The following is a 71675-nucleotide window of genomic DNA, read 5'->3' as shown; positions in this document are numbered from 1 at the left end:
TGAGGAAGGAAAGATATCCACCATCCTTCTCCTTCCTTCTTTATTAAGTTCATCAGCAAATCCTACTGCCTTTTCCTCCAACATGTTTCTTGTTGCCTTCCATTAGCCTTCCTCCTCACTCATCCCCCTATACCAAGTTACTGGTCTTGAGACCAGGAGCAGGGTTGTGTTCCAATAAAACGTTATTTATAAATGCCTGTGGTGAAGCCAGGTATGGCCCTTGGGCTATATTTATCCTGGGCTAGATTCTCTCTCAGGATACTTCTTTATAAAGTGTTCTATACTTTTCGTGCAACTGAAAGCATCTTACAGCTAATATGGAGAAAGGGATTGTCCATCTCAGACTTACTTGCTCAAGTAGAAGGCAAAAACAGGCTCAGAAATGGCACCTTGATTCTTCAGGTTGTTAAAGATGGGGATGGCTCCAGAGAAGGATAGTCTGGGGTAGTTCAAGCCCAAGATGCCATCAAAAGGTATACCCTCAAACCTGTATTCCGCCACGCTTAGAGCGAACGGCTGGTCAGTACTTACAAGGTCCCCAATCTGTGGGAAATAGGGGTGTTCTCACTACAGATATGTGAAAAGGGGCTAAGACTGGGCTGGGGTGCATTGCCATAAAATCCTCAGAAAAGAATTGAGGCTGGGCTGTGTCTTTGATGGACTTCAGAAGGTTAGACCAAGCTGGGAGATAATTTGGTTTCCATTTGAGAGAGGCTATGAATTTTAAAACATCTGCCCCTCTGAAAAACACCACCTGAGTGAGTCATATTGGCCTTGTGGCTTCTGTACAGGTGGGGCAACCAAGAGTCAGGCCAGGACCCATTGGTGCCCCCTTGTGGAGAAAATGAGTCGAGAGCAAGGTAGCCTTCTCTTTGGCATCACTATGACCTAATGACAGGAATGTACTGCATTCTCTGAAAGGTACTGTGAATTCTGCATCTGTCCAGGAAGACAGAAGCTGAAAACTCAGTCTTGCTTGCAGGGATCTATGAAATTACTGCCTTGGAAATTCCCTTTTGGGGATATGTGTGTATTTGTGTGAGTATGTATGAGAGAGAAAGAGAGAGAGGGAACTACTCAAGTACTTTAGGTAGGCAGGCCATAGGTTTTATTAGACTCTCAAAGACCCTCTAGAGTGAGAACTCATTTATCAGGCCCCCTGACATATCTGGCCTCCAGTTTCCAACTCTGGATACCTGAAGCCCTTGACTGCCCACAGGGTCCCTTGATCAGTTTTGTCCTGTCCCTAAACACCCCACAGCAACTTCAGTCTTGAAAAGCCAGCCCAGTTCCACCATTTACCACATGTGTGACCTCAACAAGGCTCTTGCTGTCTGTACCTCAGTTTCCTCATATGTCTCATGAGCCAACCAGACCACCTGATGTGTGGGGTTGTTGCAGGATTAAACCAATTATTACCTTAAAGTGCTTGGAACAGTGACTCAGAATATGAAAGTGGGTGCTTTTTCCCCCCTCTTTTCGCTTCCAGCAAAATGAACCTTGAACTGCTCATGGTCAGAGGAGCTGCAAGTCCACACCTCAAGTCACTCTCTGGGTTAGCTAATCTGTTTGCTCATGTGTTACCATGGGCACTGCCTCCCCAGGGACAGGATCCTGTGGGTAAGATGGCCAGTATCTATGGGAGTTAGGCTAGGAAGGGTCCTGCAGATGGTCCTGCATCTGTTTTGCAAGCAGGGGTCACTCCATAGCCAGTCCTGACTCAGCTTCTGTTTACACGTTACCTGAACAGTGTCATAAGCAAGAAATCCCTTCATGTTCCCAGATCCATAGGTAATGCTGAAGGTCTTCTGGGTAGGCCAGAAGGTGGAAGATTCAAGATGTCTGAATCTAACGTGTGTAGCTGCAGACACAAGAGATGAGTGTCATCAGGTGCCAAGGGTGGAAAACAGGGCGGCAGGGCAAGTGAAAGATGGTCCAGGTACGGGGTGTCTGTACTCACAACAGGTTGGGCTGGTGCAAAAGACGGAGGTCACCCACAAGTCAGATGAGCCTGTGTCAAAGACAAACTGGAATTCCTGAGGGGGTGTTCCAATGGTGATGTTACCCTTGTAGAGCATCTACAGGGAGAAGGAGGGAGTGGATTAGTGCAGAACTGGCTACCCTCTATTCCCACACTGCTGCCTCCCTCTGGGTGTCAAATATCTCTTGAGATCACTTTCTAACTACTGTGAAGCTCACAGCCTTTGATCACAGAGGTGCTTGCATTTGATATTTTTTTTCCTGTGCTGCATTGTATGCAGGATATTGATTCTATGACCAGGCGTTGAAGTGGTACTTCCTCCATTGGAAGCCCAGAGGCATAACCACTGGACCTCCAGGAAGCTGGACACCCAGGGAAGTCCTGGTCCCTTCATTTGAAAAGCTCTGTAGTTTCTTCAAACCCAGCTTTAGGACCCCCTTCTCCAGGAGATCCTTCTTGATTAACCCCAGCCACTCCCTGCAAACTCAGACCACATCCAATCAACATCACGCAGGTGACTCTTTCATTTGACATGTATTTACTTTTTGCCTATCTCTCAGGCTGGCATGGACATTCTTGAAGGCAAAATAAGCCCCTTTTCTAATCTAAGAACAGTAACCAGTGTTAGATTCTTATGGCCTTACACAGAATACGGGTTCAATAACTTTTTCCTGCTGTGGTTCTTGCATCTGTGGAAACTGAATTCCTCTGCCTGGGGATTCACAATTGCTTTGCAGTTGGTTCTACCTTTTGATCAGAGATGGTTCACTCTTCATCTGTAACTGAGTGACTCCCTTAGTTCAGAAGGAACTGCTGCTGCGGCTAAGTTGCTTCAGTCGTGTCCGAATCTGTGCTACCCCGTAGACAGTAGCCCACCAGGCTCCCCCGCCCTTGGGATTCTCCAGTTAAGAACACTGTAGTAGGTCGTCATTGCCTTCTCCTCAGAAGGAACAATCTCCATCAAACTAATGACACATCTTTGACACAGAAATGGAAGTTTACCTGCCACCTGGTAATTTCTGGGCCCAGTCACCAAGACCAAGAGTTGAGGATGATAGTGCCTTCTCCTCTGGGTTGGGCGTCTTTTGCCCAGGGTTTCTGCCTCCTGCAGGAGCCCCAGACCCAACATCCCATGTGGCATCTCCAGATGAGCCGCAGTGCTAGGCTAGAGCACCAGGGGGCGCTGTGGAGCATCATCCTCCCAAAACACATCCATGATGTTCCTCAGGGGGGTGAATAGTTCTATTTGAGCCACGAGAAGAAATCTGGGACACTCTGTAAGCATGTTCCTTCAGGAAATTGCTCAGCATGTTTTTTTCACTGAGGGTTTTTCTCATGGTCTTCACTTTTGTTAGAGGTATTCTTTCATTGAGCATTTGACAAAGAAAACAAAGAAGCTACAACTAGCTGTCAGTGTTAAGATATAACTGTCACTGCAATGGCACTGTGTATTTTCTAATCATTTTTATGAGTCATCTTATTATCAGAATTTTATGCATATACCATGGCAAAGACATAGGTTTGCATAAAGATTTTGTTCTGTAATGTTGGGTAAGCCATATGACCATATGGGGTCTCAGTCTTCCCTCAGTAAAATGGTGGCATGTAATGATTCAAACCCTCCAAATAGGACATCTTGGGGATAAGTGAAGTGATGGATATAAGGTGTCTGATAAATAGGAAGTCTCAGCAACGACAGCCACTAGCACTGCTGTTGCCATACCACTGTATCCTTCTCATAGAAGCTCAGGGAAGGAAGTAGAAGGGGGATTCCTGTTCTCTTTTACCAGGGAGAAATTGGAAATGCAAGAGGCCTGTGAATTGGCTGTGGTCACACTGCTTGTCAGATATAAAACAGTGTATAAGTAGCTCTCCCAATCTTTCCCAAGTTGAAAAAAAAGATAGCTGAAAAAAGAATCCATGAGATAGGGAACAAGTTAAGGAAATGCAGAGGCTTGAGAAGGAATGATGAGTCAAATGAAAAATTAAAGGAAAACAATACAGAGAGAAATACACTCAGAGACTTCCAAAGAGATGGAGAGATAAATGAGTGATACAGAGATGCAGACATAGACATATACACACTGAAGTAGAGAGGGAACAAAGAACATGCTAAATAAAAGGTAGAAAAGTGCTTTCCACAGGACCACACCTACATCTGCACTGACTGTGCACTGAACACTTGCAAGGAGTTCCAATTTCAATAGGTCATGACTTGACTGGACACCAAAAGTTGTGCAACTATATAAATCTACACCAAGACCCTGGGACCCACAGTTCCTATAGCAAGGTACTTATCTATAAGTAAGGGTTGAACTTTAAGATTGTGAGGGAAATATTCCATTCCCTTCTAGGCCTGATGAATAGAATAATCAGATGAAAAGAAAAATCACAGAAATGAATATGATGTGGCTTACAGTCTCCATACTTACATGACTACACACTCTGAGAAGGCCACCAGGCCGAGGAGCACAAGCCACTTCATGCTTCTTTCCTGGATCCAAGTACTTAGGGAAGTTCAGGTTCTTAGCATGTAGTGGTGACCTGGAGCCCCTAGTTATATATGCTCTGACATGCCCTAGTTTAGCCCTTTAGGCCACTAATAGGTCTGAAAAAAAAACACAAAGGTCTCAATAAAATCTTTACCTCCATCAGTGTCCTTGGCGAGTGGACTTTGAAGCTTCTCAGAATATGGAGAACTGAACTGTAATTTCTTCCTTGAAGCTTAGCTGGAAAATCAAACTGATCTGCATGGACGTGTACAAAGATGGAAAACCTTGCCTACTTGGAGAAAAAAAAAAAAACTGCTAAGAACATCATGAAAATGGATTCCAAGGGCCATGCTTGACATTCTTGTTTTCATGTCATCTTCAACATTCAGAAAAGGAAGATCATGGCATCTGGTCCCACCACTTCATGGGAGATAGATGGGGAAACAGTGGAAATAGTGTCAGACTTTATTTTTCTGGGCTCCAAAATCACTGCAGATGGTGACTGCAGCCATAAAATTAAAAGATGCTTACTCCTTGGAAGGAAAGTTATGACCAACCTAGATAGCATATTCAAAAGCAGAGACATTACTTTGCCAACGAAAGTTCATCTAGTCAAGGCTATGGTTTTTCCTGTGGTCATGTATGGATGTGAGAGTTGGACTGTGAAGAAGGCTGAGTGCTGAAGAATTGATGCTTTTGAACTGTGGTGTTGGAGAAGACTCTTGAGAGTCCCTTGGACTGCAAGGAGATCCAACCAGTCCATTCTGAAGGAGATCAGCCCTGGGATTTCTTTGGAAGGAATGATGCTAAAGCTGAAACTCCAGTACTTTGGCCACCTCATGCGAGGAGTTGACTCATTGGAAAAGACTCTGATGCTGGGAGGGATTGGGGGCAGGAGAAGAGGATGACAGAGGATGAGATGGCTGGATGGCATTGCTGACTCAATGGACGTGAGTCTGAGTGAACTCTGGGAGTTGGTGATGGACAGGGAGGCCTGGTGTGCTGTGATTCTTGGGGTCGAAAAGAGTCGGACACGACTGAGCGACTGATCTGATCTGATCCTAGCCACTTCATGAGATAATGCATTGCTGTCTTCATTGGAGAGGAGATTGCTAGGAGGATAAGTTGTCAAATGGCAAAGTGAAGACATCAGGGACAGCCCAGGAACATACAACTGGTTTTAGTTAGTGGGTCTAATGGCAGACATCAGGGGCACCTATGATGCCAGTTTGCATCAAAGATTTAGGGCAGAGCAGTATTTCAATTGCATGGTTTCAGTATTGGAAGAAATGTCATATGCATCCACAAGATATTTTATATCATCCAACAAGTGTACAAGGAAAAAGTGTGTGCTTGGTTCTGGGTTAAAGGCTTCAAAGTGAAAGTTGATCAAGACAAAAGTAGTCTTTATCTTAAGAGAGCTAGCAGTCTAGTTCTCACAAACTCATGTCCCCAGGAGGCAGGAGATATGATACTAGGACTAGGTTGCCATGTTGGGCCCTGGGCAGCACAGGCCTTACCACTGGGAGCAGCCTTTCCTCCACTTCACTCATGCTGGAAAGCAACCCAGTTGGCCATGTTTTCAAGAGAATCAAAAGTTTGGATATTTATGTACAATCTACTGACTTTAATGTTAGCAACTAATTTTTTTTCCCCAAAGAACTGTGGGAACGAAAACTCCACAGTGATGTGCTGGAATCAGCCTTCAGTCTCTGTAAGTTTTTATTTCTCCCCTAAAGTTGGCAGTGCAGTGGGGACAGAGAGGAATTTGATTCATGTCGGTTGATTTAAAAAGAGACTGGATGCATACTGAACATGTGTGTGTGTTTCCTTTCTATTTATAAAGAAAGATCACCGGGGACAACAAACCAACGAATTTAACTGCTGAAAATAAATGGATATACTTCTGATATAATTTCCCCATAGCGTCTATCCCGTGAAAAATTTTGTCTGCCACACAAAACATACAAAAAAAAAAAATTGTGAAATGTCTTCCCAATCAAAGAAGACAAAACAAATGTGGCAGCCAAGTAAAGACAATGGTGTTTAATGACTCATCCAGGATTCCCAGGGCCTAATCCTGCATGAGATCTATCACTGACTATCCCTTGAATACAACAGGAGCCTCTCCTAGTCACCAGATGTGTGTAGATCGGACACTGTGTCATAACACTTATTTTTGCGCATTGTTTAAATTCAGTTTTCATGGCTAAATCCCAACAGGGGGAATATGACATCCCTGACAAATGACACATATATATGCCCTTTAAACTATGGCATTGGATAAGACTCTTGAGAGTCCCTTGTACTGCAAGGGGATAAAACAAGTCCATCCTAAAAAAAAATCAGTCCTGAATATTCACTGGAAGGACTGATGCTGAAGTTGAAGCTCCAATTATTTGCCCACATGATGGGAAGAACTGACTCATTGGAAAAGACCCTGATATTAGGAAAGATTTAAGGCAGGAAGAGAAGGGGAAGACAGGATGAGATGATTGGAAGGCATCACCAAGTCGATGGACATGAGCTTGGGTAAGCTTCGAGAGTTGGTGATGGATAGGGAAGCCTGGCATGCTGCAGTCCATGGCATTGCAAAGAGACGGACACTACTGAAGGACTGAACTGAACTCAACAAATTGAGAACAAAGACTGATAAATCTAATTGCATCAAGTTGATGACTAGCTGCCCATAACAACACATTACTTAAGTGGCTTTAAAATTCAGAATTATGACTACATTCAGAGTGGAATATCTTCTAAGGAAAAACAAAAATACTGCCCATCAAAAACAAAACCAAAGAAAATCAAAAGAAATAAGGAAAGAAATCTCAAACTATATTCAACAAATTATTGATCCTCATATTACTTGTTATTGTGACAGAATCATATATATGTTAATAGGAAAAGCAAGACAATAATTAAAACTAATGTTCTGAAGTAAGCCTTTCAGTGGCTAGAAAAAGAGGTTCACTAATAACATGAAGAACTTTAATTAAAACCCTGCTGTCTTAAGTCTTGGACTGAAATCATAGGTTTGTACCAACTAATTATTTTCCTTTTTATTTTATTTTTTAAAGGAAAATGTGTCCTTCCTACTCTGACCCATGTAAGCCTACAGGCAATGACAACTTGATAACAGTGACTATTCTGAGGTCTAACATGTAGCTTCTAAACACATTTCCCATCAGATGATGCATGGATGCTTAGAGATGTCTGATTTCAGGACTGGGTAAAGAAATGCGCAAAATAATCTTGGGAATCTTGAAGGACCAGAAAGCTGAGGGATTTCAAAGACCAATGGGGACTGGACAGAATGTATAGGAATCCAAATGAAAAGGCCAAACATCTACCCGTTTGTTGGGCAGAATGATGTTTCTGCTTCTCAACACACTGTTTATGTTTCTCATAGCTTTCCTGCCAAGAAGCAAACGCTTTCTCATTTCATGGCTGCAGTCACCATCAGCAGTGGTTTTAGAGGCTAAGATGAAAAATCTATCACTGCTTCCACATTTTCTCCTTCTATTTTCCATGAAGGATGGGGCTGGATCCCATGATCTTAGTTTTTTAATATTTAATTTTAAGCTGGCCGAATGTGTCCAAATGTTAATAGGCAACATCTAATTTGTCACTGTGATAGGTTGCTAGGGCACCAACTCACCATTCTGAGCACTGAGAAAGGGAAATAATCATCAATATTTATGCTATTTTTGCTTCTATTAAGCATAGGTTATGTAACTATAAATGGTTCCAGGGAAACAAGCTAGACTGTCCCTTCTGGGGGTGATGAGAGGGTGATGGGGAGCAGCTATAATATAGATGAAGCTCACTCACTGGCCTGCAGCTCACCTGCTGCTGTGGAGGTCTGGTTCTAATAGACCAAGGACCACTGGTCCTGACCCACTGTGCTGGTATTGTGGACTCCTGCTCTAAACTCAATAGTGGGACATTCTGTAAGACAAACCACCCTGCTTCCTCCCAGTTTCTGAACAAACAAATGGCATTGAAATTGGGAGAGGAACAGTTATTTCATCTTAAAGGAGAACAACCAAGTGCAACATATGACTACATTCTCTCAATAAACTGTGAAAAGACATCTGTTTTTTGAGAATAAGGGAAATTTGCACATGGACTGGATATTAAATGTTAATTTTATTGGGAACAAAGAGCATTTTTTTAACATCCCATTCAGTTCAGTTCAGATCAGTCACTTGGTCGTGTCTGACTTTGCAACCCCATGAATCACAGCACGCCAGGCCTCCCCATCCATCACCAACTCCTGGAGTTCACTCAAACTCACGTCCATCAAGTCAGTGGTGCCATCCAGCCATTTCATCCTCTGTTGTCCCCTTTTCCTCCTGCCCCCAATCCCTCCCAGCATCAGAGTCTTTTCCAATGAGTCAACTCTTCGCATGAGGTGGCCAAAGTACTGGAGTTTCAGCTTTAGCATCATTCCTTCCAAAGAACACCCAGGGCTGATTTCCTTTAGAATGGACTGGTTGGATCTCCTTGCAGTCCAAGGGACTCTCAAGAGTCTTCTCCAACACCACAGTTCAAAAGCATCAATTCTTCGGTGCTCAGCTTTCTTCACAGACCAACTCTCACATCCATACATGACCACTGGAAAAACCATAGCCTTGACTAGATGGACCTTTGTTGGCAAAGTAATGTCTCTGCTTTTCAATATGCTATCTAGGTTGGTCATAATTTTTCTTCCAAGGAGTAAGCGTCTTTTAATTTCATGGCTGCAATCACCATCTGCAGTGATTTTGCAGCACCACAAATAAAGTCGGACACTGTTTCCACTGTTTCCCCATCTATTTCCCATGAAGTGATGGGACCAGATGCCATCCCATTATTTTACCCAAATACTCATTATGTACATTTTGTGAAATGTTCATCTCATCCCTAAAATACTTAATGAAAAATGAATAAGAAGTAAAAGAGAGAATGAAATGAGTGTCTGTCCTGATTTAAAAATAGATCTGCGTAGTTGCTATGGATTGAATTGTGTCCACCCTTGACTCCCAATGTGATGGTATTAGAAAGTAGGGCGTTTCAGAGGTACCCAGGCTGACTTGTGGTTTTGATGGTGGTCCCTCATGATGGGATTAGCCTCTCCCTATTTGTTCTCTTATTCTGCCTCTTCCTCCTTCCCTTCAATGAACATATGTGAGAAGATAGCAAGAAGAGAAAGACTGATGCAAGTCAAGAATGTCTTCACCGGCAAATCAATTGGTCATCACCTTGATGTTGCATAGTCTCTGGTCCATGACAACCTGTGGGACTAAGAGGTTAGTTTTGTAGTTATTAATGCCAATTGATAAAATATAGGGTTTATGACACTCTTCTTTATTATATTTGTTATGTTTGAAATCGTTTTGTACTAAGAAGTTTATAGAAAGTCAATTTTGAAATTTCTGTCTTAGAGATACTCTGAGAAGCCCAAGATAGCAGATTCAGGCAGGTCCCCAATGAATGAATGGTTGGAGGACAACATGCTCCTTACTCCAACTCATCTCTTGTCATCTGAAAACTGTCCCCACACCTGACAACCTTACCGCCCCCCACCATCCACATCTCCATTACCCTGCTAAGCTGAGTCATCTAGCTGGAGATGTTGATGATTCAGGACAGGGTCTGGAAGCAGAAGGAATGTGGACACTTTTAGAAAGAATGAACTGGGCAGACTCGTCCTTGGTTTTCCCTTCTTTAGTGCCATCTGCAGGTGAGGGATTGGGCCTGGGTAGAGAGGAAGCCACAAGTGGGACTGCATGGATATTTGCAAGAGAAGGGAGGAGGAATTCAGAACCCAGGAACCAGGAGGTGGGCAGCTTGCACAGGACGCAGGAGGGAAGGAAGAAGCACTGGGAAAAGAATAGTGCCTACCTGAGGGTCAGATCTACCTGAGTCTTCCTCTAAACTTGGAGGTCATGTCTTTCCTGCTGGAATTCCTGCTCCATTTGTGAAGGGGAGAGAGCTGTACTCACTCCTATGAGTCACAGGGCAGCCTCCCCCAGAGCCCTTTGATTCCACTCTAACTGTGGGTATCATCCCAAACCAGAGAGCAAATAGCAGGTCATCCAAAAGATGGCCTACTTTAAATAGTATTTAAAATACTGCAAAATTTGTCTAAGAGTCCTGGTATATCTAGTTCCCTGAGTTTTTTAGCAGAGATGATTGATCAGCCTAATTTGGGTTTCTGCTGAGGAATCTACAAACTTCCCCATGGGTAACTTCCGACTTTTAAGTACCCAGTCTCACCCCACAGAACCCAAATGATGGTACGTTCCAGTGGGCAAGACCTCTAAGGTCTTCAGTGTCACAGCAGCTGTGTGCCAAGTGGTCTACCACTCCCAGTCCTGAGCCCAGGACCCATGAACATCACCAGACAGTTACAGCCCCCTGCCCACCAGAGGCAGCCTCAGCATCCTCAGTAACACCCACCTCTGAGCCTCTTGTCCACTGACTGGCACTGAGCTTCAGTCTGGAACAAGTGTTTTGGAGCAAGTCCATTCTCCCTCATCCAAGAGTTGGGAAACTGAACCCTGGGGTTTATGCTGCTGCTGCTGCTGCTAAGTCACTTCAGTCATGTCCAACACTGTGTGACTCCATAGATGGCAGCCCACCATGCTCCCCAGTCCCTGGGATTCTCCAGGCAAGAACACTGGAGTGGGTTTCCCTTTCCTTCTCTAATGCATGAAAGTGAAAAGTGAAAGTGAAGTCACTCAGTCATGTCTGACTCTTAGTGACCGCATGGACTGCAGCCTACCAGGCTCCTCCATCCATGGGATTTTCCAGGCAAGAGAACAGAAGTGTGGTGCCATTGCCTTCTCCCTGGGGTGTATGACTCACTCTAAAGCTTCAGGTAAGTTAGTGAAGACTTGGGACCCAGGAACTCTGGTTCTCAGACCAGGAGACGTCTAGGAAGGGAAAGATGAGACAAAGCGCAGTTGCATCCACTGCTGGGCAGCTCTCAGATTTATGCAGGCACTAGAGTGGAAGTTCCTTTCCCATTGCCCCTCAACTCTGGTTCTGATTTTATTAGCAGACCTGCCTTATTGTAGTAACCGGAAAGCAATACTGCAGGCTCTTTCTTTGGGTTCCAGGCACAGTGGGGGAGCCCCAGCTGTAGTGACCCCAGGAGGCAGTCGTGCAGCTGGTGACTCACTTTCTCCCAACTCAGAATCCCCAGAGCTCCCAATCCTCATTCAGACAACACAGACCCATGGGTGACTGGATAACACGAACCTGCATTCACAGTGAGAAGCATTCTCTTCTCAGCCTTCTGGCAACTTAGATAAGTGTTTTATGTTTCCTCAGGGAATGCCTGGCTGAGGGAGGCTAAGGTCTGAGACTAGCCTGGATGCAGGGGATGTGTATCCTCTTTGATGCTCCAAATAGACCTTGGAGAGTCAAAGGCCTTGAGAGAATTACAATCACCCTTATGTTTTTTAGAGACTTTGCTTTATGAATCTGGTTGGAGAAAAAGGACAGAAATTCAGGACAAGGCTGGATATCTCTGGGTCCCAGCTGATTGTGAGTTGAGTTCCAGCCTCCAGGCTTCACGGTCAGGTGCTTATGTAATCACAAGCCACCTTTGAGAAAGCAAAAGAGGAAAGAGTTTTTGGGCAGAGAGCAGTGTGGTCAAAGGGTAGTGGGAATCACATGGGGCAAGATGAAACAAGAGTCATTACTTGTTTCTTTGCTCTCTCAGTTCCTTGGCATTTCTACTCCTGAGAACAAGTACATGGAGATAGCTAGAGGGATTGGTGGTCCCCCTGGCACCTGATGCTCTTGGTGATAACCAGTTTGTGGACATGTCCCTGAGTCCAGAGCATATTCAGCCTCATGATAGCCCCAGGTTCTCCCTTCTTGGGAAGGCTGACATGGCTCATTGCTGCTAACTCACAAGTGAAGCATGGGATGAGGTCATGGTGGTTGACCTGTAGGCCAAGTTCCAAGCATGGAAGGAAGATTGGCAGTGGAACGGTAGCCATTCATTAAACTTGGTTACGTTGATCCTTAGCAGGGGCTACTTTCCACATTTAGAATGTTTTTCTCACAGCTTTTTGCATGGCCCAGTCCTTCTCAACATTTAGCATCATCTCAAATGAGTCTCTCTCTCAGGCTTGCTTTCTCTGGCCACTGCACTCTCACAAGCACAGAACCTCATCCAAAAAGTGCCTAGACACTTCCCTCCATCAAAACAATAGTTACCAATGTGGAAAGGTGTGATAGGGATAAATAGAGAGTTTGAGATTAATATATGTATACTATTTTATTTGATAGATAATCAACAAAGACCTACTGTACAGCACAGGAATTCTGCTCAATAGTCTATAATATCCTGTATGGGAAAAGAATCTAGGAAAGAATGGATACATGTCTATGTATAAGGGAATTAATTTCTCATACAGTTAATATTAACACAATGCTGTAAATCAACTATATTCCTATGTAAATTAAAAGCTGATTTTTAAAAAAATGCTTACGTGTAGATATCCATTGAGTTCTTTAGACTCTCAGGATTTCAGATACGATGCTGGATATACCAGAACAGGAGCAGAAATACAGACATTATCTGAGGTTACATTTTCCTGAGCTTTGGTGTCTTTTGCTTCTAGTGGCACCTTTGCTTTGTCTTTGGAGGCTCTAATACAAGGGCTTGGAGACACCAGCTGGGTGTTAGTTGAAGGATGAGAGGGAGACACAGTGGGAGAGTGAAAGCCCAGCTCCCAGCTTTGGGTTGGGGCACGTTTGAGGCACAACTTATGTCCCAAGTTCCCTGTCAAAACAAGCTATAGCTTCCCTCTCCATGACTTGCATGAAAACAGACCCAGACTGAATTCATCATTTTTCATGTCCTGCTTCCCGTAAGACCTCACTGGTTTCTCTGGGAGAATTAAAAAAAAATTTGTCCAATTATAATTAAAATAAATAAATTTATATTTAAAATAATTTTGGCTGCACTAGGTCTTCATTGCTGCTCAGGACTTCTTTATTTGCAGGGAGCTGGGGCTACTCTGTAATGGCAGTGCACTGGCTTTTCAATCCTGTGCTTCTCTTGATGTAGATCACAGGCTGTAGGGCAGTCAGACTCAGTAGTTGTGGCCCACTGGCTTAGTTGCCCTGGGGCATTTGCAATCTTCCCTAACCAGGTCTCAAACGCATATCTTAAGTACTGGATCAAAAGGGAAAACACTCGGGAAGGAATTTGAAATAAATCACTTTTACATGAAACTTGGCACTATGGCCTACTTATGAGGAGACTGATAGAGGATTGTCCCTGCTTCAAGCAACCTCCTGAGATCAAGACTGATTGAGGTTCCCCTCCCAAGGGTTCCTAAAAGAACTTGAAACTGTCCTGCCATGTGGCTTTGTTCTTGCTTGAGTTTCTGAATCCCACACTATAGCACAGCTTCCAGAGGGCAGGGCTGTCACTTGACTCACTTGTAAGTATATGTCAGTAGATATTGTTTCATTCAGACCCTAATGTCAAGACAAGGTTAACACAAAGATCAGTTATTATGAGTGTTAGGTTACAGGTTCAACGACTGTAATCAAACCCTAAATAACATTATCTTAAATACAACACAATTTCAATTCTCTTTTATATAACGTTAGTGCAGGTCTCTCCACAAAGATGAGGGCCCACTTCTTTCTTGTCACATCTTCTGCCTGTGCTACTTACCTCTGGTCTAACATGTCTGCTCCAGCTCCTGTCATTATATCTGCATTCCAGCTAGTGGGACAGAAAATAATACTTCCATTTGGAAATGAGATATCACCTCTACTCAAATTCCACTTGCCGAAGTATCTTCCATGGTCATGGCAAACCTGGGGGTGGTGGGTCCATAGAAGGGCAGGGTAATGTGATCCTACTGAAGAACATTCATGATGACTAACAAGGGCCACCATTCTTCATTCATGTCCTTTTAATTCATTCTTCTTTGGTTCCCCTCATACAGCTCTCAGTCTGTTTTGGCCTGCAGATATGGATATGGGTGAAGTTATAAGAGAGGACATGGACCAGGCTGTACAAATATGGAGAAAGCAAGCAAGGAAAGAAGATAAGAAAGTTAAAAATGCAAAATATAAAGGAAAGCATGCTTATAATCATAATTTTGAATTTATACAATTTAGGTATAATGGTTGATGAATCAATTTATAAAATAAAAAATTAGAGAAATGTAAAATATAAATATATTCACTAAACCCAACAAAATAATAAGGCTATATCACATTAAACACATAGTAGTATCAAGATTAAGTTTGGATGCACATTGCAAAAAACTAAAACAACCATAACTTTAGCATAATAAACTTGATTTTTCTCTCCCACTGAAACAAAGCTGGAGGTGGGCCAGCCAGAGCTTGGGTGGTATCCATCTCCAAGGTTACATGATTGTCCAATACAACTGCAGGAGGTCCAGCCATCACAACTAAAATCCAGACAACAGTTAGGAAGTAGGTGGGGAAAGGAAGAGTCCCATCTGTCAGCTAAATCAGCTCCTTGAAAGCAGTCTTCCAAGAAATCCCTCTTACAGATCTGCTTGCATCTCAGTCACCAGTCATGCCTAAGAGCACGGGTGGGCAGGAAATGCAGTCCTGTAGCTACTGGACTCATGGCTATATAACAAACTATTTTCAGTTTTGAAAGAGAAGCAGATAATAGATCATTTTGTAGGTAGCCTGCAGCGCCTGCCTTAAAGAACAAACCTATTCTGAATGGATTAGGCTGAACGGCTGGGCACAGTGTGGGAGCTCGGTGGAAGGAACAGCAATGAGAAACAGCTAGATGGATCTGAACTCTGCTCCAGAAAAAAGAGGCAGACTGGTCAGTAGAGATCTTCTAAGGACTGAAGTGAGGATTATACATACCACATGACCCAATTTGGTTTGAAAACTGCTTTTCCAATGCAGGTCCCAAATCTCTCAATTCTTCAGCTTCTAAATACCTTGTCTTTGTTACCTCACATTCTGACCTACCTGTCTCACCTTGCTTATTTCTGTTCACATCACTTCTCCATCTAGTCCACCAACATTGCAAGATCCAGTACTGAGGAGTTAGCAATACTTTCTAGAAGTGGGTAGAAACACAATGACAATTTCTACTTTAGTATTTGTCTTTATCAAGGTCTTCTGAAGGACTGAGATGGCTAGAATTATGGAGATCTCATGTTTAAGGCCTTTTAAAAAACATTTCTTGTTACATTGGTCTGTTGGTGGTGATGCAGTCTTATAGTTGTTGTATGTCTGAGATACTATTTTATCTTGTTTTTGATATGTATTTTTCTTGGGTATAGAATTCTGAGTCAATTATATTTCTCTCAGCATTTTAAGATGTGGTGTCAGTGTCCTCTGGCTAACATTGTTTCATATGCCTAATCTGCTGTCTTTCCCATTTTTTTGTTCTACTGTGTCTGTTTTTCCTTCTGGTTACATTTCTTTGGTTGATTGTTTTAAATAATGAATTATCATGCACCTTTGAATAGTTGTCCTATTTCTTGTCCTTGAATTAATTGAACTTCTGTGTTAATGGATTTAAAGCTTTCATCATATCTGGAAAATTTTCAGCCAGTAATTATGAAGTTCTTTTCTCTATTCTCCTTCTTTCACTTTCTGTAGGGTTCCATTTACATATATTTTAGTATCCTTAAAGTTGTTTCAAATCTCTGTGATGCATAATTATTTTTTTCCCACAGTCTTTCCATTCCTATTTTTCATGTCTCTATTTAACATACTCAGTATTCTTCAGCTTCATGAATATAAGGATTATTGATGTAGTAAACATTTTAATGTCCTTCCCTGCTAATTATGTAATGTATATTTTAACTGTGTTTTTACTAAATGATTTCCCCCCATTATGGATATTTTCTTGCTTCTTTATACATCGGAAATATTTTTCTTTTTAAATTTATGTATTTATCTTAATTAGAGGATAATTACTTTACAATATTGTGATTGACCTAGGACAAATATATTCACAATTCATATGGAAATTTTAAATCAGATATTGGATATGGTAAATTTTCCCTTTGGATGCTGGATATTTTTAAATTTTTATAGATTATTCCTGGTACTGTTTGCAAACACTGTTAATATCTTGGAAACGATTTTATTTTTTGAAAGCTTGCTGTTCAGGTTTTTTTTAGCTGATATGAGACCAGTCTTTAGACCAGGTTACTATTCCCCACTAGTTATGCAATATTGTCTTCAGGGCTATACTAATGTCATGGAAATTATGAGTAATTTCCATGCTGGTGAGTGGGGACACCATTAAACTTGGCTCAATTTGAGACTCAAGGATTGTTCCCTATAATTCTGACCAGTACTATAACTCTCTCCTGAGAACTGAAGGGGTATCACCTGTACACTCCCACAGTTCTCTGTGTGTAGCTCTCTCCTGTGAACCCTAACTATCTAGAGTCTCAAATATCTCTTCTTGAGGAGACCATTTGTCTCTGCCTAGATAGCCCTTCCATGTATGTGTTGGAAATTATTTCTAGAGTTGGGGCAATTGAAGAACTCTCCTTGCTTGCTCCCCACCTCAAGAATCCCTACTCTGCTGCCTGACATTTGATGTAAAAAACTGTTCTTTCATTTATCTCTTCTATTTTCAAGTTGTTTGAGACTGGAGGATAAATGTGGCCTTTGCTCCTCTATGTCTACCAAAATGGACATCCCCCTGCAATCAGAACTCTCTGAATGCCTTGTGGATTCTAGGCACTGTGCATGGGTGCAGACTTGACTAAGGATATGTGTTAATGCCTTGGGGAGCCCTGGTTTGCCGGAGAAACATGACAATTACAACTAGCATTTGCTATGGTGTATGTTCAGTTCAGTTCAGTCACTCAGTCATGTCCGACTCTTTGCAACCCCATGGACTGCAGCACACCAGGCTTCCCTGTCCTTCACCAGCTCCTGGATCTTGCTCAAATGCATGTCCATCGAGTCGGTGATGCCATCAAACCTTCTCATCCTCTATTGTCCTATTCTCCTCCTGTCTTCAACCTTTCCCAGTAATAGGGTCTTTTATAATGAATAAGTTCTTCACATCAGTTGGCCAGAGTATTGGAGGTTCAGCTTCAGCATTGGTCCTTCCAATGAATATTCAAGATTGATTTCCTTTAGCATGGACTTGTTGGATCTCCTTGTAGTCCAAGTGACTCTCAAGAGTCTTGTCCAACACCACAGTTAGTTGAAAACCATCAATTCTTCATCACTCACCATTCTTTATGGTCCAACTCTCATCCATACATGACAACTAGAAAAATCATAGCTTTGATTATACTGAACTATTTCTGTGAAGTTATATGTCTGTTTTTTAAAATGCTGCTAGGTTTGCCATAGCTTTTCTTCAAACAAGCAAGCATCTTTTAATTTCATGGATACAATCATCATCTGCAGTGATTTTGGAGGCCCCCAAATTAAAGTCTATCACTGTTTCCATTGTTTCCCCGTCTATTTGCCATGAAGTGATGGGAAAAAATGCCATGATCTTCATTTTCTGAATGTGGAATTTAACCAGATGTTTCACTCTCCTCTTTCACTTTCACCAAGAGTCTCTTTAGTTTCTCTTCACGTTCTGCCACGTGTTTTCTGCATATCTGAGGTTACTGAGATTTCTCTGAGCAACCGTGATTCCAGCTTGTGCTTCATCCAGTTGGGCATTTCGCATGATTTGCTCAGAATATAATTTAAATAATCAGGATTACAATATACAGCCTTTACGTACTCCTTTCCTGATTTGTAACCAGTCTGCTGTTCCAAGTTCAGTTCTAACTGTTGCTTCTTGACCCACATACAGATTTCTCAGAAGGCAGGTAAGATGGTCTGGTATTCACATTCTGTAAGTTTTCCACAGTTTGTTGTGATCCACAGAGTCAAAGGCTTTCTCATGGTCAATAAAGCAGAAGTAGGTATATTTCTGGAATTCTCTTGCTTTTTCTATGATCTGGTGGATGATGGCAATTTGACTTCTGCTTCCTCTGCCTTTTCTAAATCCAGCTTGCACATATGGAATTTCACAGTTCATGTACTGTTGAAGACTTGCTTGGAGAAATTACTTTGGTAGCATGTGAGATGAGTGCAACTGTGTGGTAGTTGACATTCTTTAAAATCGCCTTTCTTTGTGATTGCAATGAAAACGACCTTTCCAGTTTTGTGGCCACTGCTGAGTTTTCCAAATTTGCTAGCATATTGAGTGTAGCACTTTAACAGCATCATCTTTTAGGATTTGAAATAGCTCAACTGCAATTCCATCACCCCCACTAGTTTTGCTCGTAGTTATGCTTCTTATGGCCCTCTTGTCTTCACATTTCAGGATGTCTAGTTCTAAATGAGTGATCACACCATCGTGGTTATCTGGGTCAAAAATCTTTTTTGTATATTCTTCTATATATTCTTTCAACCTCTTAATATATTCTGCTTCTTTTAGGTCCATGCCATTTCTGTCTTTTATTTGGCCCATCTTTGCATGAAATGATCCTTCCCTCACTCTAATTTTCTTGAGCAGATCTCTGGTCTTTTCCATTCTATTGTTTTCCTCTATTTCTTTCCACTGATCATGTAGGAATTTAGATTTTAAATTCACGTAGGAAAGAGATTTAAAAAATCTCTTCTTGCTATTCTTTGGAACTCTGCATTCAGATTGGTATGTCTTTCTTTTATGATCTGCCTTTTGCTTCTCTTCTTTTCTAAGTTATTTCTAAGGCATCCTCAGACAACCATTTTGCCTTTTGCCTTTCATTTTCTTGGGGATGGTCTTGATGAGTTGTGTACAGATCAAAAAATGAAGATCACTGCATCCAGTTCCATTATTTCATGGCAAATACATGGAGAAACAATGAAAGCAGTGACAGACTTTATTTCCCTGGGCTCCAAAATCACTGCAGATAGTGACTGCAGCTGTGAAAAAAAAAAAAAAAAAAAAAAAGACCCTTGCTCCTTGGAAGAAAAGCTATGGAAAACCTTGACAGCATACTAAAAGCAGAGACATTACTTTACCAGCAAAGGTCTATATAGTCAAAGCTATGGCTTTTCCAGAAGTCATGAGTGGATGTGAGAGTTGGCCCATAAAGAAAGCTGAGCATCAAAGAATTGATGCTTTTGAACTGTGGTGTTGGACAAGACTCTTGAGAGTCCCTTGGACTGCAAGGAGATCCAACCAGTCCATCCTAAAGGAAATCAGTCCTGAATATTCATTGGAAGGACCAATGCTGAAGCTGAACCTCCATTACTTTGGCCAATTGATGGGTAGAACTGACTCATTATAAAAGACCTTGATGCTGGGAAAGATTAAAGGCAGGAGGCAAAGGGGAAGACAGAAGACAAAATTCTGGGTGGCATCACCAACATGATGAACATGAGTTTGAGCAAGCTCTGGGAGTTAGTGATGGACAGCAAAGCCTGGCATGCTGCAGCCCATGATATAGTAAAGAGTTGGACATGACTGAGAGACTGAACTGAACTGATGTACAGAGGACAATCAGGGAGCAGGCAGAAGTCTTTAAGGAAGGAGGAAAGAACAATTCCTAGATAGCTGACAATGATGCATTGGCAAGTGGTTTCAGGTTGGAGAAACCGTTGGGAAACAATTGTATGCCAGGTGGAGAGAATGGTAAGAGAAAGGCAGGGCGGCAGTGCTGGGATTTCCCAGAGGACAAGATCCCTGTTCTACTAAACTTTATCAATGCTCAATATTGTTAGGTGTTTGGAAACATGAGTTTTGTTTTGGAAGTGGTAGAGCAATATTCAGTGGAAGGACTGATGCTGAAGATGAAGCTCCAACACTTAGGCCATCTGATGTGAAGACCCAGCTCATTGGAAGAGACCCTGATGCTGGGAAAGACTGTGGGCAGAAGGAGAGGTAACAAAAGGATGAGATTCTGAGATGGCATCACAGACTCAAAGGACATGAGTTTGAGGAAACTCCATGAAATAGTGAAAGACAGGGAAGCCAGCTTTGTTGCCGAACATGTGATCACGAAGTGTCAGACATGACTTAGCAACTGAACAATACCAATGAGGACACAGGGTCCAATGAAGGCTCTTGTCCTGGTGGGAGTGCTGAAAGATTTAGGTGGAAGGGGAGGCTTCCCATCCTCTGGTGCAGGTCCTTGAATCCAAGGAAGGAGCACAAGATTTTGAATGTGTTACCAAACATTATTTTCTAAAAAAACACACAAAAAAACTGTTTTCTGCAGGAGAGAGAGCTTTGACTGAGTTTGTTCTCTAAGTTTTGCTGAGGAATGTGAAAGGGATCGGGGGCGGGCTGAGTCTGCAAAAACTAGGTGACCTGCTGCTGGAGGGCAAGGCTTGTGGTAGACATTCTGCACTAGGTGGAAAACGAATCCAGAAAAAGTGTCCTTTCTGGCGTACTCATGCCAATGTATCACATTATTTCAGCAGATCACTTCAATGTTGTTTTGGGGAAAGCAAGAAATGTAGGATGGGTGGTTTGCTTTTGTCAATTCCTGTGGGTAGTTAGGTGACTAAATGTCTGATTACTTCATTGAATGCTTGGAATCATGCTTGGGAAAGAAAACTAGATCAGGTTCACACATATTTCATTCTTAAACAGCAAGCATAGGAAGGTTTCTAAGGCAACTGTAGATAATTTAAACATGAGGGGCCAAATGGGGAAAGATTCATTTAACAGGCTGAGATTGGACTGAACAGGTTGCCATAGTTGTTGCTATGACAAGAAGCCATAGCAGCTACTTCTTGCTACACTGGAGAAGTGGGAATCCGAAAAGAGACTAAAAGCCTTACAACTCTCCTTGCAGTATGATTTCAAGCTAGAAGTAGTTGATAAGGAAAGGCTGACTGGTAAGGCTGGGAAGGGAGTAATCTGAGCCAGTAATCAGTAGCTGTTTTGGGAGCCTGGAAAACAGACGCATCATCTCAGTCAGAGTTCTGTGTCATGGTTCAGAGATAGATGTCATTTGGCTTGAATCAATATTTAGCCTTGGGGATGGCATCCATAACCTCTAAACAGAAGATTTCCTTCTCCCCAAGTGGCAGAATAATTCATATTTGTTCCAGACTCAGGAACCCAGAAAGCCCTCTCAGGGCCACTTGTTCTTAGCAGACACACATGCAATCTATAAGGTGGAACTATCATCATGGTGCCCATTTTCCAGATGAGGAAACTGAGGTTCAGGGACTTGATCAAGGTCACAGAGCTAAGCATGTGAAAAGCCAAGCAGAAACCCAGGGTAACAGTCCTCAATTTGTGTGTTTTTGCTCCACACCTATTGGGAGTTATGGATGGAGATCTGGCACCAATGGTTAGGCAGAAGCAAACAGTTTTCAGGCTTAGATTGAAGTAAGTAAGGAAAACCACTAGACCATTAAGCTATGACCTAAATCAAATCCCTTATGAATTTGTAGTGGAGATGAAAAATAGATTCAAGGGATTAGGGCTGGTAGCCTGAAGAACTATGGATGGAGGTTTGCAACATTGTACAGGAGGTGGTCACCAAAACCATCCCCAAGAAAAACAAATGTGAGAAGGAAAAGGGGTTGCCTGAGGAGGCCTTAAAAACAGCTGAGAAAATAGAGAAGTGAAAGACAAAGGAGACAGGGAAAGATTTACACAATGGAATGCAGAATTCCAGAGAATAGCAAGGAGAGATAAGAAAGTGCTTGTAAGTCAACAGTGAAAAATTAGAGGAAAATAGCAGAATTGTAAAGAGCATAGATCTCTTCAAGAAAATTGGAGCTACCAGAGGAACACTTCATGCAAGGATGGGCACAATAAAGGACAGAAAATTCAAAGACCTAACAGAAGCAGATGAGATTAAGAAGAGGTAGGAAGAATGCACAGAAGAACTGTAAAAAAAGTCATAATGACCGGGATAGGAATGATGCTGGGGCCACTCATGTAAAGCCAGATATACTGGAGTATGAAGTCAAGTGGGCCTTAGGAAGCATCACTACAAACAGTGTTAGGAGAGGTGATGGAATTCCAGCTGAGTTATTTAAAAATCCTAAAGAATTAGGCTGTGAAAGTGCTTCATTCAATATGTCAGCAAATTCGGAAAACAGCAGTGTCCACAGTGCTGGAAAAGGTCAGTTTTTATTCCAATCCACAAGAAAGGCAATTCCAAAGAAAGTTCAACCTATCATGCAATGCGCTCATCTCACTTGCTAGCAAGGTAATATTCAAAATCCTCAAGCTAAGCTTCAACACCACATGAACTGAAAACTTCCAGATGTACATACTGGTTTGAGGAACCAGAGATCAAATTGCCAACATCCATTGGATCATAGAGAGCAAGGAAATCCCAGAAAACCTTTCTGTCTGCTTCACTGACTATGCTAAAGCCTTTCCTTGTGTGGACCACAACAAACTGTGGAAAATTCTTAAGGAATGGGAGTACCAGATCACCTTACCTGTCTCCTGAAAAGTCTGCATGTAGATCAAAAAGTGGCAGTTAGAATCAGACACGGAACAACTGAAAGGTTTAAAACTGTGAAAGAAATGTGACAAGGTATACATTCTCACTCTAGTTATTTAACTTCTGTATAGGATACATCATTCGATATGCTGACTGCATAATTCCCAAACTGGAATACAGATTGCTGGGAGAAATATCAACATCCACAGAAATGAAGATGACACTGCCCTAATAGCAGAAAGCAAAAAAGAACTAAAGAGCCTCTTGATGAGGAGAGGAGATGCAAAAACTGGCTTAAAACTCAACATTTAAAAAACTATTTACAAAAATTTACTCAACATTCATGGCCTCATGTCACTCCACTTCATGGCATATAGATGAGGGAAAAGTGGATACAGTGGCAGATTTTATTTTCTTGGGCTCCAAAAGCACTACATACCTTCACTGCAGCCACAAAATTAAAAGACACTTGCTCCTTGGAAGGAAGAAAGGCTATGAAAAACCTGCACAGTGTATTAAAAAGCAGAGATTCACTTTGCTACAGAGGTCTGCAGTGACACAGCTATGATTTTGCCAGTAATCATGTACAGATGTGTGCTCTGGACCATAAGAAAGGGTGAATGGGAAAAAATTGGGCTTTTGAACTGTGGTGCTTGGGAAGATTCTTGAGAGTCCCTTATACAACAAGGAGATCAAACCAGTCAATCGGAAGGGAAATCAACCACTGATCTCTGCTGTCTCAGCTGAGGCATCTACTGAGGGCCTCCTGGTAGAAAGAACGGATGCTTCCACTGCAAAAGTGCCTAACCATGGCAGCTCCAAGCAAATAGTTTGTAGCTCCACCCCTGGAAGAATCTCAGAAAGGCTGAAGGCTCTGTGTACCCTGGGTTCACCGATACATGTGTTGCATTCTCCCCATCAGCATTGGAGGCCAAGGAAGTGGCATTCTGTGCCCTGGAGGTGGGGTATGGCTCAGGGATCCACTGTGGCCACCACTTACGAAGTAGGACTGGAAAGGACAGAGCAGGCATATGTGGCAGAGAGCTGGTGACTGATGTGTGGGAACAAGAGGGAATCAGCTCTGCATGAAGTACCTCACCCAAAATCCCCTGGAAGACAAGCCAAATGACAAGATCATATGAGATGGGACGAAGAGAGTCTATTTCATTTCCCCTTATAATTTTTCTGAATGAGGATGTGGTGGAGTTGTTGGGTCATGACAAACTCTTCCATGGCCTAGACCATCTGCCAGTCGCTATCCTTGGGGCTGCCTCTCCAGCTTCAGTCACGTAGTTCTGGAGGAAATTGACAATCATGTGTGCTGCTGGGTCAGGGCCAAAGACCATGTAAAGCCAGTCAGAAGACCCCTTGTCCCTGCCAGGATGGCTGATCTGGGCTGTACGTGTGAACTGAGGTGGGTCATTCAGAGAACACCCTTGAACTCTGATGTGTGCAATCTTCTTTCCTTACTAGGTGATGCCTTTGGGATTTAACACCCTAGGGCAAGTAGCTTGGACTCCCTCACTAGGTGTAGAAGTCTTAAGGAAGAAAGTTGCCAGGCTAAGACCATGAAAGAAGAGTGAAGGGAAAGTACGAGGGTAAGAGAGAATTGATGACTTCTGATTTCTTGGGTGCAGTCACTGAGATCTTTGTCTTTCCTCTGATTCTTGTGTCCTGGATTCCCAGAATCATTTCAGTGAGTCTACCTTTTTCTTGAAGCCAGTTGGAGTTGGACTCCTTTCAACTTTTATTCAGACTTGGTTCTAGATCCTTCCTGATCATTGTACACCTCCCAGACCCAAACAGAGGCACCCATTTGTTTCAGCACCATTAAGAGTGAAACCCTTTATTCTTTACTGAGAATAGGGTATGCAGACCACCAAATACAGTTCACCGGCATTTTGGGCAGGAGTGGTCAAAGTGTGAGTGAGTGTGTGTTAGGAGCGGCCTTACTGATTCCTGAACCACTCCCAGGATTTACACTGCCCGTGCCAGGCCAATCCTGTCATTTCCTCGATCAAAGACCGAGAAATACCGCCTCAGGAAGACGTCACCCAGGATCCAGGTCTCTGTAGATGGTGGACTCAATCTGTCCTCTTTAAAGGTGGTATAGCAGTGGCCTCTAGAATCCTGGGGGAGTCAGAGACACACACCAGTCAGCATGAGCCCTTACCGGTGACTCCCCTCAATATCCCAACCTAGAACAATTATTTGTTTTATTTCCCACTTTTGATAAGTATCAAGGGGTTTTCTCGGGAGCAGGGGATATGAGAGTTCATCCAAAACCAAAGAAGGCCAAGACATGAGGTTGCCATGCGGAAGCGTGTGGTGAGCAGAGGACTGGAAGTTGGGGAAACAGAGGAATGAAAAACAACAAAGTCCTTCTGTAGAGCGTAAGGAACTATATTCACTATCCAGTGATAAAACACATGAAAAAGAATAAGAAAATATATATTTTTCATGTGTATAACTGAGTCACATTGCTGTGCAGCAGAACTTAACGCCACCCTGAAGATTAGCCACACTTCAATATAATTACTTAGAAAAGAACAAGTGTGTCCATAGTTCCCCTCACTCCCTGTTTCCTTTCTTCTGACTCCTGCTCCTTGTTTTCTCTGCAGAGAATACTTGTTCTCCTCCTGCATCTCCACAATCTGTACTTTATTAAAAACAACTTTATTTTGTATTGGAGCATAGCTGATTAATAATATTCTGAGTTTCATGTGGACAGAAAAGGGACTTAACCATATGTATCCATGTATCCTAGTCCCCAAAATCCCCCTCCCATCCAGGCTGTCATATAACTGAGTGGAATTTCCCGTGCTACACAGCATCCTGTTGTTGGTTATCCATCTTAAATAGAGCAGTGCCCACAACACGTTCTTGAAAACTTAACTAAGGAACTCTGGGAAGTCTCCTTCGGCCCACACTCACCCTCTTTGGCCACTTCTGGCTTGGTTGGGTAACCTACTCTGGTTCCCCAACCCCACTGGTCAGTCCATAGCCCTCATCACCCCTAGTAAGTCCCTAGTGCCCCAGTGCAGACCACCTTGAGATGCCATTTGCATGGAATTCTGTGCAGTTTTGCCTAGAACCAAGCAACCCTCCATATGGCTCAATGTGTTTGTGGTTTCCTGCAATTCCCTCCCTTCTTCAAAGCCTTCTTTGAGCCCATCAGCCTGCTCTGAACTCCCACAGGGAGCTGACATGAAGCCTCCACACTGTGCCAGGGCTGAGCAATCACTGTGCATGCTTTATTCACCTTAGCATCCAGCCTCCCCTCAGAGGGGTCGGGTATCCCAACTCACAAAGGAGGCACCTGGCCAGAGCAAGGGGAAATGGCAGCTGAGAACTAGGGTGACCATGTAATTTATCATCAAAACCAGGAAAACTTTGAGAAAGGAAGGAAAACTGTTAACTTATGCTGGGCTATCAGACTGGGACTGTCCCCAGCCATTCTCTTTGTAACATGGTCTATTTCAGGGACTGCTAGAGCTGACTTCCATGTTCATGCACCTAAGGGTTCAGATTGAATTGACGCTCTTTGAGGACTGAGGACCTTAGTGTTCCCCTCTCCTTGTGACTCCCACCATGCCAGCATGGTGTGGCATCTCCACATTTATTTCAAGAAGATCAGTGTCCCAGACTGTCCTTTAATCTCAAGTGGTTGGTTTTCTGGCAGGCACTGGCCCAGCCACAGGGCTCAGCAGCATCTGCAATGGTGTGACATGGCCTGCAGACTCCACCCTCCTCCCAGCAGCAGCCCAAGTGTTCCTGCAAGCTTCAGTTAGAGAAATACCCCTGAGTATTGTCCCCTCACCTTGAGGATGTAGGCTTGAGCTGGCACTGGGTAGTTGATGCCTTTGATGGTGAAGATAATAGGGGGCAGGGTATTGACCGCAGAACATGAAACGTAGTACTGTTAGAGAGAGAGGGAGAGAGGTTGGCCTTGGTGATCCTTGTTGTATGTGAAACCTGAGAGTGACCCTGGGGCATGACCCTCTACCTCGGAACCCCGTGGCATGGCTCTGATGAGCTTCTGTATGTTATTGACCAGTCTTCTTGGGCCTTCAATCAGTGATGTCCCGGTGTCCACAACGGCCTTGCAGCCACCAGAGCAAGCAATAACCTTTCTTTTCATGGAGATGCTGAGAGACAACGGAAGAAAGCGGGCATCAAGGTCACTCTGAGTCTCCCCAGAGCTGCCCCCTTCCCAACTGTCTCCTAAACAGCCCTTCGTCTCTTGCCCTCTTTTCCTTTGCTCTCAACACAGCACCTTTCTTGACATCCTCGAATACAGTACTTGAATACACCAGGCTCTTTTGCACCTTGACACAGGATGGTCTTCCTTCCAAGAAGACTCCACTCCCCTTTGATTAGCAAATTTCTTCTCATTTTCCAGATTCCAGCTTAATTGTATCGTTTTCAGGGAAGTCTTTCTCCCGGTGTTTATCAGTCTCCTGTCTTGGTCACTCTCTGTAGACCCTCCTCATTTCTGCTGCTGCTGCTAACTCACTTCACTCGTGTCCTACTCTGTGTGACCCCATAGAAGGCAGCCCACCAGGCTCTGCCATCCATGGGATTTTCCAAGCAAGAGTACTGGAGTGGGTTGCCATTGCCTTCTCCTCCTCATGTCTAGCATGTACCAAAGTCACAATGCACTATGTGGGCAGGTCACTTCATGTACATCTGCCTTCTCAGATGTGAGGGCAAGTTTTATTCTCCTTGCCTCCCTAAAGTGCCTGGCACACAGTGGATGCCTAATGCTTGTCTGTTTAGTGAGTGAACGAAGACTGAGAAAACAATGAGAAACATCCAGAGAGCTGTAGCTGATGGTGAACAAATATGGGTCACACACAGAGTGAATATGGAGATTCACTGGGGCAGCAGATTCTCATAGTGGTGGGAGAGAGGGAGGGGCTCCTCTGGGAGAGGGTGTCTGCCAGCACTGCTCCTACAACCAGCTCAGACCCTGAGACCCTGGCCAGGAAATACATGACTAGCACACAGAAACCCCAAAGGAGAGGTCAGCTTTTGCCTGAGGGTATCACACAGAATCCTATCAATTATGCCTCTTGTCCTCAGGTCACTCCTGGATCCCACCTTCCTGATTCTGTTATAGCCCCTGTCCCACTTGTGCCCATGACGTGGGGTGTCCTTTTTATTAGTTGCTTTCACGTCTTAAGACTGCAGCCAACCTCTAACCACTTTAGGGTAGCTGCTTCCTAAGGAGACCTGTTTTCTCCATTTGCTCAGGACTTCCCTGTTTTTAAACAGACATTTATCTGTACTGATAACTTCCTATGTCCTAGGTAGCCCTCGATTGTTGGTCTTCTTATCATAACTCTGTTCAGGCTGGTGAAATTCTCCCTGATCCTCTGTCCACCACACTGTAGAGTCCTCTAACCCTGCTCCCCACCTCAAAGGGCAGTGGGTGCAGCCCTCTACCAGCAGCACAGACCTCTCGGTGCCTTTAGGACCCTGATCTGAGCCTGGCTCAGAAGGCCTGGGGATTATGAACCCATGGGTTGTTTGTGTATCCATGTGCTTGTGTGTTTGTTTGTATGTGTGTTTGTATGTGTCTCTGTGTGTGCTTGTGTGTCTCTGACTAGCTATACATGTTTTTATGTGTCTCTGTGTAGGTTTATATGTGTCTGCTTGTGTGTTTCCATGTGTCTGTGTGTCTGTCTGTGTCATTGTGGGTGGTGTATATGTCTGTGTGACTGTGTGTCTAGAATGCATTTGTGTGTGTCTGGCTGTGTCCATGTACAGTAGCAGGAGCATCACTTGGGCTGATCCTCAGAGGGAGAGGCTTACCTGTCCATGTGTACACTCCAGTCGCCTGCTTGGATCAGTGGTATCCAGTTGAGCTCTCCCTTGTAGTAGCGGTGGTCCACCCCACCAAACATCACCACACTGCCCTCCTGCTCGTCTCTGTATGGAGAAGAGGGGCGGGGTGCGGATCCTTGGAGGACAGTAACAACAGCACTGTGTGAGAGCTGTGCTTGTCCACTCATCAAGGCCCTAATAAGGGCCCCATGTACAGATGCAGAAATAGCATCTAGGAGAGAGTTAGATCCAGACTGAGGTCTGTTACTGGCTAGTGAGTGGCACAGAGGAGGTTAGAAGCTGAATCACTTGGCTGGGCTCCACCCGCTATGTCTTCTGAAGACGCCCTGGACCTCCTGCGACCTTAGTGCTCAGAAACCCTCAGAGTACAGGGTGCTGAAGCATTTTGGCTTTCTCTTTGTCCACCTTGTCATTTTTCAGGAAAATCAAGGCCTGGGAGTTCTTATGGTGTGTGTTCTGGTCACCCAGAGTTGCCTCCCCTGGCCTGTGACCTCTACTGTCCAAAAAGCTCCACCTCAGAGCTCAGAAGGGACCCCACCTCTGCTCTCCCTGTCTTGGAATGTTTAATATTTCTTGAACAAGGGGTCTCACACTTTTGTGTCCCACATTTTCAATTTTCACTTGCTCCTACAAACTGGGTAGCTGATCCTGGGCTCCCAGTGAAATGCTAATGAGGAAGGAAGGATATCCATGATCCTTCACCTTCTTTCCTTATCAAATTCATAAGCAAATCCTAATGCCTTTTCCTTCAATTGATTCCTGTTACCTTCCATTAGTCTTCCATCTCACTCACCCCACCCCAGACCAAGTTACTGGTCTTGAGCTCAGGAGTAGGGTTGTGTTCCAATACAAAGTTATTTATAAAAGCCAGTGGTGAAGCCAGGTAGGGCCCTGGGGCCATAGTAATCCTGGGTTAGATTATCTCACAGGATAATTCTTTATCAAGTGTTCTATAATTTCGTGCAACTGAAAGCATCTTACAGCTAATTTGGAGAAAGGGATTGTCCATCTCAGACTTACTTGCTCAAGTAGAAGGCAAAAACAGGCTCAGAAATGGCACCTTGATTCCTCAGGTTGTCAAAGATGGGAATGGCTCCAGAGAAGGATAGTTTGGGGTAGTTCAAGCCCATGACGCCATCAAAAGGTATACCATCAAACCCAAGTTCCACCACACTTAGACCAAATGGCTGGTCAGTACTTACAAGGTCCCCAATCTGTGGGAGAGAAGAGTGTTCCCACTACAGGTATGTGAAAAGGGGCTAGGACGGGGCTGGGGCGCATTGCCATAAAATCCTCAGAAAAGAATTGAGGATGGGCTCTGTCTTCGGTGGCCCACAGATGGTTAGACCAAGATGGGAGGGGAATTTGGGTTCCATTTGAGAGAAGCTGTGAATTTTAAAACATCTGCCCCTCTGAAAAACACCACCTGAGTGAGTCAAATTGGCCTCGTGGCTTCTGTACAGGTGGGGCAACCAAGAGTCAGGCCAGGTCCCATTGGTGCCACCTTATGGACAAAACAATCGAGAGCAAGATAGCCTTCTCTTTGGCATCACTATGACCTAATAACGAATGGACTGCATTCTCTGTAATGTACTGGGAATTCTGCATCTGTCCAGGAAGACAGAAGCCGAAAGCACAATCTTCCTTGCAGGGTTCTATGAAATTACTGCCTGGGAAATTCCCTTTTGGGGATACGTGTGTATTTGTGTGAGTGTGTATGAGAGAGAAAGAGAGAGAGCAGAACTACTCAAGTACTTTGGGCGAGGCAGGCCATAGGTTTATTAGACTCTCAAGGGTCGTCTAGAGTGAGAACTCATTTATCAGGCCCCTTGACTTCTCAGGCCTCCAGTTTCCCACTCTGGATACCTGAAGCCCTTGTCTGCCCTTAGGGTCCCCAGATCAGTTTTATCCTGTCCCCAAACGCCTTACAGCAACTTCAGTCCTGAAAAGCCAGCCTAACTCCACCATTTACCACATGTGTGCCCTCAGCAAGGCCCTTGCTGTCTGCACCTCAGTTTCTCATATGTCAGAGAAACTAATCAGAGTAACTGCTGTGTGGGGTTGTTGCAGAATTAAACCACTTATCACCTGAAAAAGCCTGGAACAGTCTGTGAAGATAAAAGTGGGTGCTTTTTTTTTTTTTCAAACAAGTCCATAGAAGCGAGACACCGAGCCAACTGTGACACCTCCTGAGTGGTCCGGGTTGTACTGGGCACTTTACTTCCCTGACTCAGGACCAGCTCAGTAGGTCAAAAGTGGGTGCTTTTATCCCCTCTTCCCACACCCAGAAAAATGAGCCTTGAACTGCTCATAGGTAGAGCAGCTGCAAGTCCACACCTCAAGCGACTCTCTGGGTTAGCTAATCTGTTTGCTCATGTGTCACCACAGGCACTGCCTCCCCAGGGACATGATCCTATGGATAAGATGGCCAATACCTATGTGAGATAGGCTAGGAAGTGTCCTGCCAGATAGTCCTGCCTCTGTTTTGCAAGAAGTGGTCACTCCACAGCCAGTCCTGACTCAGCATTTGTTACACTGTTACCCGAACTGTGTCATGAACAACAACTCCTTTCATCCTTCCAGAACCGTAGTTGATGCTGAAGGTCTTTTTGGTAGGCCGGAAGGTGGAAGAATCAAAATGTCTGAACATAACATGTGTAGCTGCAGACACAAGGGATGAGTGTCATCAGGTGTCAAGGGTGGAAACAGGGTGGCAGGGCAAGTGAAAGATGGTCCAAGAACGGGCTGTCTATACTCACAACAGGTTGGGCTGGTGCAAAAGACGGAGGTCACCCACAAGTCAGATGAGCCTGTGTCAAAGATAACCTGGAATTCTTGAGGGGGTGTTCCAATGGTGATGTTACCCACGTAGAGCCTCTATAGGGAAAAGGAGGGAGTGGGTTAGTGCTGAACTGGCTACCGACTGTTTCCACACTGATGCCTCCCTCTGGGTATCACATATCTCTTGAGATCACTTTCTAACCACTGTGCAGCTCACAGACTTTGGTCACAGAGGTATCTGCATTTGATATATTTTTCCTGTGCTACATTGTATGCAGGATATTGACTCTATGACCAGGCATTGAAGTGGTACCTCCTGCATGGGAAGCCCAGAGGCATAACCACTGGACATCCAGGAATACTGGACACACAGGGTAGTCTGGGTGCCTTCACTTGAGAAGCTGTGTAGTCTCTTCAAACCCAGCCTTAGCAACCCCTTCTCCAGGAGGTCCTTTTTGATCAACCTCTGCCACTACCTCTAAACTCAGCCCACATGCAATCAACACCACACAGGTGACCCTTTCACTTGACATGTATTTACTCTTTGCCTATCTCTCAGGCTGTCATGGACATTCTTGAAGACAAAATAAGCCCTTTGGCTAATCTAAAAACAGTAACCAATGTGTTAGATTCTTATGGCCTTAAACAGACTACTGGTTCAATAAATTTTTACTGCTGTGTTTCTTGCATCTGTGGAAACTGAATTCCTCTACCTGAGGATTCACAATTGCTTTGCAGTTGGTTGTACCTTTTGATCGGTGATGGTTCACTCTTCATCTGTAACTGAGTGGCTTACTTAGTTCAGAAGGAACAATCGCCCTCAAACTAATGACACATCTTTGAAATAGAAATGGATATTTACCTGCCACCTGGTAATTGCCAGGCCCAGTCACAAAGACTGACAATTAAGGATAAGAGTGCCTTCTCCTCTGGGTGGGGTCCCTGTTTTCCAGTGTCTCTGCCTCCTGCAGGAACCCCAACTCCAACATCCCACTTGGCACCTCCAGATGAGCCCCGGTGCTAGGCTAGAGCACCAGGGGGTGCTGTGAAGCATTATTCTCCCAAAATACTCACATCCTTGATGTTTCTCAAGGGGTGAAAAGTTAGATTTGAGCCACGAGAAGAAATCTGGGACAGTCTGTAAGCATGTTCCTTCAGGAAATTGTTCAGGATGTTTTTTCCACTGAGGGTTTTTCTCATGGTCTTCACTCTCCTTAGAGGTATTCTTTCACCAAGCATGTGACAAAGAAAACAAAGAAGATGCTACAACAAGCTGTCAGTGTTAAGGTATAACTGTTATTGTAATGGCCATGTATACTTTCTAATCATTTTATGAGGCACAATATTATCAGAATTTTATGCATATACCATGGCAAGGACATAGATTTGAATACAGGTTCTGTTCTGCATTCTTGGGTAAGCCATTTGACAATGTGGTGTCTCAGTCTCCCCTTCAGTAAAATGGTGAAATGTAACAACAAACCCACAAATAGAATATCTTGGGGATAAGTGAAGTGATGGCTATAAGGTACTTGATAAATAGGAAGTCTCAACAATGACAGCCATTAGCATTGCTGTTGCCATCCTACTCTATCCATCTCATAGAACCTCAAGGAAGGAGGTAGAAGGGGGACTCTTATCCTCTTTTAAAAGGGAGCAATTTGAAATGCAAGAGGTTTCTGAGTTGGCTGTGGTCACAGTGCTTGTCAGATATAAATCAGTGTATATAAAACAGTGTATCTTTCTCCAAGTTGAAAGAGAAGAGAGAGTTGAAAGAAGAATCCAAGTTATAGTGAACAAGTAAGGGAAATTCAGAGGCTTGGGAAGGAAAGATGAGTCAAATGAAAAATTAAAAGAAAACAACTCAGAGAGAAATACACTCCCAGTGACTTCCAAAGAGATGGAGAGATAAATGACAGTGATACAGAGATGCAGACATAGACATATACACACTGAAGTAGACAGGAAAAAAAGAGGACATGTTGAATAAAATGCAGAAAAGTGCTATTCCACAGGACCACATCGACATCTGCATAGACTGTGCACTGAACAGTTGCAAGGAGTTGCATTTTCAATAGGTCACGACATGACTGGACCCCAAGAATTGTGCAGCCATGCATATCGACATAAGACCTTGGCATCTACAGTTCCTAGAGCAAGTTACAAAGAAAGAGTTGGACTTTAAGATTCTTAGGGAGATATTCCATTCCCTTCTAAACCTGATGGGTGGAAGAATAATCAGATGAAAACAAAAATCTGAGAAAGGAATATGATGTGGCTTACTGTCCCCATACTTACTTGACTATGCACTCTGAGAAGGCCACCAGCCCGAGGAGCACAAGCCACTTCATGCTTCCTTCCTGGCTCCAAGTACTTGGGGAAGTTTGGGTTCCTAGCGTGTAGTGGTGACCAAGAGCCCCTAGTTATATATGCTCTGACCTACCCTAGTTTTCCCGTTTAGGCCACTAAAAGATCTGAAATAAACACAAAGGTCTCGATAAAATCTTTACCTTCATCAGTGTCCTTGGCGAGTAGCCTTTGAAGCTTCTCAGAATAGAGAGAATTGAAGTGTAATCTCTTTGTTGAAGCTTGGCTAGAAAATCAAAGTGATCTGCATGGACATCTACAAAGATGGAGAACTTTGCCTACTTGGAGAAAAAAACTAAAAACATCATGAAAATGGATACTAGGGGCCATGCTCGACATCTGTGGCTTCATGTCATATTCCTAGCCACTTCATGAGATTTGCATTGCTGTCTTCATTGGAGAGGAGATTGCTAGGAGGGTAAGTTGTCAAATGGCAAAGTGAAGACCTCAGGGGCAGCCCAGGGACATACAACTGGCTTTAGTTAGTGGGTCTAATGTCAGATATCAGGGGCATCTGTGATGCCAGTCTGCATCAAAAATTTAGGGCAGAGTGGTACATCAATTGCATGGTTTCAGTATTGGAAGTAAGGTCATATGGACCCACAAGATATTTTATATCATTCAACAACTGTACAAGGTAGAACTGTGTGCTAGGTTCTGGGTTAAAGGTTTCAAAGTCAAAGTTGATCAAGACAAAAGTAGTCTTTACCTTAAGAGAGCTAGCAGTCTAGTTCTCACTAGACTCATGTCCCCAGGAGGCAGGAGATATGATACTAGGACTAGGTGACCCTGTTGGACTGTGGGCAGCACAGGCCTTACCACTGGGGGCAGCCTTACCTCCACTTCACCCATGCTGGAAAGCAGGCCAGTTGGCCACGTTTTCAAGAGAATCAGAAGTCTGGATATTTATGTACAATCTACTGCTTTTAATATTAGCAACTAATTTTTTTTTTCCTGAAAAAACAGTGGGAATGAAATCTCCCCAGCTATGTGCTAGAATTAGCTTTCAGTCTACGCAGGTTTTTATTTCTGGCCTAGAGTTGGGAGTGCAGTGGGGACAGAGAGGAATTTGATTCATGTTGGTTGATTTACAAAGAGAATGAATGCATACTAAACATGCTGACTCATTGGAAAAGACCTTGATATTAGGAAAGATTGAAGGCAGGAGGAGAAGCGGAAGACAGAGGATGAGATGGTTGGATGGTATCACCAAGTCGATGGACATGAGCTTGCACAAGCTCCGGGAGCTGGTGATGGATAGAGAAGTCTGGCATGCTGCAGTCTATGGCATTGCAAAGAGACAGACACAACTGAAAGACTGAACTGAATTGAACAAATTGATAACAAAGACTAATAAATCAAATTGCATCAAGTTGTTGACTAGCTACCTATAACAACACATTACTTAAATGGCTTTAAAATTCAAACTTATGACTCTACATTCAGAGTGGAATATCTTCTAAGGAAAAACAAAAATACTGCCCATCAAAAACAAAACCAAAGAAAACCAAAAGAAATAAGGAAAGAAATCTGAAACTATATTCAACAACTTCAGTTCAGTTCGGTTGCTCAGTCATGTCTAACTCTTTGTGAGCTCATGAACGGCAGCACACAAGGCCTCCCTGTCCATCACCAACTCCCGGAGTCCACACATACTCATGTTCATTGAGTTTGTGATGCCATCCCACCATCTCATCCTTTGTCATCCCCTTCTCCTCCATCCCTCAATCTTTCCCAACATCAGGGTCTTTTCAAATGAGTCAGCTCTTCACATCAGGTGGCCAAAGTATTGGAGTTTCAGCTTCAGCATCAGTCCTTCCAGTGAACATTCAGGACTGATTTCCTTTAGGACGGACTGGTTGGATCTCCTTGCAGTCCAAGGGACGCTCAAGAGTCTTCTCCAACATCACAGTTCAAAAGCATCAATTCTTCGGGGCTCAGCTTTCCTTATAGTCCAACTCTCACATCCATATATGACCACTGGAAAAACCATAGCCTTGAGTACACGGACCTTTGTTGACATAGTAATATTTCTGCTTTTCAATATGCTGTCTAGGTTGGTCACAACTTTCCTTCCAAGGTGTAAGCGTGTTTTAATTTCATGGCTGCACTCAACATCTGCAGTGATTTTGGAGCCCAGAAAAATGAAGTCAACTACTGTCTCTACTGTTTCCCCATCTATTTGCCATGAAGTGATGGGACCAGATGCCATGATCTTAGTTTTCTAAATGTTGAGCTTTAAGCCATCTTTTTCACTCTCCTCTTTCACCTTCATCAAGATGTTCTTTCATTCTTCTTCACTTTCTGCCATAAGAGTGATGCCATCTGCATATCTGAGGTTATTGATATTTCTCCCAGCAATCTTGATTCCAGCCTGTGCTTCTTCCAGCCCAGCGTTTTCATGATGTACTCTGCATATAAGTTAAATAAGCAGGGTGACAATATACAGCCTTGATGTACTCCTTTCCTATTTTGAACCAGTCTGCTGTTCCATATCCAGTGCTAACTGCTGATTCCTGACCTGCATATAGATTTCTCAAGACGCAGGCCAGGTGGTCTGGTATTCCCATCTCTTTAAGAATTTTCCACATTTTATTGTGATCCACACAGTCAAAGGCTTTTGCATAGTCAGTGAAGCAAAAGTAGGTGTTTTTCTGGAATTCTCTTGCTGTTTCGATAATCCACTGGGTGTTGGCAATACGATCTCTGGTTCCTCTGCCTTTTCTAAAACCAGCTTGGTCATCTGGAAATTCATGGTTCATGCGTTGCTGAAGCCTGGCTTGGAAAATTTTAAGCATTACTTTACTAGCGTGTGAGATGAGTGCAATTTTGCTGTAGTTTGAGCATTCTTTGGCACTGCCTTTCTTTGGGATTGGAATGAAAACTGACCTTTTCCAGTCCTGTGGCCACTGCTGAGTTTTCCAAATTTGCTGGCATATTGAGTACAGCACTTTCACAGCATCATCTTTCAGGATTTGAAAGAGCTCAACTGGCATTCCATCAGCTCCACTAGCTTTGTTCGTAGTGATGCTTCCTAAGGCCCATTAGACTTCCCATTCCAGGATGTCTGGCTGTAGGTGACTGATTACACCATCGTGATTATCTGGGTGGTGAAGATAATTTTTGTACAGTTCTTCTGTGTATTCTTGCCACCTGTCTTAATATCTTCTGTTTCTGTTAGGTCCATATCATTTCTGTCCTTTACTGAGCTTATCTTTGCATGAAATATTCCTTTGGTATTTCTAATTTTCTTGAAGATATCTCTAGTCTTTCCCATTCTATTGTTTTCCTCTATTTCTTGCATTGATTGCTGAGGAAGGCTTTCTTTCGTATCTCTCCTTGCTATTCTTTGAACTCTCCATTCAAATGGCTATATCTTTGTTTTTCTCCTTTGTTTTTTGCTTCCCTTATTTTCACAGCTATCTGTAAGGCCTTCTCAGACAGCCATTTGGCTTTTTTGCATTTATATTTCTTGGGGATGGTCTTGATTCCTGTCTCCTGTACAACGTCATGAACCTCCATCCATAGTTCATCAGGCACTCTGTCTATTAGATCTAGTCCCTTAAATCTACTTCTCACTTCCACTGAATACTCCTAAGGGATTTGATTTAGGTCATACATGAATGGTCTAGTGCTTTTCTCCACTTTCTTCAATTTAAGTCTGAATTTGGCAAAAGGAGTTCATGATCTGAGCCACCATCAACTCCAAGTCTTGTTTTTGCTGACTGTATACAGCTTCTCCATCTTTGGCTGCAAAGAATATAATCAGTCTAATTTTGGTGTCGACCATCTGGTGATGTCCATGTGTAGAGTCTTCTCTTGTGTTGTTGGAAGAAGGTGTTTTCTATGACCAGTGCATTCTCTTGGCAGAACTCTATTAGCCTTTGCCCTGCTTCATTCTGTACTCCAAGACCAAATTTGCGTGTTATTCCTGGTGTTTCTTGACTTCCTACTTTTGCATTCCAGTCCCCTATAATGAAAAGGACATCTTTTGGGGGGTGTTAGTTCTAGAAGGTCTTGTACGTCTTCATAGAATTGTTCAACTTCAGCGTTACTGATCGGGGCATAGACTTTGATTACTGTGATATTGAATTTTTTGACTTGGAAATGAACAGAGATCATGCTGTCATTATTGAGATTGCATCCAAGTACTGCATTTCAGACTCTTTTGTTGACTCTGATGTCTACTCCATTTCTTCAAAGGGATTCCTGCCCACACTAGTTGACATTTGGTCATCTGATTTTAATTCACCCATTCCAGTCCATCTTGGTTCGTTGATTCCTAGAATATCTATTTTCACTCTTGTCATCTCCTGTTTGACCACTTCCAATTTGCCTTGATTCATGGACCTAACAATCCAAGTTCCTACGCAATACCGCTCTCTACAGCATGGATCTCGCTTCTATCACCAGTCCCATCCACAACTGGATGTTGTCTTTGCTTTGGCTCCATCCTTTCATTCTTTCTGGAGTTATTTCTCCACTGATCTCCAGTAGCATATTGGGCACCTACCGACCTGGGGAGTTCATCTTTCAGTGTCCTATCTTTTTGCCTTACCATACTGTTTATGGAGTTCTCAAGGTAAGAATATTGAAGTGGTTTGCCATTCCCTTTTCCAGTGGACCACATTTTGTCAGACGTCTCCACCATGACCCATCCATCTTGGGTGGCCCCACATGGCATGGCTTAGCTCATTGAGTTAGACAAGGCTGTGATCTGTGTGACAGATTGGCTAGTTGTCTGTGATTGTGGTTTCAGTCTGTCTGCCCTCAGATGCCCTCTCCCAGTTCCTACCATCTTACTTGGATTTCTTTTACCTTGGATGTGGGTTATCTCTTCACGGCTGCTCCAGCAAAGTGCAGGCGCTGCTCCTTACCTTGGGAGTAAGGTAGCTCCTCTTGGTTGCCACGCCTAATTTGGACATGGGGTAGTTCCTCTCCACCGTGCTTCTGCACTGCTGTTGCAGCTGCCATACATCTGCAGCGTCATCGCATCTGTGGTGAGCAATAATTCAACAACTTATTGTTCCTCATATTGTTTCTGTTATTGTGACAGAATCGTATGTATGTTAACAGGTAAAAGCAAGACAATAATTAAAACTAATGTTCTGAATTAAGTCTTTCAGTGGCTAGAAAATGAGGTTCACACATAACATAAAGAAATTTAATTCAAACCCTGCTGTCTTAAATCTTGAACTGAAAGCATAAGTTTGTACCAACTAATTATATTCCTTTTTATTTTAATTTTAAGGAAAATGTGTACTTCCTCCTCTGACCACTGTAAAGCTGAGAGGCAATGACAACTTGATAACAGTGACTATTCTGAGGTCTAACATGTAGCTTCTAAATACATTTCCCATCAGACGATCTTAAAGAGATGACTGATTTCAGAACTAGTTAAAGAAATGCACAAAATAATCTTGGGAATCTTGAAGAACCAGAAACCTGAGGGACTTCAGAGACCAATGGGGACTGGACAGAAAGTTTAGGAATCCAAATGAAAAGGCCAAACATCTACCAGTTTGTTGGGCAGAATGATGTTTCTGCTTCTCAACACACTGTTTATGTTTCTCATAGCTTTCCTGCAAAGAAGCAATCACCTTCTGATTTCATGGCTGCAGGCACCATCAGCAGTGGTTTTAGAGGCTAAGATGAAGAAATTTGTCTCTGCTGCCACCTTTCCTCCTTCTACTTGCCATGAAGGTTGGGGCTGGATCCCATGATCTTAGTTTTTTAATATTTAATTTTATGATGGCCAAAAGTGTCCAAATGTTATTAGACAACATTTAATTTGTCACTATGATAGATTGCTAGGGCACCAACTCACCATACTGAGCACTGAGAAAGGAAAATAATCATTAATATTTATGCTATTTTTGTTTCTATTAAGTATAGGTTATGTAACTACAAACGGTTCCAGGGAAACAAGCTAGACTGTCCCTTCTGGGGGTGATGAGAGAGTGTTGGGGAGCAGCTATAATACAGATGAAGCCTCACTCACTGGCCTGCAGCTCACCTCCTGCTGTGGAGGTCTGGTTCCTAATAGACCAAGGACTGGTACTGGTCCTGACTCACTGTGATGGTATTGTTGATGCCTGCTCTAAACTCAATAGTGGGACATTCTGTAAAACAAACCACCCTGCTTCCTCCCAGTTTCTGAACAAATGAATGCCATTAAAATTGGGAGAGGAACAGTTATTTCATCTTAAAGGAGAACAACCAAGTGCAACATATGACTACATTCTTTCAATAAACTGTGAAAAGACATCTGCTTTTTGAGAATCAGGGGAAAAATTCAACTAAATAACCTAAATAAATACATAAAGTCTAATAAATAAGCTAGCTCTACACCTAAAGCAACTAGAAAAGGAAGAAATGAAGAACCCCAGGGTTAGTAGAAGTAAAGAAATCTTCAAAATTAATGCAGAAATAAATGCAAAAGGAAAAAAAAAAAAGAGGCCATAGCAAAAATTAACAAAGCAAAAATCTGGTTCTCTGAGAGGATAAATAAAATTGAAAAACCATTAGACAGACTCATCAAGAAAAAAAGGGAGAAAAATCAAATCAATAAAATTAGAAATGAAAATGGGGAGATCACAACAGACAACATAGATATACAAAGGATCATAAGAGACTACTATCAGCAGTTATATGCCAATAAAATGGACAACCTGGAAGAAATGGACAAATTCTTAGAAAAGTACAACTTTCCAAAACTGAACCTGGAAGAATTAGAAAATCATAACACACACATCACAAGCACGGATATTGAAACTGTAATCAGAAATCGTCCAGCAAACAAAAGCCCAGGACCTGATGGCTTCACAGATGAATTCTACCAAAATTTTAGAGAAGATCTAAACCTATCCTGCTCAAACTCTTCCAGAAAATTGCAGAGGAAGGTAAACTTTCAAACTCATTCTATGAGGCCACCATCACCCTAATAGCAAAACCTGACAAAGATGTTACAAAATGAAAATTACAAGCCAATATCACTGATGAACATAGATCATAGATCAAGTCGACACATATTTGGTCATTAAACAGCAAGCATAGAAAGGTTTCTAAGGCAACTGTAGGTAATTTAAACATGAGGGGCCAAATGGGGACAGTTTCATTTAACAGGCTGAGATTGGACTGTGCAGGTTGCCATAGCAGTTGCTATGACAAGAAGGCATAACAGCTACTTGTTGCTACACTGGAGATGTGGGAAACTGAAAAGAGACCAAAAGCCTTACAACTCTCCTTGCAGTGTGATTTCAGGCTAGAAGTAGTTGATAAGGAAAGGCTGACCGATAAGGCTGGGAAGGGAGTAATCTGAGCCAGTAATCAGTAGCTCTTGTTGGAGGCCAAAAAACAGAAGCCATGGTTCAGAGATAGATGTCATTTGGCTTGAATCAATATTTAGCCTTGAGGATGGCAGCCATAACCTCTAAACAGATTTCCTTCTTCCCAGGTGGCAGAATAATTCATATTTGTTCCAGAGTCAGGAACCCAGAAAGCAATCTCAGGGGCATTTTTTCTTAGCAGGCACACATGCAATCTAGAAAGTGGAACTATAATCATGGTGCCCATTTTCCAGTTGAGAAAACTGAGGTTAAGAGACTTGATCAAGGTTACACAGCTAAGCATATGAAAAGCCAATCACAAGCCCAGGTTAACAGTCCTCAAATTCTGTGTTTTTGTTCAACATTCACTGGAAGTGGTGGGTGGTGGTCTGGCAACAATGTTTAGGCAGAAGCAAGCAGCATTCAGGCTTAAATTGTAGTAAGTAAGGAAAACCACTAGACCATTAAGCTATGACCTAAATCAAATACATTATGAATTCATAGTGGAGATGAATAATAGATGCCAGGGATTAGTTCTGTTTACCTGAAGAACTATGGATGAAGGTTTGTAACATTGTACAGAAGGTGGTCACCAAAACCATCCCCAAGAAAAACAAATGTGAGAAGGAAAAGGGGTTGCCTGAGGAGGCCTTAAAAACAGCTGAGAAAATAAGAGAAGTGAAAGGCAAAGGAGAAAGGGAAAGATATACTCAATGGAATGCAGACTTCCAGAAAATAGCAAGGAGAGATTTGAAAATCTTCATAAGTGAACAGTGCAAGAATTAGAGGAAAACAATAGAATTGTAAGGAGTATAGATTGCTTCAGGAAAATTGGAGCTACCAGAGGAACACTTCATGCAAGGATGGGCACAATAAAGGACAGAAAATTCAAAGATCTAACAGAAGCAGATGAGATTAAGAAGAGGTGGCAAGAATGTACAGAAGAACTGTAAAAAAACAATCATAATGACCGGGATGGGGATGATGTTTGGGTCACTCACGTAATGCCAGATATACTGGAGTATGAAGTCAAGTGGGCCTTAGGAAGCATCACTACAAACAATGATAGGGCAGGTGATGGAATTCCAGCTGAGCTATTTAAAAATCCTAAAGAATGAGGCTGTAAAAGTGCTGCATTCAGTATGTCACCAAATTTGGAAAACTCAGCAGTGTCCACAGTACTGGAAAAGGTCAGTTTTCATTCCAATCCAAATGAAAGGCAATTCCAAAGAATGTTGAAACTATCATGCAACTGCGCTCATCTCACTTGCTAGCAAGGTAATGCTCAAAATCCTTCAAGCTAAGCTTCAACTTTACATGAACTGAGAGCTTTCAGATATACAAGCTGATTTGAGGAACCAGAGATCAAAATGCCAACGTCCATTGGATCATAGAGAAAGCAAGGGAATCCCAAAAAGCATTTCTGTCTGCTTCACTGACTATGCTAAATTCTTTCACTATGTGGACCACAACAAACTGTGGAAAATTCTTAAGGAAATGGGAGTACCAGATCACCTTACCTGTCTCCTGAAAAGTCTGTATGTAGGTCAAAAATTGGCAGTTAGAATCAGACACGGAAAAACTGAAAGATTTAAAAGTGGGAAAGAAGCAGGCCAAGGTGTAAATTCTCACTCTGGTTATTTAACTTCTATATAGGATACATCATTTGATATGCTGGACTGCATAATTACCAAGCTGGAATAAAGATTGCTGGGAGAAATATCAACATCCACAGATATGAAGATGACACTTCTCTAATGGCAGAAAGCAAAGAACTAAAGAGCCTCTTGATGAGGAGAGGAGATGCAAAAACTGGCTTAAAACTCAACATTCAAAAAACTATTCACAAGATATATTCAACATTCATGGCATCCGGTTAAACCACTTCATGTCAAATAGATGAGGGAAAAGTGGAAACAGTGGCAGATATTATTTTCTTGGGCTCCAAAACCACTATGGACCTTTACTTAAGCCACAAAATTAAAAGACACTTGCTCCTTGGAAGGAAGAAAGGATATGAAAAACCTGGACAGTGTATTAAAAAGCAGAGACTCACTTTGCTACCGAGGTCTCTATTGTCAAAGCTATCATTTTTCCAGTAATCATGTACAGATGTGTGATTTGGACCATAAGAAAGGGTGAATGGCAAAATTGAGCTTTCAAACTGCGGTGCTTGAGAAGATTCTTGATAGTCCCTTATAAAACAAGGAGATCAGACCAGTCAATTTGAAAGGAAATCAAACTCTGACCCCTGCTGACTCAGCTGAGACATCTTCTGAGGGCCTCCAGGTGGAAAGAACGGATGCTTCCACTGCAAAAGTGCCTAACCATAGCAGCTCCAAGCAAATAGTTTGTAGCTCCACCCCTGGAGGAAGCTCAGAAAGGCTGAAGGCTCTGTGTACCCTGGGTTCACCGATACATGTGTTGCATTCTCCCCATCAGCATTGGAGGCCAAGGAAGTGGCATTCTGTGCCCTGGAGGCAGGGTATGGCTCAGGGATCCACTGGGGCCACCACTTACCAAGTAGGACTGGAAAGGACAGAGCAGGCATATGTGGCAGAGACCTGGTGACTGGGGTGTGGGGCAAAAGGGAACCCGCTCTGCATGAAGTACCTCAGCCAAAATCCCCTGGAGGAGAAGCCCAGTGATAAGATCATCTGAGATGGGACGAAGAGAGTCTATTTCATTATCCCTTATAATTCCTCTGAATGAGGAGGTGGTGGAGTTGGTGGGTCATTACAAACTCTTCCATGATCTAGACCATCTGTCAGTCGCTATCCTTGGGGCTGCCTCTTCCCAGCTTCAGTCATGTAGTTCTGGAGGAAACTAACAATCATGTGTGCTTCCTGGTCAGGGCCAAAGACCGTGTAAAGCCAGTCATAAGACCCCATGTCCCTGCCAGGATGGCTGATCTGGGGCTGTACATGTGATCTGAGGTGGGTCATTCAGAGAACACCCTTGAAATCTGATGTGTGCAGTCTTCTTTCCTTACTAGGGTGATGCCTTCGAGATTTGAAACCCTAGGGCAGGTAGCCTGGACTCTCTCACTAGGTGTAGAAGCCTTAAGGAAGAAAGTTGCCAGGCTAAGACCATCAAGGAAGAGGGAAGGGAAAGAGCAAGGGTGAGAGGGCGTTGATGACTTCTGATTTCTTGGGTCCCGTCACTGAGATCTTTGTATTTGCTCTGATTCTTGTGTCCTGGACTCCCAGAATCATTTCAATGAGTCTCCCTGTTCCTTGAAGCCAGTTGGATTAGGGCCTCTCTCAATTTTGATTCAGAAATTGTTCTAGATCCTTCACTCCCAGACCCAAACAGAGGCACCCATTTGTTTCAGCACCATTAAGAGTGAAACCCTTTATTCTTTTCTAAGAATAGGGTGTGCAGACCACCAAATACAGTTCACCAGCATCCTGGGAAAGTGTGAGTGAGTGTGTGTTAGGAGCGGCCTTACTGATTCTTGAACCACTCCAAGCATTTACACTGCACGTGCCAGTCCAATCCTGTCATTTCCTTGATCAAAGACTGAGAAATACCACCTCAGGAAGACGTCACCCAGGATCTAGTTCTCTGTAGATGGACTCGCTCTGTTCTCTTGAAAGGGGGAATGGCCCTCGTCTTTAGAATCCTGAGGGGAGTCAGAGACACACCAGTCAGCATGAACTGTTACCGGTGACTCCCTCCAATATCCAGACCCTGCACACTTCTCATTATTTCCCTCTTTTGGTAAGTATCAAGGGGTTTTCTTACCAGAAGGGGATATGAGAGTTCATCCAAAAGAAAGAGGGTCAAGTCATGAGGTTGCCATGAGGAAGGGTGTGGGGGAGGGGAGGACTGGGAGTTGGGGAAACAGAGGAATGAAAAACAACAAAGTCCTACTGTAGAGCGTAAGGAACTATATTCAATATTCAGTGACAAACCACATGAAAAAGAGTGAAAAAAAGAAAAAATAATTTTTATGTGTATAACTGAGTCACATTGCTGTGCAGCAGAACTTAACGCAGCACTGAAGATTAGCCACACTTCAATATAATTTTTTAGAAAAGAACAAGTGTGTCCATAGTTCTCCTCACTCCCTGTTTCCTCTCTTCTGACTCCTGCTCCTTGATATTTTTTGTGTTAGTTCAAACATTTTATTTCTTTTTTATTTTCTTACTCCTTCTCCCCTCCTTTCATTTATTTATTTTTAAATTTATTTATTTTAATTGGAGGCTAATTATTTTACAATATTGTATTGGTTCTGCCACACATCAACATGAATCCGCCACGGGCATACACGTGTTCCCCATCCTGAACCCCCCTCCCACCTCCCTCCCCATACCATCCCTCTGGGTCATCCCAGTGCACCAGCCTCAAGCATCCTGTATCAAACATGGACTGGCAATTTGTTTCTTATATGATATTATACATGTTCTCTGCAGAGAATGCCGGTTCTCCTCCTGCATCCCCACAATCTGTACTTTATTAAAAAACTTTATTTTGTTTTGGAGTATAGCTGACTAACAATACTCTGAGTTTCAGGTGGACAGTAAAGGGACTCAACCATATGTTTCCGTGCATCCTGGTCCTAAGATACCCCTCCCATCCAGGCTGTCATATAACTGAGGGGAGTTCCCTGTGCTACACAGTAACTCATTGTTGGTTATCCATCTTAAATAGAGCAGTGCCCACAACACGTTCCTGAAGACTTAACTCAGGAACTCTGCAAAGCCTCCTTCGGCCCACACTCACCCTCTTTGGCCATTCCATGCTTGGTTGTTTAATGTACTCTGGTTCCCATCCCCACGGGTCAGTCCGTAGCCCTCATCACCCCTAGTAAGTCCCCAGTGCCCCAGTGCAGACCACCTTGAGATGCCATTTGCATGGAATCCAGTGCAGTTTTGCCTAGAACCAAACAACCCTCCACATGGCTCCATGAGTTTACAGTTTTAGAATTCCTGAAATTCCCTCTCTTCCTCAAAGCCTTCTTTGAGCCCATCAGCCTGCTCTGAACTCTTGCAGGGAGCTGACATGAAGCCTCCACCCTGTGCCAGGCCTGAGCAGTCACTGGGTACCCTTTATTCACCTTAGTATCCAATCTGCCCACAGAGGGGTCGGGTACCCCAACTCACAAAGGAGGCACCTGGACACAGCAGGGGGAAGATGCAGCTGAGAACTAGACTGACCATGTAATTTATCATCCAAACCAGGAAATTTCTGAGAAGGGAAGGGAGACTGTTAACTTACACTGGGACATCAGACCGGGACTGTCCCCAGCCATTCTCCTCGTAACATGGCCTATTTCAGGGACTGCTAAAGCTGACTTTCATGTTCATGCACCTAAAGGTTCAGATTGAATTGTAGCTCTTTGAGGACTGAGGACCTTAGTGTTCCCCTCTCCCTGACTCCCACCATGCCAGCATGGTGTGTCGTCTCCACATTTATTTCAGGAAGATCAGTGTCCCAGAGGGCCCTTTACTCTCAAGTGATTGGTTTTCTGGCAGGCACTAGCCCAGCTACAGGGCTCAGCAGCATATGCAATGGTGTGACATGGCCTCCAGAGGGCGCCCTCCTTCCAGCAGCAGCCCAAGGGTTCCTGCAAGCTCCAGTTTGAGAACCAACCCTCAGTATTGTCCCCTCACCTTGAGGATGTAGCCTCGAGCTGGCACTGGGTAATTGATGCCGTTGATGGTGAAGATAATAGGGGGCAGGGTATTGACCGCAGAATATGAAACAAAGTACTGTTAGAGAGAGAGGATGAGAGGTTGGCCCTGGAGATCCTTGTTTTGTGTGGAGACAGGGAGTGACCCTGGGGCATGACCCTTCACCTCGGCACACTGTGGCGTGGTGCTGATGAGCTTCTGTATGTTATCGACCACTGTTCTTGGGCCAAGGATCAGTGATGTCCCGGTGCCCACAAGGGCTTGCAGCCGCCAGAACAAGCAATAACCTTTCTTTTCATGGAGATGCTGAAAGCAATGGAAGAAAGCAGGTGTCAAGGTCACTCTGAGTCTCCCCAGAGCTGCCCCCTTCCCAACTGTCCCTAAACAGCCCTTCGTCTCTTGCCCTCTTTTCCTTTGCTCTCGACACAGCACCTTTCTTGACATCCTCGAATGCAGTACTTGAATACACCAGGATCTTTTGCACCTTGACACAAGCTGGACTTCCTTCCTAGAAGACTCCACTCCCCTTTGACAAGCAAATTTCTTCTCATCTTCCAGAGTCCACCTTAATTGTATAGTTTTCGGGAAGTCTTTCCCCCAGTGTTTATCAGTCTCCTGTCTTGGTCACTCTCTGTAGACCCTTCCTCATGTCTGCTCTGCTGCTGCTGCTAACTCACTTCAGTCGTGTCCGACTCTGTGCGACCTCATAGAAGGCAGCCCACCAGGCTCTGCGATCCCTGGGATTTTCTGGACAAGAGTACTGGAGTGGGTTGCCATTGCCTTCTCCTCCTCATGTCTAGCATGTACCAAAGTCACAATGCACTATGTGGGCAGGTCACTTCATGTACATCTGCCTTCTTAGATGTGAGGGCAAGTTTTATTCTCCTTGCCTCCCTAAAGAGCCTGGCACACAGTGGATGCCCAATGCTTGTCTGTTCAATGAGTGAATGAAGACTGAGAAAACAATGAGAAACATCCAGAGAGCTGTATCTATTGAGGAACAAATAACGGGTCTCACACAGAGTGAAGGTGGAGATTCTCAGGCGCAGCAGATTTTCATAGTAAAGGGATAGAGGGGCTCCTCTGGGAGAGGGTGTCTGCCAGCACTGCTCCTACAACCAGCTCAGACCCTGAGACCCTGGCCAGGAAATACATGACTAGCCTGCAGAAACTCCAAAGGATAGGTCACCTTTTGTCTGAGGGTATCACACAGAATCCTATCAGTTATGCCTCTTGTCCTCAGGTCACTCCTGGATCCCACCTTCCTGATTCTCTGTTATAGCCCCTGTCCCACTGTGTGCCCAAGAATGTGGGGTGTTTTTTTTATTAGTTGCTTTCACATCTTAAGACTGTAGCCAAACTCCCTCCACTGCTGTGTAGCTGCTCCCAAAGAAGACTAGTTTTCCCCATTTTCGCAGGACTGTCCCTGTTTTTAAACTGACATTTATCTGTACTGAGAACTTCCTATGTCCTAGGTAGCTCTCGACACTTAGTCGTCTTATCATAACTCTGTTCAGGCTGGTGAAATTCTCCCTGATCCTCTGTTCACCACACTGTAGAGTCCTCTAACCATGCTCCCCACCTCAAAGGGTGGTGTGTGCAGCCCTCTCCTAGCTGCACAGACCTCTTTAGACCCTTTTAGGACCCTGGTCTGAGCCTTGCTCAGAATACCTGGGGATTATGAACCCATGGGTTGTTTGTGTATCTATGTGCTTGTGTGTTTGTTTGTATGTGTTTGTATGTGTCTCTGTGTGTGCTTGTGTGTCTCTGACTAGCTATGCATGTTTTTATGTGTCTCTGTCTATGTTTATGTGTCTGCTTGTGTGTTTCCGTGTGTCTCTGTGTTTGTCTGTGTCATTGTGGGTGGTGTATATGTCTGTGTGACTGTGTGTCTGAGAATGCATTTGTGTGTTTCTGCCTGTGTTCATGTACAGTAGTGGGACCATCACTTGGGCTGACCCTTTGAGGGAGAGGCTTACTGGTCCAAGTGTACACTCCACTCGCCCAGGTGGATCAGTGGTACCCAGTTGAGCTCTCCCTTGCAGTAGCTGTGGTCCACCCCACCAAACATCACCACACTGCCCTCCCGCTTGTATCTGTAGAGAGAAGAGAGGTGGGGGATCCTTGGAAAACAGTAGCAATAGCACTGTCTGAGAGCTCTTCTTGTCCACCCATCAAGGCCCTAATAAGGTCCCCATGTACAGATGCAGAAATCGAGTCTAGGAGTGATTGAGATCCAGACTGAGGTCGGTTACTGGCTAATGAGTGGCACAGAGGAGGTTAGAAGCTGAATCACTTGGCTGGGCTCCTTCCACTAAGTCTTCTGAAGACCCCCTGGAACTCCAGCGACCGGAGTGCTCAGACACCCTCAGAGGACAGGTGCTGAAGCTTTTGGCTTTCCCCTTGTCCACTTTGTCATTTTTCAGGAAAATCAAGGCTGGGAGTTCTAAGGGTGTGGGTTCAGGTCACCCAGAGTTGGCTCCACTGGCCTGTGACATCTACTGTCCAAACGGCCCCACACTCAGAAGGGACCCCACCTCTGGTTTCTCTGTCTTGAAATGCCTAATATTTCTTGAACAAGGGGTCCCACACTTTTGTGTCCCACACTTTTGGTTTTCATTGGCTCATACAAATTGGGTAACTGGTCCTGGGCTCCAAGTGAAATAAATGCTAATGAGGAAGGAAAGATATCCACCATCCTTCTCCTTCTTTACTGATAAAATTCATAAGCAAATCCTAATGTCTTTTCCTTCAACTTGTTTCCTGTTGCCTTCCATTAGCCTTCTTCCTCACTCACCCACCCTAGACCAAGTTACTGGTTTTGAGCCCAGGATCGGGGTTGTCTTCCAATAAAATTTTATTTATAAATGCCAGGGGTGAAGCCAGGTAGGGCCCTGGGGTCATATTTATGGTGGGTTAGATTATCTCTCAGGATACCTCTTTATCAAATGTTCTAATTTTCTTGCAACTAAAAGCATATTACAGGTAATTTGGAGAAAGAGATTGTCCATCTCAGACATACTTGCTCAAGTAGAAGGCAAAAACAGGCTCAGAAATGGCACTTTCATTCTTCAGCTTGTCAAAGATGGGGATGGCTCCAGAGAAGGATATGTTGGGATAGTTCAAGCTCAAGACACCATCAAAAGGCATATCAAACCAGGTTTCCATAATGGTTAGACCAAACAGCTGGTCAGTACTTACAAGGTCCCCAATCTGTAGGAGAGGAGTGTTCCCACTTACAGATAAGTGAAGTGGGGCTAGGACTGGGCTGGGGTGCATTGCCATTAGATCCTCAGAGAAGAATTGAGGCTGGGCTCTGTCTTTGGTGGCCCACAGATGGTTAGAGCAAGGTGGAAGGGGAATTTGGGTTCTATTTGAGAGAGGCTGCGAATTTTAAAACATCTGCCTCTCTGAAAAACACCACCGGAGTGAGTCAAAGCCTCATGGCTTTGTACAAGTGGGGCAACCAAGAGTCAGGCCAGGTCCCATTTGGGGCCACCTTATGGACAAAACGATCAAGAGCAAGATAGCCTGCTCTTTGCCATCACTGTGACCTAATGACAGGAATGGACTGCATTCTCTGTAATGTACTGTGGATTCTGCATCTGTACAGGAAGACAGAAGCCAAAAACACAATCTTGCTTGCAGGGTTCTATGAAATTACTGCCTGGGGAATTCCCTTTTGGGAATATGTGTGTATTTCTGTGAGTGTGTATGAGAGAGAAAGAGAGAGAGGGGAACTACTCAAGTACTTTGGGGGAGGCAGGCCATATGTTTATTAGACTCTCAAGGGTTGTCTAGAGTGAGAACTCATTTATCAGACCCCTTGACTTCTCAGGCTTCCAGTTTCCCACTCTGGATACCTGAAGTCCTTGGCTGCTCCCAGGGTCCCCAGATCAGTTTTATCCTGTCCCCAAACGCTTTACAGCAACTTCCGTCCTGAAAAGCCAGCCTAACTCCACCTTTTATCAATGTGTGACCTCAGCAAGGCCCTTGCTGTCTGTACCTCAGTTTCCTCATATGTCTCATGAGCTAATCAGAGTAACTGCTGTGTGGGATTGTTGCAGGATTAAACCAGTTATTACCTGAAAGTGCCTGGAACAGTCTGTGAATATAAAAGTGAGTGCTTTTATCCCCTCTTCTCACTCACAGCAAAATGAATCTTGAACTGCTCATGGGCAGAGGAACTGCAAGTCCACACCTCAGGCCACTCTCTGGGATAGTTAATCTGTTTGCTCATGTGTCACCATGCGCACTGCCTCCCCAGAGACATGATCCTGTGAATAAGATGGCCAATATCTATGGGAGTTAGGCTAGGAAGGGTCCTGCCAGATAGTCCTGCATCTGCTTTGCAAGCAGGGGCCACTCCATAGCCAGTCCTGACTCAGCATTTGTTACACTGTTACCCGGACTGTGTGATGAGCAACAACTCTTCTCATCCTTCCAGAACCGAAGTAGATGTTGAAGGTGTCATTGGTAAACTGGAAGGTGGAAGACTAATGATGTTTGAACTTAACTTGTTTAGCTGCAGAAACAAGAGATGAATGTCATCAGGTGCCAAGGTTGGAAACAGGGTGGCAGGGCCAGTGAAGAATGGTCTGGGTACAGGGTGTCTGTACTCACAACAGGTTAGGCTGCTGCAATAGATGGAGGGCACCAACAAGTCAGATGAGCCTGTGCCAAAGATAACCTGGAATTCCTGAGGGGGTGTTCCAGTGGTGATGTCACCCACGTAGAGCATCTACAGGGAGAAGGAGGGAGTGGGTTAGTGCAGAACTGGCTACCCTCTATTCCCACACTGATGCCTCCCTCTGGGTGTCACATATCTCTGGAGATCACTTTCTAACCACCATGCCGCTCACAAACTTTGGTCACAGAGGTATCTGCATTTGATATATTTTTCCTGTACTACATTGTATGCAGGATATTCACTCTATGACCAGGCATTGAAGTGGTACCTCCTGCATGGGAAGCCCAAAGGCATAATCACTGCACGTCCAGGACCGCTGGGCACCCCGGGTAGTCCTGGTGCCTTCATTTGATAAGCTCTGTAGTCTCTTCAAACCCAGCCTTAGCACCCGCTTCTCCAGGAGGTCCTTCTGGATCAACCCCAGCCACTCCTTCTAAACTCGGACCACATCCAATCAACACCGCTTAGGTGACCCTTTCATTTGACAAATATTTATTCTTTGCCTATCTCTCAGGCTGGCATGGACATTCTTGAAGACAGTAACCACAGTGATTCTTATGGCCATATATGGAAAACAGGTTCAGTAACTTTTTACTGTTTTCGTTCTTGCATCTGTGGAAACTGAATTCCTCTACCTGGGGTTTCACAATTGCTTTGCAGTTGATTCTACCTTTTGATCAGTGACGGTTCACTTTTATCTGTAACTGAGTGGCTCACTAAGTTCAGAAGGAACAATCTCCCTTAAACTAATGACACATCTTTGACATAGAAATGGATGTTTACCTGCCACCTGATAATTGCCGGGCCCAGTCACAAAGACCAACAGTTGAGGATGAGAGTGCCTTATCCTCTGGTTGGGCTCCCGGTTTTCCAGGGTTTCTGCCTCCTGCAGGAACCCCAACTCCAACATTCCTACCTGCCACCTCCAGATGAGCCCCAGTACTAGGCTAGAGCACCAGGGGGCGCTGTGGAGCACCATCTTCCCAAAATACACCCCTGATGTTTCTCAGGGGGTAAATAGTTAGATTTGAGCCACGAGAAGAAATCTGGTACAGACTGTAAGCATGTTCCTTCAGGAAACTGTTCAGCATGTTTTTTCCACTGAGGGTTTTTCTCATGGTCTTCACTTTTGTTAGAGGTATTCTTTCACCGAGCATTTGACAAAGAAAACAAAGAAGATGCTACAATTATCTGTCAGTGTTAAGGTATAACTGTCATTTTAATGGCTCTGTGTATTTTCTGATCATTTTTATGAGACACATTATTATCAGAATTTTATGCATATACCATGGCAAAGACATAGATTTGAATACAGGTTCTGTTCTGCATTCTTGGGTAAGCCATATGACCAAGTGGTGTCTCAGTCTCCCCATCAGTAAATGATGGAATGTAATAATACAAACCCTCCAAATAGCATATATTGGGGATAAGTGATGTGATGGATATAAGGTACCCGATAAATAGGAAGTCTCAACAATAACAGCCATTAGTATTGCTGTCGCCAATCCACTCTAACCTTCTCATAGAACCTCAAGGAAGGAGTTAGAAGGGGGACTCTTATCCTCTTTTACAAGGGAGCAATTTGAAATGCAAGAGATTTCTGAGTTGGATGTGGTCACACTGCTTGTCAGATATAAAACACTGTTTATAAAACAGTGTGTATTTCTCCATGTTGAAAGAGAAGAGAGAGTTGAAAGAAGAATCCAAAATATAGGGAACAAATAAGGGAAACTCAGAGGCTGAAAAAGGAATGAAGAGTCAAATGAAAAATAAAAGAAAATAACACAGAGAGACATACACTTCCAGTGACTTCCAAAGAGATGGAGAGATAAATGACAGTGATACAGAGATGCAGACATAGGCATATACACACTGAAGTAGACAGGGAAAAAAGAGGACATGTTGAATAAAATGTAGAAAAGTGCTATTCCACAGGACCACATTGACATCTGCGTAGACTGTACACTGAACAGTTGCAAGGAGTTGCATTTTGAATAGGTCATGACATGACTGGACCCCAAGATTTGTGCAACCGAAATCTACAGCAAGACCTTGGGATCCACAGTTCCTATAGCAAGTTACTTATCAATAAGTAAGTGTTGAACTTTAAGACTCTTATGGAAATATTCCATTCCCTTCTAAACCTGATGGGTGGAAAAATAATCAGATGAAAACAAAAATCCGAGAAAGGAATATGATGTGACTTACAGTCCCCGTACTTACTTGACTATGCACTCTGAGAAGGTCACCAGCCCGAGGAGCACAAGCCACTTCATGCTTCTTTCCTGCATCCAAGTACTCAGGGAAGTTTGGGTTCTTAGCATGTAGTGGTGACCCTAGTTATATATGCTCTGACCTACCCTAGTTTTCCCGTTTAGGCCACTAAAAGATCTGAAAAAAATCACAAAGTTCTCGATAAAATCTTTACCTTCATCAGTGTCCTTGGCGAGTGGACTTTGAAGCTTCTCAGAATACAGAGAATTGAACTGTAATCTCTTCCTTGAAGCTTGGCTGGAAAATCAAATTGATCTGCGTGGACATCTAGGAAGATGGAGAACCTTGCCTACTTGGAGATAAAAACTGCTAAGACCATCATGAAAATGGATACTAGGGGCCATGCTCGACATTCGTGGTTTCATGTCATTTTCCTAGCCACTTCATGTGATGTCCATTGCTGTCTGTGTTGGAGAGGAGATTGCTAGGAGGATAAGTTGTCAAATGGCAAAGTGAAGACTTCAGGGGCAGCCCAGAGACAACAACTGGCTTTAGGTAGTAGGTCTAATGGCAGACATCAGGGGCACCTATGATGCCAGTCTGCATCAAAGATTTAGGGCAGAGCAGTATGCCAGTTACATGGTTTTAGTATTTGAAGAAATGTCATATGCATCCACAAGATATTTTATAGCATCCAAAAAACCTACAAGGAAGACCTGTGTGCTAGGTTCTGGGTTAAAGGCTTCAAAGTCAAAGTTGATCAAGACAAAAGTAGTCTTTATCTTAAGAGGGCCAGCAGTTTAGTTCTCACAAACTAATGTCCCCAGGAGGCAGGAGATATGATTCTAGGACTAGGTGGCTATGTTGAACCCTGGGCAGCACAGGCCTTACCACTGGGAGCAGCCTTTCCTCCACTTCGCCCATTCTGTAAAGCAGGCCAGTTGGCCATGTTTTCAAGAGAATCAGAAGTTTGGATATTTATGTACAATGCACTGCTTTTAATGTTAGAAACTAATTGTTTTTTTCCCAGAAAAACCAGTGGGAATAAAATCTCCACAGCAATGTGCTGGAATCATCCTTCAGTGTTTGCAGGTTTTTGTTTCTGGCCTAGAGTTGGGAATGCAGTGGGGACAGACAGGAATTTAATTCATATTAGTTGATTTGAAAAGAGACTGAATGCATACCAAATATGCTGACTGATTGGAAAAGACCCTGATATAGGGAAGATTGAAGGCAGGAGGAGAAGCGGAAGACAGAGGATGAGATGGTTGGATGGCATCACCAAGTCGATGGATATGAGCATGAGCAAGCTTTGGGAGTTGGTAATGGATAGGGAAGCCTGGCATGCTGCAGCCTATGGCATTGCAAAGAGATGGATACAACTGAAGGACTGAACTGAATTGGACAAATTGAGAACAAAGACTAATAAATCTAATTGTATCAGGTTGTTGACTAGCTACCTATAACAACACATTACTTAAGAGGCTTTAAAATTCAGACTTATGACTCTACATTCAGAGTGGAATATCTTCTAAGGAAAAACAAAAATACTGCCCATCAAAAACAAACCAAAGAAAACCAAAAGAAAAAAAGGAAAAAAAATTGAAAGTATATTCAACAACTTCAGTTCAGTTCAGTTGCTCAGTCGTGTCCAACTCTTTATGAGCCCATGAATGGCAGCATGCATGGCCTCCCTGTCCATCACCAACCCCTGGAGTCCACACATACTCATGTCCATTGAGTCGGTGATGCTATTGAACCATCTCATCCTCTCTCATCCCCTTCTCCTCCTGCCCTCAATCTTTCCCAACGTTAAGATCTTTTCATTTTTTATTTTTATTTATTTTAATTGGAGGCTAATTATTTTACAATATTGTATTGGTTTTGCCATACATCAACATGAATCCACCATGGGTGTACCTGTGTTCCCCCTCCTGAACCCCCCTTCCACCTCCCTTCCTGTACCATCCCTCTGGGTCATCCCAGTGCACCAGTCCCAAGCATCCTGTATCATGCATCCACCCTCAACTGGCGATTCGTTTCATATATGATATTATACATGTTTCAGTGCCATTCTCCCAAGTCATCCCACCCTCACCCATGGTAATGGTTATAATTACCATCTTTCTAAATTTCGTATATATGCATTAGTATACTGTATTGGTGTTTTTCTTTCTGGCTTACTTCACTCTGTATAATAAGCTCCAGTTTAATCCACCTCATTAGGACTGAGTCAAATGTAGTCTTTTTAGTGGCTGAGTAATACCTCATTGTGTATATATACTACAGAGTTCTTATCCATTCATCTGTTGATGGACATCTAGGTTGCTTCCATGTCCTGGCCATTATAAACAGTGCTGCGATGAACACTGGGGTACGCGTGTCTCTTCCAGTTCTGGTTTCCTCAGTGTGTATGCCCAGCAGTGGGATTGCTGGATCATAAGGCAGTTCTATTTCCAGTTTTTTAAGGAATCTACACACTATTCCATAATGGCTGTATTAGTTTGCATTCCCACCAACAGTGTAAGAGGGTTCCCTTTTCTCCACACTCTCTCCAGCATTTATTGCTAATAGACTTTTGGATAGCAGCCATTTTGACTGGTGTGAAATGGTACCTCATTGTGGTTTTGATTTGCATTTCTCTGATAATGAATAATGTTGAGCATCTTTTCATGTGTTTGTTAGCCATCTGTATGTCTTCTTTGGAGAAATGTCTATTTAGTACTTAGGCCCATGTTTTGATTGGGCCGTTTCTTTTTCTGGAGTTGAGCTGCAGGAGTTGCTTGTATATTTTTGAGAATAGTTCTGTGTCAGTTTCTTCATTTGCTATTATTTTCTCCCATTCTGAAGGCTGTCTTTTCACCTTGCTTATAGTTTCCTTTGTTGTGTAGAAACTTTGATTTTGATTAGGTCCCGTTTTTATTTTTCCTTTTATTTCCAATATTCTTGGAGGTGGGTCATAGAGGATCCTGCTGTGATTTATGTTGGAGAGTGTTTTGCCTATGTTCTCCTCTAGGAGTTTTATTGTTTCTGGTCTTACGTTTAGATCTTTAGTCCATTTTGAGTTTATTTTTGTGTATGGTGTTAGAAAGTGTTCTAGTTTCATTCTTTTACAAGTGGTTGACCAGTTTCCCCAGCATCACTTGTTAAAGAGATTGTCTTTTCTCCATTGTATATTCTTGCTTCCTTTGTCAAAGATAAGGTGTCCATAGATGGGCGGATATATATCTAGGCTTTCTATTTTGTTCCATTGATCTATATTTCTGTCTTTGTGCCAGTACCACACTGTCTTGATGACTGTGGCTTTGTAGTAGAGCCTGAAGTCAGGCAGGTTGATTCCTCCAGTTCCATTCTTCTTTCTCAAGATTGCTTTGGCTATTTGAGGTTTTTTGTATTTCCATACAAACTGTGAAATTATTTGTTCTAGCTCTGTGAAAAATACTGTTGGTAGCTTGATAGGGATTGCATTGAATCTATAGATTGCTTTGGGTAGTATAATCATTTTCACTCTATTGATTCTTCTGATCCACGAACACGGTATATATCTCCATCTATTAGTGTCCTCTTTGATTTCTTTCACCAGTGTTTTATTGTTTTCTATATATAGGTATTTTGTTTCTTTAAGTAGATATAGCCCTAAATATTTTATTCTTTTCGTTGCAATGGTGAATGGAATTTTTTCCTTAATTTCTCTTTCTATTTTCTCATTATTAATGTATAGGAATGCAAGGGATTTCTTTGTGTTGATTTTATATCCTGCAACTTTACTATATTTATTGATTAGTTCCAGTAATTTTCTGGTGGAGTCTTTAGGGTTTTATATATAGAGGATCATGTCATCTGCAAACAGTGAGAGTTTTACTTCTTCTTTTTGAATTTGGATTCCTTTTATTTCTTTTTCTGCTCTGAATTCCATAGCCAAACCTTCCAAAACTATGTTGAATAGTAGTGGTGAAAGTGGGCACCCTTGTCTTGTTCCTGACTTTAGGGGAAATGTTTTCAATTTTTCATCATTGAGGATAATGTTTGCTGTAGGTTTGTCATATATATTTTTTCTTATGTTGAGGTATATTCCTTCTATTCCTCCATTCTGGATAGTTTTTATCATAAGTGGATGTTGAATTCTGTCACTGGCTTTCTCTGCATCTATTGAGATAATCATATGGCTTTTATTTTTCAATTTGTTAATGTGGTGTATTACATTGATTGATTTGTGGATATTGAAGCATCCTTGCATCCCTGGGATAAAGCCCACTTGGTCATGTGTATGATCTTTTTAATGTGTTGTTGGATTTTGATTGCTAGAATTTTGTTAAGGATTTTTGCATCTATGTTCATCAGTGTTATTGGCCTGTAGTTTTCTTTTTTTCTGTGGCATCTTTGTTAGGTTTTGGTTTTGGGTGGTGGTAGCCTCATAGAATGAGTTTGGAAGTTTACCTTCCCCTGCAATTTTCTGCAAGAGTTTAAGTAGGTGTTAGCTCTTCACTAAATTGTTGGTAGAATTCAGCTGTGAAGCTGTCTGGGTTTTGTTTGCTGGTAGATTTCTGATTACACTTTCAATTTCCATGCTTGTGATGGGCCTGTTAAGATTTTCTATTTCTTCCTGGTTCAGTTTTGGAAAGTTGTACTTTTCTAAGAATTTGTCCATATCTTCCAAATTGTCCATTTTATTGGCATAAAGTTGCTCATAGTAGTCTCTTATGATCCTTTGTATTTCTGTGTTGTCTGTTGTGATCTCTCCATTTTTATTTCTAATTTTATTGATTTGATTTTTCTCCTTTTGTTTCTTGATGAGTCTGGCTAATGGTTTGTCAATTTTATTTATCCTCTCAAAGAACCAGTTTTTGACTTTGTTGGTTTTTACTATGGTCTCTTTTGTTTCTTTTGCATTTATTTCTGCCCGCATTTTGAAGATTTCTTTCCTTCTACTAACCCTGGGGTTCTTCATTTCTTCCTTTTCTAGTTGCTTTAGGTGTAGAGTTAGGTTATTTATTTGACTTTGTTCTTATTTCTTGAGGCATGCCTGTTTTGCTATGAACCTTCCCCTTAGCACTGCTTTTACAGTGTCCCACAGGTTTTGGATTGTTGTGTTTTCATTTTCATTTGTTTCTATGCATATTTTGATTTCTTTTTTTATTTCTTCTGTGATTTGTTGGTTATTCAGCAGCGTGCTGTTCAGCCTTCATATGTTGGACCTTTTAATAGTTTTCCTCCTGTAATTGAGATCTAATCTTACTGTCTTGTGGTCAGAAAAGATGTTTGGAATGATTTCAATTTTTTTTTTTTTTTGAATTTACCAAGGCTAGATTTATGGCCCAGGATGTGATCTATCCTGGAGAAGGTTCCGTGTGCACTTGAGAAAAAGGTGAAATTCATTGTTTTGGAGTGAAATGTCCTATAGATATCAATTAGGTCTAACTGGTCTATTGTATCATTTATAGTCTGTATTTCCTTGTTAATTTTCTGTTTAGTTGATCTATCCATAGGTATGAGTGAGGTATTAACATTTCCCACACAATAATATTGTGTTATTGTTAATTTCCCCTTTCATACTTGTTAGCATTTGTCTTACATTTTGTGGTGCTCCTATGTTGGGTGCCTGTGTTTTTATAATTGTTATATCTTCTTCTTGGATTTATATTTTTATCATTATGTAGTGTCCTTCTTTGTCTCTTTTCACAGCCTTTGTTTTAAAGTCTATTTTCTAGTAATTTTCTGGTGGAGTCTTTAGGGTTTTCTATGTAGAGGATCATGTCGTCTGCAAATAGTGAGAGTTTTACTTCTTCTTTTCCAATTTGGATTCCTTTTATTTCTTTTTCTGCTCTGATTGTTGTGGCCAAAACTTCCAAAAAAAAAAAAAAAAAAAAAACCTGGAAATAGAACTGCCTTATGATCCAGCAATCCCACTGCTGGGCATACATACTGAGGGACCAGAAGGGAAAGAGACACGTGTACCCCAATGTTCATCGCAGCACTGTTTATAATAGCCAGGACATGGAAGCAACCTAGATGTCCATCAGCAGATGAATGGATAAGAAAGCTGTGGTACATATACACAATGGAGTATTACTCAGCCATTAAAAAGAATTCATTTGAATCAGTTCTAATGAGGTGGATGAAACTGGAGCCTATTATACAGAGTGAAGTAAGCCAAAAGGAAAAACATAAATACAGTATACTAATGCATATATATGGAATTTAGAAAGATGATAACAATAACCCTGTGTACGAGACAGCAAAAGAGACACTGATGTATGGAACAGTCTTATGGACTCTGTGGGAGAGGGAGAGGGTGGGAAGACTTGGGAGAATGGCATTGAAACATGTAAAATATCATGTATGAAACGAGATGCCAGTCCAGGTTCAATGCACGATACTGGATGCTTGGGGCTAGTGCACTGGGACGACCCAGAGGCATGGTATGGGGAGGGAGGAGGGAGGAGGGTTCAGGATGGGGAGCACATGTATACCTGTGATGGATTCATTTTGATATTTGGCAAAACTAATACAATTATGTAAAGTTTAAAAATAAAATAAAATTAAAAAAAATAATAAAGTCTATTTTATCTGATATGAGTATTGCTACTCCTGCTTTCTTTTGGTTTCCATTTGCATGGAATATCTTTTTCCAGCCCTTCACTTTCAGTCTGTATGTGTCCCTTGTTTTGAGGTGGGTCTCTTGTAGACAACATATATAGGGGTCTTGTTTTTGTATCCATTCAGCCAGTCTTTGTCTTTTGGTTGGGGCATTCAACCTATTTATGTTTAAGGTAATTATTGATAAGTATGATCCCATTGCCATTCACTTTATTGTTTTGGGTTCGAGTTTATACACCCTTTCTGTGTTTCTGGTCTAGAGAAGATCCTTTAGCATTTGTTGGAAAGCTGGTTTGGTGGTGCTGAATTCTCTCAGCTTTTGCTTGTCTGTAAAGCTTTTGATTTCTCCTTCATATTTGAATGAGATCCTTGCTGGGTACCATAATCTGGGCTGTAGGTTATTTTCTTTCATCACTTTAAGTCTGTCCTGCCATTCCCTCCTGGCCTGAAGAGTTTCTATTGAAAGATTAGCTGTTATCCTTATGGGAATCCCCTTGTGTGTTACTTGTTGTTTTTCCCTTGCTGTTTTTAATATTTGTTCTTTGTGTTTTATCTTTGTTAATTTGATTAATATGTGTCTTGGGGTATTTCGCCTTGGGTTTATCCTGTATGGGACTCTCTGGGTTTCTTGGACTTGAGTAATTATTTCCTTCCCCATTTTAGGGAAGTTTTCAACTATTATCTCCTCAAGTATTTTCTCATGGTCTTTCTTTTTGTCTTCTTCTTCTGGGACTCCTATGATTTGAATGTTGGAGCATTTAACATTGTCCCAGAGGTCTCTGAGATTGTCCTCATTTCTTTTAATTAGTTTTTCTTTTTATCCTTTCTGATTCATTTATTTCTACCATTCTATCTTCTACTTCAGTAATCCTATCTTCGGCCTCCATTATTCTACTATTTGTTCCTTCCAGCATGTTTTTGATTTCATTTATTTCATTATTCATTGTATATTGACTCTTTTTTATTTCTTCTAGGTCCTTGTTAAACCGTTCTTGCATCTTCTAAATCCTTGTCTCCAGGCTCTTTATCCGTGATTCCATTTTGATTTCAAGATTTTGGATCATTTTCACTCTCATTATTCAGAATTCTTTATCAGGTAGATTCCCTGTCTCTTCCTCTTTTGTTTAGTTTGTTGGACATTTATCCTATTCCTTTACATGCTGGGTATTCCTCTGTCTCTTTGTCTTGTTTACATTGCTGTCTTTGGTGTGGCCTTTCTGTGTTCTGGCAGTTTGTGGAGTTCTCTTTTTTTGTGGAGTTTCTTCACTTGGGTGGGGTTGTATGTGTGGCTTGTCAAGGTTTCCTGGTTAGGGAAGCCTGTTTTGGTGTTCTGGTGTGTGGATCTGGACTTCTTCTCTGTGGAGTGCAATGAGATGTCCAGTAATGAGTTATGAGATGTCAGTGGGTTTGGAGTGACTTTGGGCAGCCTGTATATTGAATCTAAGGGCTGTGCCCCTGTGTTGCTGGAGAATTTGCATGGTATGTCTTGCTCTGAAGATTGTTGGACCTTGGGTGGTGCCTGGTTTCAGTGTATGTATCAAGGCATTTGGTGAGCTCCTGTCAATTAATATTCCCTGTAGTCAGGAGTTCTCTGGTGTTCTCAGGATTCGGACTTAAGACTCCTGCTTCTGGTTTTCAGTCTTATTTTTACAGTAGCCTCAAGACTTCTCCCTCTGTACAGCCTAACCTAGATGTTAGGTTAAAGATGGAAATGTTAAAGGTTAAAGATGAAAAAGTTAAAGATGAAAAGTTTCTCTACAGTGAGGGACATCCAGAGAGGTTCACAGAATTACATGGAGAAGAGAAGAGGGAGGAGGGAATTAGAGGTGACTCGAATGAGATGAGATGGAATCAAAAGAGGAGAGAGCAAGCTAGCCAGTAATCACTTCCTTATATGTGCTTCACAGTCTGGACGCTCAGAGATGTTCACGGAGTTATACAAAGAGAAGAGGGAGGAAGGAGACAGAGGTGGGCAGGAGAATAAAAGGGGGGAATCAAAAGGAGAGAGACAAATCCAGCCAGTAATCAGTTCCCTAAGTGTTCTCCACCGTCTGGAACACACAAAGAGATTCACAGAGTTGGGTAGAGAAGAGAAGCAGGAGGGAGGAGATAGAGGCGACCTGGTGGATAAAAAGGAGAGTCCAAAGGGGAAGAGAGCAGTCAAGCCAGTAATCTTGCTCCCAAGTAAAAATGGGCACTGAAAATTGGGTTCTTAAAGGTACCAAATTGATAACAAATACCAAAAAGCAAAGATTAAAAATCTAGAGTAGAGGTTGGATTTTAAAAAATACAACATTAAAGAAAAGAAAATAAAGTCACAAAAATTACTATATATATATATATATATATATAAAGTTTGCTTTAAAAGATAGGATCAGGATGGGGAACACATGTATACCTGTGGCAGATTCATTGTGATATTTGGCAAAACTAATACAATTATGTAATTATGTAAAGTTTAAAAATAAAATAAAATTTAAAAAAAAATAAAAGATAGGATCTCTCTCTCTCTATCTCTCTTTTTTTTGGCAAAGTAATCAGATCAGATCAGATCAGATCAGTCGCTCAGTCGTGTCCGACTCTTTGCGACCCCATGAATCGCAGCACGCCAGGCCTCCCTGTCCATCACCAACTCCCGGAGTTCACTCAGACTCACGTCCATCGAGTCAGTGATGCCATCCAGCCATCTCATTCTCTGTTGTCCCCTTCTCCTCCTGCCCCCAATCCCTCTCACAATCAGAGTCTTTTCTAATGAGTCAACTCTTCGCATGAGGTGGCCAAAGTACTGGAGTTTCAGCTTTAGCATCATTCCTTCCAAAGAAATCCCAGGGCTGATCTCCTTAGGTGTTACAAGAGGGCATCAGAGGGCAGGCACACTGAAACCATACTCACAGAAAACTAGTCAATCTAATCACACTAGGACCACAGCCTTATCTAACTCAATGAAACTAAGCCATGCCCGTGGGGCAACCCAAGATGGGCGGATCATGGTGGAGAGATCTGACAGAATGTGGTCCACTGGAGAAGGGAATGGCAAACCACTTCAGTATTTTTGCCTTGAGAACCCCATGAACAGTATGAAAAGGCAACATGATAGGATACTGAAAGAGAAACTCCCCAGGTCAGTAGGTGCCCAATATGCTACTGGAGATTAGTGGAGAAATAACTCCAGAAAGAATTAAGCGATGGAGCCAAAGCAAAAAAAAAAAACACCCAGCTGTGGATGTGACTGGTGATAGAAGCAAGGTCCAATGCTGTAAAGGGTAAAGTAATAGTAGGTTATAAAAATGAAAATTAAAGAAGCAATAGAGGACTTAAATATTAAAAAAATTAAAAAATAAAGAATGATAGTAAAAATAGTAAAAATGTATCTAGGACTTTCTCTGGTATTCTTGTGGGCAGTTTGTGGTCAGTTCATTTTTGGATAGTTCCTTGGTCCGGCTTATATTTCTCAAGATCTATAGGCCCATTCCTATGTAGTTGGTAGTAACTACAGGGTTTAAATCCATTGCACCTATTACTTCCAAGGAAGTTTTCTCTGTTTTAGCTTCTTCTGTTTGCTGGTCTCTTCAGTGTCTAATTTCCACCCTGATTCAAGTGGGCGGTGGTGGACACGTTTTTAGGCTCACTTGTTCAGTCGCACTGTGGGGAGGGAGGGATGCTGCTAACAAATAACACTGGCATGTGCTCACAGTATCCTAGCCACACTGGGCCTGCCCCCACTCACGGCATATGTGCCTTCCCTGCCCACACTGTTCATGCTCTATGTTGCTCCTAGGGGAACCATCCGAGGCTGGCCCTGGGCTGCATGCACCTCCCAGGTCTAAGCTGCTCAGGTTCAGGCACTGCAGTTGTCCTCAGAGGCACAGACTCCGTTGAGCCTGTATTTTGTGCCCTTCCCAGGTCCTAGCAGCTCAGGTGATGAGGTGTTTGGGGAGTGGGGTGGCTGCGACTTATCACCTCCCCCCATCCCTGCTGCTCAGTTTTCTGGATGTACAACCGGCACACCTTTCTCAGGCTGATGTTGACCATCCAGAATCCCAAGAAGTTTTAGCAAAGAAGCCTGCTTGCAGTTTGGTAGATAATGCCTCTCTGGGGCCGTGATTGCCCTCTTCTGGCTTTGGCTGCCTGTCGCCAGAGGGGAATAGTCTGCAGCCTGCTAGCTCTGTTCAATCCTTTGTTCTGTGAGGCGGGCCTGCTTGAGTCTTAGATTAGGGCTTTTCGCGTGGTAGCTATCCCACAGTCGGGTTTGCTAGCCCAAGTTAGTTCCATCAGATTGCCCTCGGGGTATTCAGGCCCTGTCCTTACTCTAAGCAATGCAGCCCGTGCCTCCCTGCCCAGCCCCCATTTGCTAGTGGCTGGTGCAGGCGTCTGTGCCGCTTCTCCACTGGGGGAGTTAACGGTGGGCACATAGTGGGTTTTAATTATTTATTTGTTTTTCCTCCCAGTTATGTGGCCCTCTGTGGTTCCAAGGCTTGCCACAGGCTCAGCAGTAAGAGTGCTTCCTGGTGTTTGGAATCTTCTCTCTTTTTAAGAATCCCTTCCCGGGAAGGAGCTCCATCTCTACCTCTTTTGTCTCTCTTTTTGTCTTTTATATTTTTTCCTACCTCCTTTTGAAGACAATAAGCTGCTTTTCTGGGTGCCTGATGTCCTCTGCTGGCATTCAGAAGTTGTTTTGTGGAACTTACTCTGCATTTAAATGTTCTTTTGATGAATTTGTGAGGAAAAAAGTAGTCTCCGCATCCTATTCCTCCACAATTTTAGGACCGCCTCCTCAGGGTCTTTTCAAATGAGTCAGCTCTTCACATCAGGTGGCCAAAGTATTGGAGTTTCAACTTCAGCATCAATCCTTCCAGTGAACATTCAGGACTGATTTCCTTTAGGATGGACTGGTTGGATCTCCTTGCAGTCCAAGGGATGCTCAAGAATCTTCTCCAACACCACAGTTCAAAAGCATCAATTCTTCGGGGCTCAGCTTTCCTTATAGTCCAAATCTCACATCAATACATGACCACTGGAAAAACCATAGCCTTGACTAGATGGACCTTTGTTGACATAGTAATGTCTCTGCTTTTCAATATGCTGTCTAGATTGGTCTCAACTTTCCTTCCAAGGTGTAAGCATCTTTTAATTTCATGGCTGCAATGACCATCTGCAGTGATTTTGGAGCCCAGAAAAATGAAGTCAACCACTGTCTCCACTGTTTCCCCATCTATTGGCCATGAAGTGATGGGATCGGATGCCATGATCTTAGTTTTCTAAGTGTTGAGCTTTAAGCCAACCTTTAAATCTCCTCTTTCACATTTATCAAGAGGTTCTTTATTCTTCTTCACTTTCTGCAATAGGGTGGTGTCATCTGCATTTCTGAGGCTATTGATATTTCTCTCAGCAATCTTGATTCCAGCCTGTGCTTCCTCCAGCCCAGGCTTTTCATGATGTACTCTGCATATAAGTTAAATAAGCAGGGTGACAATATACAGCCTTGATGTACTCCTTTCCTATTTGGAACCAGTCTGTTGTTCCATGTCCAGTTCTAACTTGCTTCCTGATCTGCATACAGGTTTTTCAAGAGGCAGATCAGGTGGTCTGGTATTCCCATCTCTAAGAATTTTCCACATTTGCTGTGATCCACACAGTCAAAGGCTTTGGCATAGTCAGTAAAGCAGAAGTAGGTGTTTTTCTGGAATTTCTTGCTTTTCTGATAATCCATCAGATATGGGCAATACGATCTCTGGTTCCTCTGCCTTTTCTAAAAACAGCTTGAACATCTGGAAGTTCACGGTTCATGTATTGTTGAAGCCTGGCTTGGAGAATTTTGAGCATTACTTTACTAGCGTGTGAGATGAGTGCAATTGTGCGGTAGTTTGAGCATTCTTTGACATTGCCTTTCTTTGTGATTGCAATGGAAACTGACCTTTTCCAGTCCTGTGGCCACTGCTGAGTTTTCCAAATTTGCTGGCATATTGAGTGCAACACTTTCACAGCATCATCTTTCAGGATTTGAAATAGCTTAACTGGAATTCCATCACATCCCCTAGCTTTGTTCGTAGTGATGCTTCCTAGGACCCACTTGACTTCACATTCCAGGATGTCTGGCTCTAGGTGAGTGATCACACCATCGTGATTATCTGGGTCATGAAGATCTTTTTTGTACAGTTCTTCTGTGTATTCTTGCCACCTCTTCTTAATATCTTTTGCTTCTGTTAGGTCCATATCATTTCTGTCATTTATTGAGCTCATCTTTGCATGGAATATTCCCTTGGTATCTCTAATTTTCTTGAAGAGATCTGTAGTTTTTCCCATTCTATTTTTTTCCTCTATTTCTTTTCATTGATCTCTGAGGAAGGCTTTCTTATCTCTTCTTGCTATTCTTTGGAAATCTGCATTCAAATGGGTATATCTTTGCTTTTCTCCTTTGCTTTTTGCTTCTCGTCTTTTCACAGCTGTCTGTGAGGCCTCCTCAGACAGCCATTTGGCTTTTTTGCATTTCTTTTTCTTGGGGGTAGTCTTGATTCCTGTCTACTGTACAATGTCATGAACCTCCGTCCATAGTTCATCAGGCACTCTGTCTATTACATCTAGTCCCTTAAATCTATGTCTCACTTCCACTGTATAGTCCTAAGGGATTTGATTTAGGTCATACGTGAATGGTCTAGTGCTTTTCTCCACTTTCTTCAATTTCAATCTGAATTTGGCAACAAGGAGTTCATGATCTGACCCACCGTCAGCTCCCAGTCTTGTTTTTGCTGACTGTATAGAGCTTTTCCATCTTTGGCTGCAAAGAATATAATCAATCTGATTTTGTTGTCGACCATCTGATGATGTCCATGTGTAGAGTCTTCTTTTGTGTTGTTGGAAGAGGGTGTTTACTAGTGCATTTTCTTTACAGAACTCTATTAGCCTTTGCCCTGCTTCATTCTGTACTCCAAGGCCAAATTTACGTGTTATTCCTTGTGTTTCTTGACTCCTACTTTGGCATTCCAGTCCCCTATAATGAAAATGACATCTTTTGGGGGGTGTTTTTTGGAATGTCTTGTAGGTCTTCATAGAACTGTTCAACTTCAGCTTCTTTAGCATTACTGACTGGGGCATAGATTTGAATTACCATGATACTGAATGGTTTGCCTAGGAAATGAACAGAGATCATACTGTCATTTTTGAGATTGCATCCAAGTACTGCATTTCAGATTCTTTTGTTGACTGTGATGTCTACTCCATTTCTTCTAATAGATTCCTGCCCACAGTAGTAGATATAATGGCCATCTATTTTAAATTCACCCATTCCAGTCCATCTTAGTTCGTTGATTCCTAGAATGTCTATGTTCACTCTTGCCATCTCCTATTTGACCACTTTCAAGGTCCGTCTATTCAAGGCTAAGATTTTTCCAGTGGTCATGTATGGATGTGAGAGTTGAACTGTGAAGAAAGCTGAGCACCAAAGAATTGATGCTTTTGAACTGTGGTGTTGGAGAAGACTCTTGAGAGTCCTTTGGACTGCAAGGAGATCCAACCAGTCCATTCTGAAGGAGATCCGCCCTGGGATTTCTTTGGAAGGAATGATGCTAAAGCTGAAACTCCAGTGCTTTGGCCACCTCAAGCGAAGAGTTGACTCATTGGAAAAGACTCTGATGCTGGGAGGGATTGAGGGCAGGAGGAGAAGGGGACGACAGAGGATGAGATGGCTGGATGTCATCACCGACTCAATGGATGTGAATTTGAGTGAAGTCTGTGAGTTGGTGATGGACAGGGAGGCCTGCCGTGCTGCAATTCATGGGCTTGTAGAGTCAGACAGACCAGACTGAGAGACTGAACTGAACTGAATTGAATTTGCCTTGATGCATGGACCTAACAATCCAGGTTCCTATGCAATATTGGTCTCTATAACATCGAATCTTGCTTCTATCACCAGTCCAATCCAGAACTGGGTGTTGTCTTTGCTTTGGCTCCATCCCTTCATTCTTTCTGGAGTTATTTCTCCACTGATCTCCAGTAGCATATTGGGTACCTACCAACCTGGGGAGTTCATCTTCCAGTGTCCAATCTTTTTGCCTTATCAATAGTTCATGGGGTTTTCAAGACAAGAATACTGAAGTGGTTTGCCATTCCCTTCTCCAGTGGACCACATTCTGTAAGACCTCTCTACCATGACCTGTCTGTCTTGGGTGGCCCCACATGGCATGGCTTAGTTCCACTGAGTTAGTTCCATTGGCTTAGTTCCATTGAGACAAGGCTGTGATCCGTGTGACAGATTGGCTAGTTGTCTGTGATTGTGGTTTCAGTCTGTCTGCCCTCTGATGCCCTATCTCAGTGCCTACCATCTTACTTGGGTTTCTCTTACCTTGGATGTGGGGTCTTTCTTCGCAGCTGCTCCAGCAAAGCACAGCCATTGCTCCTTACCTTGGAAGTAGTGTAGCTCCTCTCGGCTGCTGCCCCTGATTTGAACATGGGGTAGTTCCTCTCCGCCATGCCTCTGCACTGCCATTACAGCTTCAGCGAGCAATAATTTAACAGCTTATTGTTCCTCATATTGTTTCTGTTATTGTGACAGAATCGTATGTATGTTAACAGGTAAAAGCAAGACAATAATTATAACTAATGTTTTGAAGTAAGCCTTTCAGTGGCTAGAAAAAGAGGTTCACACGTAATATATAAAAGTTTAATTCAAACCCTGCTGTCTTAAATCTTGAACTGAAAGCATAAGTTTGTACAAACTAATTATATTTCTTTTAATATTAATTTTTAAGGAAAATGTGTACTTCCACCTCTGACTACTGTAAAGCCTAGAAGCAGTGACAACTTGATAACAGTGACTATTCTGAGGTCTAACATCTAGCTTCTGAATACGTTTCCCATCAGACAATCTTAAATAGATGGCTGATTTCAGGACTGGGTAAAGAAAGGCACAAAATAATCTTGGGAATCATGAAAGACCAGAAAGCTGAGTGACTTCAAAGATCAATGGGGACTGGACAGAAAGTTTAGAAATCCAAATGAAAAGGCCAAACATCTGCCAGATTGTTGGGCAGAATGATGTTTCTGCTTCTCAACACACTGTTTATATTTCTTATAGCTTTCCTGCCAAGAAGCAACGCCTTCTGAATTCATGGCTGCAGTCATCATCCACAGTGGTTTTAGAGGCTAAGATGAAGAAATCTGTCACTGCTTCCACCTTTTCATCTTCTATTTGCCATGGAGGATGGGGCTGGATCCCATGACCTTAGTTTTTTTAATATTTAATTTTAAGCTGGCCGACTGTATCCAAATGTTAATAGGCAACATCTAATTTGTCACTGTGATAGATTGCTGGGGCACCAACTCACCATTCTGAGCACTGAGAAAGGAAAATAATCATCAATATTTAAGCTATCTTGGTTTCTACTAAGCATAGGTTATGTAACTACAAACAGTTCCAGGAAAACAAGCTAGACTGTCCCTTCTGGGGGTGATGAGAGGGTGATGGGGAGCAGCTATAATACAGATGAAGCCTTACTTACTGGTCTGCAGCTCACCTACTTCTGTGGAGGTCTTGTTCCTAATAGACCAAGGACTGGTACTGGTCCTGACCCACTGTGCTGGTATTGTGGACTCTTGCTCAATAGAGGCGAGAGGAGTTTGGTTTGAAAACTGCTTTTCCAATTCAGGTCCCAAATCTCTCTCAATTCTTCAGCTTCTAAATACCTTGTCTTTGTTCCCTCACATTCTGACCTACCTGTCCCACCTTCCTTATTTCTGTTCACATCACTTCTCCATCTAGTCCACCAGCATTACGAGATCCTGTATTGAGTACTTAGCAACACATTCTAGAAGTGGGTAGAAACACAATGAGTATTTCTACTTTAATGTTTGTGTGTCCTGATCAAGGTCTTTTGAAAAGACTGAAATGGCTAGAATTATGGAGATCTCATGTTTCCTCTAAAATCCCAACCAAGAATGTGACTTCCTTGGACCTGGAGGGGATGCGTTTACTTTTGGACCCACAGATCTTAGAAGAACAGTAAGTCCCCTGTATATGAACAAGTTACATTTGAAAAGGGTGTTCAAAAATCCAAATTTCTTCATAAATCCAGCAAAGTTACTTAGGTAGCCAACTAAGACAACAGGTTATATTACTGTAGTTTAATAGCTTTATGATACTTTTCACACAAATAATACATAAAAAGCAAACACAATTAAAGAAACATTTTTAATCTTGCAGTACCCGGATAGGGCATGGCAACCCACTCCAGTATTCTGGTCTGGAGAATCCCCATGGCAAGAGGAACCTGGCATACTGCAGCCCATAGGTTGAAAATTCAGACACAGCTGAGCAACTAAGCACACCTTTAAAAATAGAATAGTAGTACCTCTATATTATGACTGCATTTATGCTTCCTTTCAAACAGCGTGACTATGCCAAAGCCTTTGACTGTGTGGATCACAATAAATTGTGGAAAATTCTGAAAGAGATGAGAATACCAAACCACCTGATCTGCCTCTTGAGAAATTTGTATGCAGGTCAGGAAGCAACAGTTAGAACTGGACATGGAACAGACTGGTTCCAAATAGGAAAAGGAGTACATCAAGGCTGTATACTGTCACCCTGTTTATTTAACTTATATGCAGAGTACATCATGAGAAACTCTGGGCTGGAAGAAGCACAAGCTGGAATCAAGATTGCCAGGAGAAATATCAATAACCTCAGATATGCAGATGACACCACCCTTATGCCAGAAAGTGAAGAGGAACTTAAAAGCCTCTTGATGAAAATGAAAGAGGAGAGTAAAAAAGTTGGCTTAAAGCTCAACATTCAGAAAACGAAGATCATGGCATCTGGTCCCATCACTTCATGGGAAATAGATGGGGAAACAATGGAAACAGTGTCAGACTTTATTTGTCTGGGCTCCAAAATCACTGCAGATGGTGACTGCAGCCATGAAATTAAAAGACACTTACTCCTTGGAAGGAAAGTTATGACCAACCTAGATAGCATATTCAAAAGCAGAGACATTACTTTGCCAACAAAGGTTCATCTAGTCAAGGCTATGGTTTTTCCTGTGGTCATGTACGGATGTGAGAGTTGGACTGTGAAGAAGGCTGAGTGCTGAAGAATTGATGCTTTTGAACTGTGGTGTTGGAGAAGACTCTTGAGAGTCCCTTGGACTGCAAGGAGATCCAACCAGTCCATTCTGAAGGAGATCCACCCTGGGATTTCTTTGGAAGGAATGATGCTAAAGCTGAAACTCCAGTACTTTGGCCACCTCATGCGAAGAGTTGATTTATTGGAAAAGACTCTGATGCTGTGAGGGATTGGGGGCAAGAGGAGAAGGGAACGAGAGAGGATGAGATGGCT

General features: G+C 42.8%; 2 protein-coding genes and 1 pseudogene across 5 annotated transcripts in view; all 3 read right to left on the bottom strand.

Annotated features, from left to right (window-relative positions):
* Positions 1-4466, bottom strand: part of LOC113886159 (pregnancy-associated glycoprotein 1-like) — an 8925-nt gene extending 4459 nt beyond the window's left edge. The window contains 6 exon segments of the mRNA XM_027532149.1: positions 350-543; positions 1743-1861; positions 1961-2078; positions 3192-3227; positions 3229-3343; positions 4414-4466. Of these exon segments, the coding sequence (XP_027387950.1) occupies positions 350-543; positions 1743-1861; positions 1961-2078; positions 3192-3227; positions 3229-3343; positions 4414-4466 (635 nt within the window).
* A 20244-nt stretch (positions 4467-24710) lies between these two features.
* LOC113886155 (pregnancy-associated glycoprotein 1-like) lies at positions 24711-35034 on the bottom strand. 4 transcript variants are annotated; one of them, XM_027532146.1, is made up of 9 exons: positions 34022-35034; positions 32586-32736; positions 31490-31607; positions 31273-31391; positions 29751-29944; positions 28698-28814; positions 26887-27028; positions 26701-26799; positions 24711-25010 (listed from the first exon to the last, which is right to left on the bottom strand). In XM_027532146.1, exons 2-9 carry the CDS (start codon positions 32709-32711, stop codon positions 24858-24860), a joined length of 1068 nt encoding a protein of 355 aa, XP_027387947.1. In that variant the 5' UTR covers positions 32712-32736; positions 34022-35034; the 3' UTR covers positions 24711-24857. The 4 variants fall into 4 exon arrangements, with proteins under 4 accessions (XP_027387947.1, XP_027387945.1, XP_027387946.1 ...); XM_027532144.1 differs by lacking the exon at positions 34022-35034 and adding an exon at positions 33810-33990 and having other exon boundaries at positions 32586-32784; XM_027532145.1 differs by lacking the exon at positions 34022-35034 and adding an exon at positions 33810-33990 and having other exon boundaries at positions 32586-32774.
* Positions 35035-44545: 9511 nt separating this feature from the next.
* LOC113886161 lies at positions 44546-53865 on the bottom strand (annotated as a pseudogene).
* Positions 53866-71675: the final 17810 nt, after the last annotated feature.

This window comes from Bos indicus x Bos taurus, chromosome 29, assembly GCF_003369695.1.
Source record: "Bos indicus x Bos taurus breed Angus x Brahman F1 hybrid chromosome 29, Bos_hybrid_MaternalHap_v2.0, whole genome shotgun sequence".
Lineage (NCBI taxonomy): Eukaryota > Metazoa > Chordata > Mammalia > Artiodactyla > Bovidae > Bos > Bos indicus x Bos taurus.
Note: the sequence above shows the minus strand (reverse complement) of the source record. Positions and strands in the feature narration are given on the sequence as shown.

What these genes read in the sequence shown, in the direction of transcription:
- LOC113886155 (XM_027532143.1), bottom strand. Translation starts at nt 33,862, where the DNA reads ATGAAGTGGCTTGTGCTCCTCGGGCTGGTGGCCTTCTCAGAGTGCATA. An exon ending in TGGAGTGTACACATGGACAG is followed by an intron (nt 27,029 to 28,697) that starts GTAAGCCTCTCC and finishes GTTGTCTCTCAG; the next exon opens with CATCTCCATGAAAAGAAAGG. An exon ending in CTCAAGCCTACATCCTCAAG is followed by an intron (nt 25,011 to 26,700) that starts GTGAGGGGACAA and finishes TGACTCCCCCAG; the next exon opens with GATTCTAGAGGCCACTGCTA.